Raw genomic sequence first — 69,480 nt, 5'->3', positions numbered from 1 at the left:
GTGTTTTTGCTCCAACCCCCGTTGTAACAAACCTGATTCAACACGTCACTCAAACCAATCCCAAGAATCCACTGGGCTAGATTAGGGGTTTGAGAGCAAACCTACAGGAAGATATCTCTCAGGGCCCAGGGTTGGAGAGCCCTACGCTAGATGATCTACTCCCTGGAGGGTTTGGGTCACACACAAGCACTGCTCACTGAGTCCTACACGGCTCTGGGAACCAGAATAGCCGGAGGGGAAGGAGCCCCCCTGGGGGTCTGCTGCCAGAGATGTGATGTCGACTGAGGGATGACTCACCTTGTGGTGGGCCCAGGCCCCCTCCGACAGGATAAATAAAACTGCAGAAGAGAAGGAGAAAGGAGAAAGTCACCACCAGACAACTAATGAGACACCGTCAGCTCAAAGCCATTCAACAGGCAGGCTCCCAGCCACAGTGAGCCTGTTGGTATGAATCAAGTTATTCATTAGGAAATCATTCACAGGTTGATAATACCAGCTCAGGGGAACAGCATGCCATTGTGAGATATTCAACAATACAACAGCATTGATTTTCACTGTAGTCACTAGTCTGTAATTTCACACCCAGAGCTAATTAGCATTCAAGACAAACGATTGCAATAATATGAATGGTAATACACCTAATAATACTGCATTTTTACGGTATCCTGGCACCCTAACCTGGTACCTAGCACCTCCCCTGGAACCTACCTAGCCTAGTAGCACCTCATGTGGTTCCCTTACAATACGGGGTACCTATCCCAGTACCTACCGTAGTACAAATCCTGCCACCTAGCCTAGAACAATAGCCTGGAACACTAGCCTAGAACACTAGCCTAGAACACTAGCCTAGAACACTAGCCTGGAACACTAGCCTGGAACACTAGCCTGGAACACTAGCCTAGAACACTAGCCTGGAACACTAGCCTAGAACACTAGCCTAGAACACTAGCCTGGTAGTTGGGACTTTTCTTCCCTGACACTTCTGTGTTGTTCCAGCATCACACTGCAGTGAGCCCCTTATTGTTCTAGCTCACTGCTTTCCAGGGAACACATGAATAAATATTGCATTGACCACCAGCACTAAATCTGACAGGCAGGAAGAAGAATTGATTCAATAACACTTTGCTGTTGCTCAGAGCAACATTTATCGATCTGCCAATGAGCTTCTTTGACAGCAGCCTTAATGGAACGCTACCACTGTGTTTTCCTATAAATAATATTATCGAGACACTGCGATTTTAAGGGGCATGGCACCTCACTGGGTCTTTCATATGGGATTTCAAAAGATTTTTCTCCCCCTGTTAAAAATGGAAACAGACGAGGAATCCACGTCACCAACCGACAAAGCGTATCCATGGGAGACGGGGCCACGTCAGTGATGGCGGTAACAGACCGCCGTGACTGCGGTCACAAAGCAGCTGGTGACGCAGACGGCTCCTTTCTCTCCCCACGTCTGTGGCCGCTCCTCCTGTGGCTCCCCGGTCACACGGAGCAGCAACAGGAGACGGCAGAGGCGAGGCATCTTTCGCGCCGCGTCAGCCCCTCGGCTAAGGCTTCAACACAGGCACATCAGTGCAAGGCCATCAGCGTGCAGCTTTTTTTAATCCTCCTATACATGCAGCTTGCTACCTCTCCAATCTGCAGTCTCTTCGGGGCTCCGTAGTTTCAAGCAAATCCAACACTAATCCTACCAAATGGTACTGGTACACTCAAAGCCATCTAAAGCAATCCTTTCCCTAATGGCTGAATAACACAACTTAAAATAAAATACGACTTTTGCGCCCCTGTCATTGCGTACCATGGATATTAGACGATTAGACTACGCAGATGAAGATGCAGATGCCTTTTGATTGGATTCCAGCTACGCCCTATAAGGCCGGTGGGACTTGGAAAGATTGGGTCTCGCTCCTGTTCAGCCCCAGAGTAGCAGCTGGACAGCTAGCTCTCACAGGAGCACCAGAGCAGCCATGCAGGCCAATGCTGAGCCCAGGATTAGCAGTGCAGATTAAACCAGGCTAGGATCAGCAGTGTTAGCAGCTGGGAGCTACAGGCTCAGCGCACTGTTTCTGCTCTGATAAAACCACAATTGTTAAGCTAATTTGACAGCCATGCAGTTTATTAACATTATGCAACCATATAACAGGGGTCCTCACCAGAAACAAACCACCACCACATTTTTCTTCCTCCAGATCTATCAAAATTACTAGATTGTACAAATGAAATTCTACATTCTGTGTAGCTGAGTTTCATGTTTGGATCTTTCTCTCCCACAGACTCAGTAAACAGACACACTGCTCACTCAACACTGATGGACCTCTCCAACAACTCCTTGATGCTTCATCTTAACTTATTGAGTTAAGGTGGGCTATATTCAATGGTGAGTTTGGTAACTTAAAAGATATGACCTCAAGTAAACCATGCTTCACACATCTTCACACATTTCATACTGTCATGCAAGTGTTGACAAAATGAATAATGGCCATGTTTAAATCCAAATATGGCAGGACCGGTTGGCACATTAGAGTCCCCAACCATTCATCTAAGTCATGGAGACTGATTACCCTAAGCAGCTTGGCTTTGAAACATTAATACACTCCTTAACTATGAAACTATTAAATAACAATTTGCCCGGGCTGGATTGATAGTCACACAGACCACATCTCCAAACCTGTCCAGGCACTTTTAATCAAGAGTAATGCCACATTCAAGGCTCCATTAAATAGTAAAAGCAGTAGAAAACATTGCAACACCTGTTGCTATTGCCCTCCTGTCTTTGCCCCTGTGTCCAGGCCCTGGTGGGTCAGACAAATGCAGGGGGGCCAGAGGAGGGATGACCTACTGGCTGATATGCTGACATGGGTTTCAGTGAGCCTATATCCATGTTGTCTGTCTGTTATTTTTCCAGGAAGGTTGTGTCAGAGCCAGTCATCAGAGGCATGTCCAGCACACACACACACACACACACACGTGTGCACAAACACACTGATTAATATGCTGTGTGATCTAATAAGTCTCAAGGTTCTGCCGTAGAATGATCTGTTAAAAAAATACCCATGTCAGACTTTGAACAAAGGAGGTATTGCGCAGCCATACGACTAACTCAATTATCTCAGAACAAGGAGGAATATGTATGTTCACCAGAAAACCACAGTTTCTGAGACAGTAGCAACACTGGCTACAGTGTTACTGTGGCTTGAGCAAAGCCCTTTCCAAAATACTGGGGTATTTGGTTTCACTGGCAGTATCAGTATCACCTGGTAAGCTTGTCCAGGGGAGCAGATCCGTCACACATTCATTATTTAGACCTCTCAGCTCAGGCTGAGGAATTGCTTATGAAAAAGTCATAAGCCTGCTCTTTTCATCTTCACAGTAAGCCTGGCTGCGTTGCCAACAGGCTAAAGTGGAACTCAAGTATCCTCCAAGATAAAGAAAAATTGACATATTAAAACAAACTCCTACACTGGTTCTCAGGAAAAGGGGATACAAATAAAGAACATCATCCATATGTGCAATCCACTGACTACAAGAAGGAAGGGTAAAATTAACTAAACATAACAGTTTGACTGGAGAACAGCACCCCCCCCCTCCTAAAAAAAAATGTCACCAGGAGTTTGACATCAACTGGATCTCCGATAAATAAAAAAAAAACTAAAGAAAAAACTAAAGAAAGGAGTGTTCAGAGAGCATCAGTGTAATTCAAGCCTGCTTTAACAAATGAAGGCATCCATGCTGGCTTGCCAAGTAGCCACGATTACTTGACGTGCCCTCTCTTAATTATTTATTTTAAAGCGTGCACCTATTCTAATATGTGATTAAGGCGTAGTTTGACGTAGTTTAAAGCGCCTTGTCCATTGGCAGTGTCGGTTGAATAGCTGGCTAAATATTCACCCTGCTAAATACTTTTTTAACTATTACCGTTGACTAGTTAATGATATTACGTACGTTATATAATAGTATGATATCAATCCTTTAAATCTCATTTCTTTGTGCCATTTAGCTACCTTCCTATTAGCTAAATCTGGACCATTGTAACGTCAGATCTAATGCCATGCTACCTTGCTAGAGCTAGCTCCTTCATTACAAGCTCAAATAATACCATCACACGTTAGGACCATGTAAAAATTACAAAGAATATAGAAATATAATTGCTAGCCAATGTCATCATGGCTGCCTGATTGTCAGTACCTATTTTAATCCATCTTTGGGGCTGTTTAACATAGAGTTAAATGTCCGGCTAAACTAGTTAATTCTATCTAGCCAACTGTAACCAATAGCATGCTCTTCAGTCGCGTGAAGACAAATCTCACACACTGGATCAAGTAAAACTGCCTGGTACAGTATACACATTTACTTGACACAACAAAAGCCAGCTGTTGTGTTGGATAGCTAGCTGGTCAAGGATAAGCCAGCTAGCTATAGTATATAGCTAGCTAGCTAGCTACCCATCTCGTCACCACCCTCTTAGCCATACTGACTTATTTTCCTTGCTATGCCAGATTTAACTCGTATCAATGTTAACAGCAGTCATCACTGAGAGTATAGTGTATACTTAATCATGTAAATGATTTAATAATGTTTGGTTAAAATTGTTAAAATACCTGCCACCTCCCCCAGATCCTGGCCGAAGAGCCATCTCGACAGCTAGCAGTTCAGTGACAGAAAGATGTCGTCGGTAATGACGATGTGTTCAGAATCTTCCGGATCCCTCCATTTATCATCCACAAGATGGCGCTGTTGTGCTTTGCGAAATAAAGCACAAACTATCCTTAATGCTAAGCTATTTGGGTTTCTTTTTTGGGAGCATCAGTTATCCGTCACATTGTAATATAAGTCTAATGTTGCGTCAAATGCAGAATAATAAACCAAACAATATGGCTTTAGTTTCCAAATACAGGCTACTGTTATAACTCTCACAGTTGTGTTTTCTTCCGGGTGTGTTGTAAAAGTACAAATGTTTAATCTTTGTAGTACACGTCAGTTATCTTGTTAATGACGACTATAAGTAATTGTTGCTTCAGTACATGATTAATAGTTTTACACAGCCAGTAGTCTTACTTTGCCCTCACGCTTAGGCCTACAATATACTGACTACTTTATTAATCTGGATTACAATTAATTTTACATTTGTCTCAAATACATGAATAATGCCAATGCTTTTGGAAGCAATTATCAAATTATATATATAATCAATGCCTAAAATTATTTAGGCTTCACTGTCCATTATACTGTGTACCCATTAATTAAACAATAACAAAATCAATGTTTTGTAATTGTTTGTTTTATTATTTTGTTTATTATTTTATTTTCTCTGTAGATCTGTCATTTGTACAGGCCAACAGAAGTACTGAGGCCTTTGTGTGGCACCCCACATATACTGATTCAGCATGGCGGCTTCATTGTTGTGCCAGTGACAAGGTGGAGTTACAAAGATGAGTCCTTCTCCTATTGTTCAGTGGGTGGTGTTGTGAAGGATTTACAGCTTAATGAGGGTAGTGTATGACAGGCTCTCTACTATCCATCACCTGGACTGTCCTGCACCCCATCACAATCCCAAATCTGATCAAGTGAGACATTCAGCACTCATTACCATTAGAGTCTTGACCACCAACCAGGAATCACAGCATTCATACATTTCATTTTCAATGTGAACGATTCGTCCAGTAGGCTACATGGACAGGGATGACAAAATTAGAAGAGTAAAAATGTGTCTTCAGTGTGGAACGTTATAATGAGTATTATTTAAATGAATACATTTTACTGCAATAGCAGTACACTGAAGCAATTGTTCTGTAACTCTTCAAATTCAGCGGTTCTATCTATTAGTGAGATTAAAAGTTATGTAGTTTTGCAGCTCCTAAATGGCCAGAAGCCCTCATCAGTCTCCCAGTCCCTCCTCCAGATCCCTTTGAATCCATTCAGGGGTCTTGAAGAGCGTGGGTCTCCCACCCTGCTGAGGGAGATGAGTTTGGCTGGGGGCCCGCTGAGTGGGCCAGGTCCCTGATGCTGGGCCAGGTCCCCCGCTGAGTGGGCCAGGTCCCCCGCTGAGTGGGCCAGGTCCCCCGATGGTGGGCCTGGCCTGGTGGTGGGTAGACTCCAGAGGTGGCCCAGGCACAGAGGTGAACATTAACCCAAGTCGACACTCTGGGCATCCCACCACCTTCCATAAATCATTAACCCCTTCAGCACCAGGTCAGTGACAGCGTCAGCATGGCAACAGCAACCTGTCAAGATTCCTCTGTACTGGGTATGATCAGTCTCCTATGTTAAAGGACAAGAAGACCCACATCTCATTTACTCCCATTTAGGAACAATGGCCAAATAGCTTCTTTCTCATTCTGCCTTATTCCTCCGATGGTCTGCTAGTAAGATTGATTCCCCTGGGCAGTGAAAGGAGACTCCGTTTGACTACTCATTTAGGATTTACAAAAGTCATCTATCACCTCGGATAATTTATGACCCATTGAATAATACGAATTAATACTCTTGTATTAGTATGTATTTTCTGTGTGTTTTTAGTTTCTGACTTTTGTGTCACCCATGTTTCCATTACAAACATCTGTCAATGTCTGTGTTGAATTATGATTTGTTCTGGACTATTCGTATTGGTTGGATGTGATAATTGAGCCCATTGTGTTGAACTCTCAAATTGCTTTTTCATTTAGTATGGTATACTGGTAAATAAACTTGTACACTGAAGCCATTAAAGTGACACAATTAGTAAACCATCTCTTCTTTTGACGTTAATCTTTGGCTATCCCTTTAGTCAGTCAAATAACTCAATGTGGATTAAAAGTGTGAAAATCTCAGATTAAAGGGAGGTCAAAAACCGCTATGATAGCTGCCTTTTCAAATCAAAGCCCACCTATCTGGTCTTTACCACAAGAAACACTGTTGGTGGTAATGAAGCCAACGTACAGTGAAGGGAGGCGATTGTTAAACCCAGGCACAACAGAAGACCTCTCTGAGATCAAGGGCTTTGATGGAGGAGTCCTCTATCAAAGCAACTCCATACATGTGTATGTGTTTCTCCGTAGAAGGTTGGCCCAAACTCTTTTTGCAGTAACCAATTAGTCCTGGCAGAGTGGCCTCCTGACCTCTGACCCCTGCTGGGCAGCCTTACCCATTAACCCCTTGGGCCCCAGCTGGAGTTGATGTAGTACCCATTCTCCTCGGACTGCTAAACACACGGCCACATTCACCCTGCAGCTTCCACTTTCTGTCCCTTTGTCAGTCCCCTCTGTTGCCCGCGTGTCCCGTTCGGTCCTCTTACTGACCTCTGGAAGTCCCTCTGGAACTGGAGATTGACACTGCTGTCCATCTATCACAGTGGATTAACGCGGAACATTCCCTCACACCAAATCCTGACCCCCATCTCAATCCCTAATGTTTTACAACTACCGATACCCATATTGTCATTAAAATGTCGTCCATGTCATGCCAGTGGAAGTGCTAGATATCCATAAATCATACTTGATAAGTGGCTCTTTTCTCTGTTTTCCTTTTTGTTGCCAAACAATCGGATGAATAGTACAAATCTGTGAGGGTCATAAACTTGTAATGGCTTGGCCGCAACAGACAGGGACACAAAAGGGACAAAGTCAGTGCTATAAAAGGATTTAATATTACTCCATTTGTCAAGTGGATGAATGAAAATCAAATAGACATAAAACATTGGCACATAACGACAACATGAATAAAAATCCCAGTAACATATAATTTATATCTAAAATTAAGGTATCATTCAGACATGATGGTTGAGGAATGTGGAGGATTATCCAACCAGTCCAATTTTTCAAATTAGACTTTTCTTTACCCAGTCAAAATGCAAACACTGTTGTTGATTTAATAATTCAAAGATCCACACCAACAATTGTGTAGTTTGAGGGTTGAAATGTCAATCGATTTCAACCCAGTAAACATGTTAGAGGAATAAACTACTATGTGTCACTGTGAAATGGCTTCCAAACAGATGCAAATGAGCTAAGCAGTATTTCTTTCACAACTCCAGATTCTTTCAGAGAACAGTAGTAAAAAAGTAGAGGTAAGATCTTTAGAGGCTCCCTGGGCCCAATATCAAAGGCCTCATTGATAAGCAAACAGAGCAACATCATTGGATTACAAGGGTACCCTCAGCAGGGTCTCCCTTCAATTGCTATCGGGGGCAGTCTTCCAGGTCCTGCAGGGCCAGCCTGGAGAGCCTGGGCCAAAGTGTTACCAGGTCATTTACCAGTTACATCGCAATGACTGTTGTTATAATCATAGATTCATGCATCTTCATGATATAACCTCACTTCTGCATTATTCTGACGAAGCACCAAAACTCACACAACCTCCCTTTTACATTGTGAACATATTTGACCAGGATTATTTACATTTACATTTAGTCATTTAGCAGACGCTCTTATCCAGAGCGACTTACAGTAAGTACAGGGACGTTCCCCCCGAGGCAAGTAGGGTGAAGTGCCTTGCCCAAGGACACAACGTCATTTGGCACGGCTGGGAATCGATCCAGCAACCTTCTGATTACTAGCCCGACTCCCTTCACGGCTCAGCCATCTGACTCCCTGTGTTATGATTATGTGTTGTCATACACAATGTTCTTTCTAGGACACATGTTGAGCTATTCTTGCGTGAACCTAAGAGATAATGAGCAGTGACTTCACCTGCCAACTGTGCCGAACAACCTACAACACAACACAACTTGGGGTCAGATGGCTGAGCGGTTAGGGAGTCTGGCTATTAATCAGAAGGTTAATGGTTAGATTCCCGGCCGTGCCAAATGACGTTGTGTCCTTGGGCAAGGCATTTCACCCTATTTGCCTCGGGAAGAATATCCCTGTACTTACTGTAAGTCGCTCTGGATAAGAGCGTCTGCTAAATGCAAATGTAACTTTGACCCATCTGGTAGTTCTTTAATCAAAGTTAGACTAGATGACTCCAATCTTAATTTCCTCGCCTTCTACATCTTTTGTGACACCATGTTGATTTGTTCAGCTGTACTGGTGTCTGACATGTCTCACTGAGGGTTCAATAAACCTTTATTTTAAACACACTGTGTTGCAACAACTGTTGCCTGCTCAGCCCAGGTGACTTATGACAGAAACAGACCTTTAAATCCATAAACTTCAAAGGAAATATTCTCTTATCACACAGCAACACCACAAATCTTTGTAGAGGGCCATAAACACTTTCACTATACTTTCAGGGTTATGTGCATCGTGTTGTACATGGTTCCATCTGACAAGTAAACACACACAAACACGCATTCATACACACACACACACACACACACACACTTATTCTGTCTCTCTCCCTATCCTTTCGTCCCATTTCATACACACACACACTTATTCTGTCTCTCTCCCTATCCTTTCGTCCCATTTCATACACACACACACTTATTCTGTCTCTCTCCCTATCCTTTCGTCCCATTTCATACACACACACACTTATTCTGTCTCTCTCCCTATCCTTTCGTCCCATTTCATACACACACACACAATGCTTTGTTCCCCTGGGTATGCGGTGTGTCCATCAGATAGGCTAAATAAACATCCATGGAAAGGCATGGAGGGGTGTGTGGTCATCTGGTCAATAGAAGTACATTCCTGTCACACTCGTCATAAGGAACTAGTCAGGTCTGAAGGTTACATTATGGACTTCCTGTATCACATTAGAAGGTTTGTTTTGAGTTAGGAGGAATTCACCTTCAGGGACCACAAGGATAATTTAGAGGTGTTTGAATTGTTAGGAGGCTGATATTGCAAAGGTTAAACACTGCATTCACAAAGAATATTTAAAATGTTGTATGCTAGCACTAACAACACAAAGGTTTTGACCACACTTCATTGTTTTGGAAAAAAGCTTTACTTGAAATATCAACATTTTCTCAGAAAGTATAAATAATGATTTAAAAGATTGATTTCCATTTTATACAAAAATAATACACAAAGAGAAAATCACATCCACTGCCATCTGGTCCTCTAGAAGTATGAATTCTGGAAAGTTCTGCCTGTTCTCCATTCAGTCAGCAGTGGGTATATTTATAACAGACTGACAAAAATAATAACAAAACAACAATAATATAATGACCTATTGGAAAGGAGTCTGAAATAAGCCTGAACTGTGATAAGAACACAAGCAAGATGGTACAGCTTAAGTTGGAATGTTTGACAATCAAGCTAAATCAATCCGTCTTCAAGACAAATACATTTACTGACAATGCAGTTACAAAGTGTCTTATGTGAAATGTCTAGTACCCATAGCACCACACCCTGATCCCACAACCAAGCAAACCCAGGCTGCGTAATGAGTCTCTGAGACTGTTTGCTCGGGTGTCCAACCCTGGTTGTGGGATTCTCTCCCAAACCTTTCCCAACCTCCATGGAATCCAGCCTGATTAGAGCAACCGCTGTCACAACATGGTCCTCCTCCTTCTCTAAACCCTTAACAAGATTCCAGACTAATATCAATGTTTTTCTTACAAATACTTGTAAATATTTTCACTATGACAGGTGGGGGGTCCTTCAATCATTTATGATGAGAGTATTAAGAAATCAAATTATTTCACAATTTCATCTTTTATATTTACTCTGACATGTTGGACTTCTGAGGATATTGAGAATGTGGGATGTGAGGAATTCATCTTAACTGAGCAGGGCTTGCTGGGACGGTAGTCCGGACCTGCAAAATGGGATTAGGACTGGGTTTCAAGGCACACAAGGACGAAGTGACAGTTATTTTACAAGGTGAAGGTAGTTTGTGAAACGGGGCAGACTTTGAATTATATACCTTGAAAAAGCGTAAAACAGGTGTGAGATGTGGGTGTACTCGAGCTTGTGTGCATGCTGTGGTGTAATCGCACTTCACCCTGATGTGGTAGGCTGCTCTGACAACAGTCGGTCATTTCTGGAGATATTTACAGGGTTTGGTCTGAAATAGCGGAAGTCTAGTCACATTTCATAATCCTTCAATGTATTCCAAAGATTGTCAAATGTCTCAATCACAGTTTACATAAGAAATTACAAACATTTTGTGACAAATCCTTCATACTGTAAAACAGCACGATATGCTGTACAGAAAAGAAATATATATATATATATAAAAAACAACAAATGGAAGACTTGAAACAGAACAGGTATATGACATATCTATCTACAAAATCAATACAATTGTTTTCGAACAAGGTAAATATGATTGTCAAACAGTTCCGCTAGTGTGCTCGGCTATTGATAAGACAGTTAAAAATGTGAATCATAATTTCAGTGGTTGCTGGAGACAAGAAACATCTAGCCATGAGTCCGGGCACTTGGCAAAGAGGCGATCCCACTGTCTGTATCAGAGTCCTGCCATACACAGACAGACAGTAGGAGATCAGCTCAGCTTCTGTGCAACTTTGTCTCTCAATCACATAGTATCGCTGTCTACCAGGGCCTCTACTCCCGTCCTCGGATGATGAACCCCGCAGTACACAGGGCAGAGGCACAGCTTCATTTGGTTTGTTCTGTGGTGATGGTCACAAATGATTGGCCGCGGCAAAAAAAAAACGAGGAATGTCATTTATGTACAATTTTCAATGAAAGGTAGAGCAATGAATACTGTTTTCAAAGATTGTGTTTAAAAAATCAATCATATCCTTGTTGATCATCTGTGTTTATGAGAGGAACTCCTGCTGTATGTCCTTCCCACTTATTGCAGACCTGCAGGGTTCATTTCTCTGTCTCTTTGCCGGCACTTTCCGCCCCTCCACCACCACGCTTGATTTATTGACTCATCGTCCAGTGCGTGTGCTGCTAGTTATTAGGAGTTGTCACGGTTACCACAGAGAGAAGGTGGAAAACGGAGCTCCTGTTGCTAGGCACCAAGGAAGTCAGGTGTGCAACCTCACCAGGCTTGAAGAGGACACTGCAGAAGGAGAGAGAGAACACCATGTCAGAGAAGCAACTTCACTCAAACAAACAAACCAAACAAAACAGGAAACGGGAAACATTGTAACTGCTGGTTGTGAAGATGCATTGTTGTGTGACACTGAGAAGCGTTTCCTCGTGTGAAATTGTCTAAAATCACCAACTCTAAACGGGTCCTCCCTGCACCTTTGTGTGCCACACCTGACCAAATACATTCCTTATCCTCATTCCGCTCTCTCAGGAGGGCCGTGTTGCCATAGAAACAGCCTTTTTCGAAATGTTTGCCGAATTTATTTTTCCCTTTCTCAGAAGGGGTGGAGGCCACTGACCTTGGAACGACCCCGCGGACAGCAAACAGCCTCACCTGATAAAGGTGGAGCTGCCAAGACCCCAGTCATTAGACACGGGGCTCTAAATGGAGGTGGGTTTTAAACGGGGGCGGGTGTGGTTGGGGCTGGGGGGGGGTGCTTGTGAGGGCAGGGGCGGTGGTGGTTGTGTGTGTGTTTGTGTGGGGGGGGGGGGGGGGTCTTCGGTAAACAAGACTGTTATAAAGCTTGGCCATGTTGGTTGTGTCATGAGAAGACCCCCCTGCCCTCTGTCTACACTACCTAGGCCAAACAGAGGCCTGATAAGATAGAGACTAGGAGAGCCTGCTGGCTAATTGCTCTCTAAACGCTGGCATTTCACAACATGCCTATTCTATAAAGCCCCAGCCATAACCTGAGAAAATGGACTCAAACTAGAATAGCAAGGAGAGGCTTGTGTTTACGATACCACAACAAAAAAGTAAGCAGCAATCCACCTATATCTATTTACACAATCTATAGTCAATCCTGAACTGAGAGGTAACAAAAGCAATAAAACTGGGCCAGCTATTCCGAGGACGTTTTTTTTAAAGCACGTCAGCCGGTCAGCCGTTCAGCGGCAATGACATGGCGTGAGAGCCCTGTCTCTCAGCGTGGGAAGTTGAGCGTGTGAAAGCAGCGAGCAGGACAGCATTTCAGGCTAGAGCGATCATCGGGAGCAGGGAGAAGTAGGATAGGGGAAGAGCTGTAATTACTGTAAACTCCATCCCCACCCCCATCCTCATCGGAATCATGGAAGCAGGCCTGAGTAGCAGGACACGAGCTTCCACAACTTTGATTAACCGTGGGGTTCATTTCCTGATCTGCCAAACCAGGGAGAGCCACTCTCTCACCAGGGAGAGAAAAGCGAAAGGAGGCATCGTTAATCAAGTACCGTTCTGGCTGAGGGCACAGGTGATTGATTGGTCGGGTCTTTCAAAGGAAATAGGAATTCAGAGGAGTATCCATACACCCGCTTGGTCCACTGATTGAGATTTGCGGTCCACATGTTCTGACAAAAGCATTTGGGATGTGTAGGGTCAAACTGAGCACCATGAGTAAACTGAAAAAGCCAGCTGTTAAAACCTACAATCACTATAAAAATCTATGAAATCTTCTGTTGCCAAGTATGTTTATGATGTCACACACTGCTGCATGAGACCATGATATTAACTGAATGATTTTGATGTTTATGGAAAACACATAGGCACGCATGTACATGGAAGGACTATATTTGACCATTTGTGGTGCATGTGAAGGTCACTCACAATGCCAAACTAAGTGAGTGTAATTAACTGAATAAACTAAATTACATAAACTGTTACTAATAAAGTCGTATTTACCCAGGAGAGTCCCCCAAGTTGCACCATCTTGTTTACTGGAGAATCCTAATGCGACAGGGATTAAACAGGTCAACACACAGTCAGAACACACACCCACACAGGCACACATACACACACCTGTCTATCTGTCTTTTCTGTCCTGATCTTATCACAAAGTTCACAAAGTATCACAAAGAGTGTGCTCAGATTGTATTGTTTCTGTGAATAGGATGATTGAGTTGTGAAAGATGCAGTGTGTTAGTAGATTAAGTACAAATGGATTCATCTCAATATATTAATTCTCTCATGGGAGATCTTCTCAAAAAACAATGCAGTGTAAAGTGCAAACTACAAAATATAGGGTCAGCTAAAATCTGTCTAACAATGATATCACATCTGCAACAATTAATATTGCTTGGTTGATCGCAATGCCTCATCTGGTGTTTGTTAAACGGTAGCTGATCGATGCTGTTCAAAATCAACCAGTTAAGATTGTGGATGCCATCTATTACCTAGACAACACGTCACCTGCTAACTACAGCTACCACAGCAGTGCAGACGGCCGGGAAGACAGAGAAAAAATCACCAGAGATGCAGGGGGGTTGCAGGCCTGAGTTAGGAGGGCATGCGGGGGGTTTGACTCACCTGTTTGCTGGAGGACATGGAGCTGAGGGTGCTGAGGCTGTTGGCGTCCGTGACCACCATGGCCGAGGAGAAGCGAGACGGGTGGGAGTACTGTGGAGGCTCCTGCTTGTGAGGGTACACTGCAGACACACACACACACAGTCAGTGGATGCTTTCTTAATGATTCATGGTGTCAAATTTACAGAAAAAATACAGTATCCCATCAACGCATATATGAATATGGCTTCCAAAGCGTTAACCATTCACATGTAATGATATGACAGCCCTTATAACTCCTCTGACTCCCCATTCCTACTCAGACTACAGTAGCTCGAGGGGAACAGCTTTTGGGGAGAGAGGCAGAGCAGACAGGACAGTGGTACGGTTGCACGAAGAGAGACAGTGATGGTACTAACTGTGTGAGTGTGTGACGGTGGCCATGAAGGGCTGCTGACTCATGTGGCTTGGAGACTGCTGCATGAGGCCCTGCTGGTGCGGGCTGTACTGGATGGGCTGCAGCGTCGCCAGGCTTCCCGCCACGCTGTTGATCACCGGCACCGACTGGGACTGCGACGTGTTCATACCTGGGGCACAGATGGACCTCTGTTAATTCAAGTCCCATCGCTAACATGAAAATCATATGGAGACAGGATGATAGCTGACAATGAGAGCATGACAAAACACAAAACAATGCCCTGGTATTGGCATTTTTTATGTATATGTACACATATTCGGGTGTAAAGTGAACAACACTTGAATGGTGCTCTCCCACTGAGCATGGGAAAGAAAATGGCTGGGTTTCCCAGATTCGTTAAGAAGCTCTTAACGCTAAAAGCTTCTTAGGAGCATTCTAAGAGCGTTCTAGAGCGTTCTTAGAAAACGCTCTTAAAAAGCTCTTAGCGTTAAGAGCTTCTTAACGAATCTGGGAAACCCGGCCAATGGCTGTTCGGACATCAAATCAGGGCCCCCTGAAACAGGAAGTAAAATGGCCAACTCACTTTGTGCTATGGCCATGAGGGGCATGATGAGGTTCTGTGTCTGCTGGTGGGAGTGGTGAGAACTGTGGATGTTAGTCAGCGTGCTCACTGGTGGCAAACCTCCACCAGACACTGAGATCTGGAGAGAAAGAAAGAGTGAAACACCAATATATTTAGTGGTAAAACTTAGATATTGAGCTGGTTTGTAGAAATAGCAGTGGGCTTATATAATATCAATATTAACTTTGGGCTATCAATATTAACTCTTAAGTCTGGGCATTGAGTCACAGGTAGATGCCAAATTGTATTTTGGAAGTGAAACTACATGTTCTCAGCAAAGCAGGTCACAACGTGAATGTTGACTCAGCAATGGGGCTTTTGTGTGATATTGCGCTTGTGTTACTACAGTCATCTACACTAGCAAATACTGATACGGAAGAAAAAATCGGAAAGCGATAAAACATACATTGAGTACCGCTTTGTGTGCCAGTGTGCGTTTTCATGCCCGTGCAAGTGCACAAGCTGAACCCCACACACACACACACACTCACACAGTACAGTATGCACAGTGCCTGCAGGTGCACACATCACACCTGCATGTTCCCTCAGCAGACCTCTAAATGTTTCTACAGTTCAACGGGTGCGGTCTGATCTAATGGGTATCTCGATGGGAATCCTCCCCCCACAGTGGGGCTGGGGGGCTATTTGACTACAGCCTGGTCAGAGAAGAGGGACTGGGTAGGACCGAGAGATAAAACCCTTCCAGTCGGGCCTGCTCCACCCCACAGGCTACCTCCCCCTCAACCACCAGAATACTCACGACTACTATACTAGACCAGGCAAAGACTAATTCTGAATTCGATGAATACATCTGAATAGTTTTTGAAACAGTTTGATGTCCCTGCACGCAAGTTTCGCTTTCACTGATCAAATATTGAATCAGGGCAGAGGGGAGAAAGTTGTTCCCTTTGCTGAAGGCAGACAAACCCCCTGTAGCATTAGCGGCGGTTGTTGTCATATCCCTGACAGAGCAGCTTGCACTATCCGTTCCACCCTCCGTCCCTTGTTACAGGGCATTTAATCGATAAGAGTAGAATGTTTCTTTGTCAGGTTTATTGGCTAAACTGTTGACGAGCCGGGCCCAATGCTGTCGAAGGCTGAACTTCGGGCCCAGCTGTGTGCTCAGCCAAGGCCTCCGCACCACCTTCCTCCACCGTCCACACAGCGAAGCACAATGCTCTAATTGTTGGACCTTGCTGGCAGGACCATGGGAGCATGGCTCAGGAACCTGCTTTGTATGTCTAGGCTAAACGCAGGCCCTGGGCCTTATCTAATCTGAGGCCAGGCAGGGCCCAGGTGTGCTCACTCACCATCTTGGCGTCAGGTGACAGCAGACTATGGCTGGGGTCCAAGCCAGCCGGAGACACCTGCTGTAACACGGATTGACTGGTTGCCATGGAGTTGCTGCCGTGGTGACTGATGGTCGTCGAGGAACTGACCTCACCAGGTCCCTGGCTGTAACGCACTGGAAGGGCAAGAAGTAGGAAGTGGAGGGAAAAAGAGAGAGAAAGATTAGATTCTGGGATGTTTTTCGTGGCTAACAACAACTGTCACGGAGGTATAGTTGATAGGGCAGGAAGATGGGCGGGCCTTTCTGGGAAAGACCGTGGTTGCGTCGTTCTAAGCCGTCAGATTCACCTGCTCTTTGACTGGAAACCAGAGTAAACAAACACACTGACCCCTCCACCACTGCTATCGTTACAGCTCAGCCAAGGCCACCCGGTGTGTACACACACACACACACACACACACACACACACACAACACAACGCCACCACCCCCCCCTGTCCAGACTGAGCTCACGGGGATCGTGTTGATGGTCCACCACCAGCACCTAGGAAGTGAAACTTCACCAGTGACACAGAACTGAAATGTCATCCTTACGGAATGCCGTTACATCCAGCGCCTGGACTCTCCTGACAATGCATTCTGTGACATCACTAAAGAGCCCACACCCTGTGGGTCTAGACCCCTCTGCTGTCTCTCCTCTCTCACTGCTGAGGCTCAGGAATGCCTGTCTACCACCTATCAAATGCATGTTTGCCAATCCTAGACCCCTTCTGATACCAACAGTGCAAACATTACACAATTACAAACAATGTCAAACACATTCTTATCCTGTCGCCTCAGCCCTTCACAGAGGGGTCTGTAGAGGGTCCCTGGCTCCCTGGCTTGTCCTGGCCGTAGGGAGACAGGCACTGTTTGCTCTCAGATCTGAGATCGTCCCAGAGCTCTCTGTCCCTGACCCACACATGTCACACTGAGGGCTCTGCAACGGTCACAGGGAACACTGACACAGCACTCGGTTTGTGATTAAAGAAACAACAGGGGGAGCCGGTACTGGGTTCACTCTGAACAACAATTAAAATTATAATTGAATTAAAATACAGTATTGTGAGCAGGATTTCAGTTGACCCTGAGCAAATACACGTTCAGTTTGAAAACGACTAGTACATGGCTTGTTGCAGATCTAAAGCCGAGAAAGACAGAGATCCGTATTTCATCCACTGACCGCATATCATCCATCCTGCCAAGACCACAAGAGGACTACAGACCTCAAATTGTTTTCAGCAACATACTAGCAACCCCATAGCACTCCCACCGCGCCTTGTAAACACCGGTACAAAACAATAAAACACTCCACCCAGACCTATGACCCCTACTGCCAAACAATGGCTGAGAACTCATAAACAGGCAGTAATCCCTGAGCTGGGCCACCTCTAAAAGTGTCAAGGGGAGAGGGATGCTATTTAGGACAGTCTCCCAGTGGCCAGCAGTAACTCTGGCTGCAGGGAACCCCACTGTCAGCCAGGAAGCCCTCTGCCGTCTTGTCTGAGGCTGGGACGGGGAGGGGGCCATATCTAGCCCAGCTGTAGTGAGGAAAAAGGGTTCGTATAACAACCCGAGTATCCCCACGACGTAAGTGAGGGTTGGAGCAGCGACGCCCGCAAATCACAGCTAATCATCAAATATACTGACTTATTATTAGGGGGATTATCCTAAAATGTAAATCCATTAAGTTGTTTTACAGAACAAATCTGGCACCCAGGCTTCCGATGTCGTGTGACAGCGAGTTCATTTGAACTCTTAACAGGAGCAGGGTTCTTTAAAGAAGAAAGGGGGAGGGCGAGAACTTTGGAAGGGGAGTGGTAGCTGTTGAGTGCAGCAGGGTTTGTAAAGGCCCTCAGCTCTCTGTGAGAGCCATGTTAAATCAAAGCTCCTCTCCCCTTCCCCAGGCGGTGCTCATTGTGACCATGGTGCATATGTAAGACCTCCAGGGTCTCTACAGGACGTATCAGGCCCTTTGTGCCCTGTCAGGGCCTTGCAGAGAGCAGTACACAGGGCTGACACAGGGAAACAGCACCCTGCTTACACACTCACTAAATCAGCACATTTGTATCTGGAAAACCACCAATCAGAAGTGTGCTTTATCAGGCATTGAATTGAATTTGTTGGTACTTTTGGTAAAATAAAAGATGTTACTCTGTCTGGATTATCTTTGCTGATTGGCGTAGGTATCAAGGTTGCTTTTCAGCTTTGATGCAGGAAGCCGTAAATAAAATTGTGCTTGCAATGCAAAGAAAGTCAACATACATTTTCAATCCATTGATTAAAGGCAACAATAAAAGATACTATCCCTTATGTTCAGTGTAAGATCAAGGAACCAGTTTTGCCATGCTGTGTTTTGAGATTAACCAACACAACACACTCTGGCACTGCCCTCATTTCTCCAATTATATATTTTTTTCTGTCTGCGAACCTGCTCATAAACACACACATACGTCACATTGGCTGCTTGTTTGCTGAATTCAAGTGCCCTCCTCTTATCTTTACCATTAAAACACTTGGCTCGGCACATTAATTTACTCACAAATAGAAGCAATCCCTCAGCCACTGAAAAATTACAAAACGATTTACTTTTTAGCTTTTCATTTTGGTTTGCCTCCTATCTGACTTAAAGGCATCCATCAAGTTACCCTATTCCAAAACAAGCGCTGTCTGTCTATACAGTGTTGACAAACCAACCAAACCTCGATTGCTAAAAATGTATGGAACAAGAGAGACCCTGACCCAGCACTGACCTCGCCACATACCCAGGCCGGTGAGGCTGTGAAGGGGGTTCCCCTGTTCTCTATACACCGGCAGCACAGAGGGCCTCATCAGTCCTGTCTGGCCAGAAAAGAACCAATACCACAGGACAGCTCCTGCTGGTGGGGTCTGCGCCCAGCCTCCGCCACAATACTGATGGCCATAAAGGTGAGGGGGAGGGGGAAGAGGGGGAGGGAGGCTTTAAAAAACTGTCCCTCCCCAAGCCCCAGCGGAGATAAATGAACCTAGGCTACAGTCACTGCAGTCTTCTAATACACCACAGACAATAAGGCCCCCCCTCCAGGCAGGGCTATAGAGAGGAGAAGTCAGAGGAGCTCCTTATCAAAGACTGTGGAGATGTAGCAGCCAGGGATTTTAATTGTCCATTAACCATGCATAATACAGGCCATGCCCTGGCAACGCGATGGAGGGCCCGCTGAGAGGTTATTGTCAGGCCAGAGGCCGACACTGAAAAACAGCTGATGTTGCCAGCAGGACACCTTGTAAGCAGGGAAACCCGGTTCCAGGGAGAGCAGAGTATCTTCTGTCTGACCCTATAGCCTCACAATTAACTTCCCTCCCTCTCCGCCGTAACAAGCCAATCGGCGACCTTCCTGGCTCTCCAACCTGAGGTCATTGCCTGGTCAGGTGTGTTGGGGGGGGGGGGGAAAACACAAGAAAACAGACCATCCACTAATAGGACCACTATTTCCAACAGTAACTAGTAGAGTCGCGACAAATGGTTGGTTGTCTCTGCAAGGTCGACCTCGTCCTCTGACATGAAAGGACAACAATTGACTTTGATTTAGTCTCCCAAATCATTAATTTTATGGTGGTGGGTGGATATTGCTATGTCCAAGTACCTGCTTGGTTTTATGTAGAATGCTCAAGATAGTTTGCTCAAACACAACAGTTTCAGTAAACAACAATTTGAGGTCAAAAGATCAGAACACTTGGATGCTGCATTTCCTTGTTCTGGGTTCAGTAACTTTGAGATTGTGAAGAAAGTCAACAGTGGCCTACCTGAACTGAGTGAGCCCATAGTGGAGCTAAACAAGATCGGTGGGGCCACAGGCCCAGACCTCTCTGACCTCATGCTGACCCTAGCCTGTCACAAGACTACTGCGCTTTGTGCCACGTTCCTGCCTGCTGACTTTGGAGTGGAGATTGCAGGTACAATGTGGATTGTTCTCAGTGTGTCTTCAAAGATCAGAATAACAATGGCATTTGCTCAGCTCTCTCACAACACTCACTCTCATGATAATCCGGCCACACGCTCGTTTCTCTCATCTCATCAACTGTGCTGCTCAATTCTCTCTTAACTGACACATTAGGAGAAAATTGTTATTCTGACAATGTTCTGCTAGGACCATGTCAGATTGAATCCCAGCACCATAAAATTATTAAAAAAACTAAATGATCTGCTTGATCCTCATTTCTGCACAGGAAGCATGCAAAAAGCACATGTGAATAGGGAAATGGCATGTGACTGGGGCGGGTTCCAGTGTGTGGTGACGCTGCCTAGCATCTTACTGGGTGGAGAAGCGCTATTCTGCGGGTGATGTGGAGAGCTGTGGGCCATGAGGGGGTTGAGGCCGTGGGTCGGACCGCTGTAAGCATCCATCGCAAGCTTCTGCCGGAAAGCCTCCTCTTTCCGCCGGTTGGCGAACCAGTTGTAAACACGCACCTCTGTGACCAGGTTTGAGCCCAGGCCGTGGGCCTTAGAGGGAGACACGCCTCTCTGAAGGCACTCAGCCCTGGAAGAACACATGGAAATATTGTTAGTTCTATTCAAACTCAAATTAATAATAGAGTCATCGAAAAACACTAAGAGAGACAACTGTGCTGAGTGTAGTCAGGGTGACGTAATAATTGTGAATTGTTCGTATTCAATTCTGAGTGGATTAATGGGCGACATTTACATTGAATCATTTAGCAGACGCTCTTATCCAGAGCGACTTACAGTAAGTACAGGGACATTCCCACGAGGCAAGTAGGGTAAAGTGCCTTGCTCAAGGACACAACGTCATTTTCACGGCCGGGAATTGAACCGGCAACCTTCTGATTAATAGTTCGATTCCCTAAGCGCTCAGCCATCTGACCGTTAAGGTGTTCCCTCATACCTGTTGCATTCTTCCACCAGGGCTTCCCTCTCCTCTTTGCTGGGGTTCTTCTGGCGTTCGTAAGCCTGGTACAGGATCTGCTGGGATGCAGGCCCCCATTTGAAACGGTTGCGTCTCATTTTCTTGCAGGATGGTTCAGAGCCCACTTCGTCACTGGACTGCCCCATATTCTGACCAGGTGGGTTAAACTCTGGGAAGAAAAACATCACCTGATCCTGATTGCCTTTGTCTGTCATATTGCTGCCAGAACCTTGCACTGCCTGGTTGAATTCTGAAAAATAAGACAGGGCACATTTGATGGTATAGAATACATAGAAAAAGGTAGACAGGGTTCTCATAATTTACACTGTGGAGACATGGGTGTACTCGGACCATGTACCAAGACAATATATGTTAATTATCCAAATATGCATCATTAACTTGACTTGTGCCCATAAAATATATAAGGATCTTATATGCAACAGGCGTTACCAAAATATTAGGTTATGGTTTATAAGCCTTTGCTGTGCATATGTATAAGTATATCCAAATAATTATATTTTGATCTTGAAAGGGTATTGATTAATTGTAATTAATTAATTGTTAAAAACCTCGGCCTTAAACCATATCGAAAGTTGTGTGAAAAACATATTTACTTACGTCTGAGAATTTCCCGCTGTTTCCTGACGTACCAGGTGTAGAGTGCCATTCTTTTCTGAGTTTTCATCGGTGTGCCTTTGTTGAGGTGCTGCGAGAGGTGAGACTGGTTCAGTCCCGTTACATCCACTACCTCGCGCTGAGGGATGTTATGCTGCTGCATGTAGCCTTTGATCGTTCGGGCTGCACGCCATGGGTCCTCACTGGGTGTAACATAAAGGAAATACGTTTCATATCTGATTTAACATAGCATACCAACCTAGCATTACGGTTACTATGCCTATTCCTGCTAATGGGAGTCAAAATATTAAACTGCAACCCGATGCACGTAGCCTAATGCACTATTTTCAAAATGGAAAACTGCTCCATGTTTTCCTCTGTGATTTCGGAGTGAAGTTTTTTTCTGTTTCGTAAGGCCCCAAGTTTAAAGACTTGTAGGAGCAACTGTTAAGCACCCTAATAAACGACCGTTAATCATTGTATTCAATGGGCTGTAAATACTTTCAAAGGTTAGACCAACTGATTGAGCTGGTGCAATCCAACTAGGAAATTTCCGAACAAAGTTCTGAAACTCGAAAATACTGCATAAATACTGATTGCCTGTCCGGCCTACCTATTATTCAATTTCAAACACAATTTGCCTAGGCTATAATCTATGTTAGGATTGTACTGGTCTAAGCATTAACAATCTCTAGAAATGTAATTTAACAAGTAGGCCACATATGTTAATCATAATATAAAATTGGCTGATGGTTCGGACACGGTCAAAGGAAAACGTTTGATGAGTTGTTGCCATTTAGCGTAACCTATACCCTTTCTCCGCTTATTCATTTCCAATTTATCATTTATTCCATTTAACAAATTTACATTAGATTACGTAAATATAGGCGAACCAATATTGTCGGATTTAATTTCAGGAGGCCTAATCGTAGGTAGAACGGCAATCAATCAGAAGTTTCATTTTTAATAGAAATAACCTAAAAAGAAGTATAGACTTATGATTAGCAAATTCAAGTTTAAGACAAAAGATTGGCCAAAATAAAAGGACATGACAGTATAAATGTTGAGCCACTCAGTCAAAAAACCAAACAAGCCTTGAACAAGCCTTCGGCCTGATTTGTATTCTTGTTCTAAAATATTACAGTATAATTCACACTTACCATCATATAGCCTACTAAACTGAGATTAAAACGACTATTGACTTCACAAATCTACTGTTGTTTGTTTTGGAGAATGCCTTTTAAATCTGTGGGTTAAGAGATGTTGGTTTATAACTTTCGACAATGAATAACCAGATCTCCATTCAATCAGTCTAATCATACGCCACTGTGTATCTTTCAGTTGATGATTTATAGAATAAAATTAATAATAACTTAACTACACGTGGGTTAGTTTTGATTTTCTTCCGGTTTTGGAATTATGAATGAACTTTTGAAAAATTGTTTGTACATGGGAAGGCTATGGGTAAGAACATTTGAAACTTGTAGGCCATGTTTCTTTTCGATAGGCCTAGCGCAGCCTAAAAGCGTTGGCTATTTGGTCTAGGCTATATCAGACTACGTGGCATTTTATAATTTTGCCATATTTATATCAACGTATTGATATTATTTATGTAGCCTTGACTATATTGGGAGGCCATATATTTACTATCACAAATGTACATGATATGCTGTATTATTATGAGGATGACATTTAGGCTACTAACCAATATGTTGACAACAGACAAAACAAGGTCTGCCTTTTAACAAGTAATTAACTTTCTCTTCTTGTAGGTTATTACAGTGTTTATCTTTGCGAGAGGTGGAGTGAGTTAATAATAAATAGAGCGTGTTACGCAAAATTTTGCAAAGCTAAAGAAATAATAACCCGTGTTGATAATTAGTAACCAGAAAATTAGCCTACTGGCGCGACGTTTCAAATGTGTAAACACAAGCATGGCTTTTCTCTTTTTTCGTTTATTAGTTTATCCTAATTTAGAATTCATAAATATTTACACAGTAGGCCTATAGTTATATTTTGTGAACAATTGATTATCATACGCAAATTATGCCATAAAAGACTGGCTATTTATTTAGGCCTATTCTATTTGAAATGGGCTACAACCAAGTCTGATTTAATAAGATGCAATTCTACAGCTATAAACTCAGTCCAGATAAACTAATAGCCTAACCCGAAAACAGTTAAACCTGGATGAAGTCTATTGGATTTAATTATCTTACAATATTCGACAGAGCGCTTCACATTTAAAGACATTTTCGTCACTTACGCTAACATGCGGTCAATTTCTGCTCGCTGTTCCACAGCTTCCTCCGTGTTCATCGACTGTAATTCTTTCAATATAGGCGGAGTGTCGAACTCATCCCCGTCCTCGGATCCCTCGTCTCCAGACAGTTTACCCGTTCCGTGACCATTTGTCAGTTGATGAAATATCGGCTTTGAATCCGAATCGTTTCCGTTCATTTTTGAGCTTGGGGGAGACATCTGTAGGTTCTCCAATTTAACTCCAAAGCTGTTCGGGCTAGGGTCCATGTCGTCCAGGGCTTGGATTAGGACATCTTTGGAAACTCCGGAATCTAACAAGGCGCTCAGGAGCTCCTGCTGAAGAGAGGTCAATTTTGAAACCATTTTCGAGAACATCAAAAAAACAAAAAAAAGAACTAATAATCTAACTAAAGGGAAGGGAAGTTGGTGGAGAAGAAAGAGAGGAGAAACAAATCTCTCTTCCTCTCCTGTCCAGTGTTGATGTGAATTATCCACTGCTGACACCTGCTCGGAGAGGCTGGTTCACTTCCCTGTAGAGGAGAGTGATATCATTTGCCATGATGCTTTTGGAGGGCAGGGAATATAAAACATGGTAATTAGTGGGCTGGCTGATGGGGCCTTTATGCAAATTCTTAGAAGAAGGCCGCTCTGACAGCGAGGCAGGTAGACATGTGTTTACACTGCAGCGCAGTTGCTTTTATTGGGTTCTGTTATCAGCAAAACTTTTATGAACTTTGGACCCTGTCGTAGACTATATGCTAAAGAGTTTGGTGAAAGGGGAGAGACTGTTCTGTTACAGATTGATAATTAGGCTATTATTAGTGGGCATCTACTGTTAAGTTTTGTTTCATTGGGTTGTCGTTGTTCTTTTATCCTAAGATTTTCACAACAATAATTGTAATTCACATTTATCGTAGAGGCATATATGCTCAATGTATATCAAATATATAAGGCCTTGTTGATTGACAACCTCTTCATTAATTTTCCGTTTTGAATTGGGGTTTACTTGCCAATCTTATAGACTACAACAGAGAAAAAATAGAATAAAAAATTAAATTCATGTTTTAATTTTTTTAATTTTTTCAACACAGTAAAATTTAAAACAAATACTTAATACATAGCCTACCGTCCAAACCTGAATTTTCTTTGACTGTGGTATAGTTGCGCCTTAACGCACGAAAACTTGCTGCAAGCAGCAGGTGCCGTCGCTGCTGCATTTCTGAACCAATATTATGGGGCAGGTTCGATGACCTCCTGGAGAGCAAAAACAAAGTGAGTAAACATAAAAGTATTGCACGTAGCTCCTTATCATAAGGAACTAGCCTACTTATATTTCCCATGGAAATTGGGGTTAAATAAATGTTGCATGCATGTTTAATTAGTATTTACTGAGGCATAACGTTGTGCCTGCCAATATTTATTGAGTAGGCTACTTTAAGTCTAACTTTCAGTGTAGTATCAATGTAGTTGATCATTAGGCCTATGGACGCCGCGGGATAGTTAGCGAATACGCATCTGTGAATGGCCTATGGTCGTTCATGGCTTCAGGTCTACCATACTCACCAGCAGGACCGTAATCATAATATATTGGGGGGGGGAAACGTCACAATATTTTTACATCACAATATTCATATCTGGTCAAAATGTCCCCCCAATATATTGATATAAAAATATACATAACATATAAATGTGCTACGCTACGACAGGCAACCACGCACGCTGTCCGAAATTATCATAATAAATGTAATCATATTTATAACTAAACGTAAAACGTTGTCAGGGGGGGACCCCCACTCCCCAGCATATTTTTTCCCCCTCAATATTGACTCCATGGCTACGGCAGTATCTTATATTTGAACTTTATAAGACGTCGTTGATGAGACACTTATGTCGTCGTGGTTTTACTTGAGGAGTTGGCTTTCGTGATCTTACAAGAATTACTAATGTAGCCTAATGCAATAGATTATCTCTACCATTGTTCTCAGTGCCGCGGTCTTGTACAGCTTGTCTAAGATGCACACCTTTTTACCTGCACTTCGAACTGGTGTAAAATGACATCGATCTTGTACTGGGCGTGTGGAGTTGATAACCCAACGCTGAGCTAAGAAATTGGGTCACAGCTAAATCACACACTGTCCACAGACTGTCCCTTCAAATGACAAGTTCGGCTGATAGCAATGATAGTTTGTCGGGCCAAATGTATAGACCAACGCCTAAGGAAACTGGATTTTGTATTTTATCTCACATGAGATAAATTAAATATAATTTAAAATCAAGTTAATACAGAGTTAGGTATTAAAGTAATAGCCTGTATAATTAGACAACGTGGGTTGGGTAAAGCCTATGAAAACATAAATTAGACTTTGTGTATGGCCTATCATTTCAAAAGTTTAGTGGTGGCAGACTAGAGAATAGCAGGTCAGTTTGCACCATTTTGTGAATTTTGTTATTATTAAACCTGAGGCCACCATCCAGGACACTTGTCAATCAAAAAATCCCTGTAAATCAAACAACATGTGCATGTCTTTTTCCTATTTGAGAAATGAATGAATCAAGGTTTTATATTTTAAATAACATTGATGTGACAATGGGGCATAAGAAAATCAACCCCAAAAACATTGTAGCCTAGAAATGTATGTTTAGAAGATGGCCCATTCTTAATCCTTCCATTTTCACAAGCCCTCATCTAGACATCTGTCAACCATTAACAAAATATAATAACAAACCACCAAAAACTGTTTATCCAGAACACAGGCCACAAGGCCTGTTGTGAAAGCAGCACTGAGCAATGGAGCGTAGCAAGGAACACGGAACAACCACTGTATTCTCACATGAGTTAGTGACACAGGGAGAGTTGAGCAACAGGGACAGTAGTGAGCATCCTGACAGGGACAGTTAGAGGCCCAAGTGCCTGCAGTCCCGTGGCCCCCTCAGCTCAAACGCCACAGCAGCACCTAGAGTTTGACATGAGGCGCCAAGGGACCCCATTCAGAGTGTCTCCTGTTACACGTCCACAGTTCTGTCCACCGTCGTCAGGCTTCTGATTATGACAGAGACACTCTCTATGACAGCTGGACTGCGGGCCAGGAGGAGAATGTAGGAATGGAGCTTCACATTCTAGAACTATTTTCTGATTAGACAGTTGCTTATCTGTTGGATGTTCAGTAGAATATTAAAATGTACTCAAGGCAAAACAAGAAGACCACCAAAGTTTATGCAAATCTCTTGCTCATGCCCGTGTCCAGGTGTCCAGCCTTGTTTGCCTAGACAACACTGTTGTCTTTCACTTGGTCAAAGTCAACCACGCTTCCTTACCTAAGCCACAGACAATATGAGTGTCTCTTTATATTTCAGTTATATTTCTCATTTCTTATTATTATTTCCCCAGTGGTGAAATGAAAAAGAATGACTGGGGAGGGGAAAACGCAGCAACGTAATCACTTAAAGTGTGGTAATGTGTGATTACAATGTGTGGCTTATATGAGAGAGACATGCCGTAGTCTAAGGGGGCTGAGATGCAGTGTCCATCCAGTCCAGGCCTAACTGTGGCTACTTTTCATGGCATGTAATCATTCCAAGGGTTATGGAAGATATAATGAGCATAGGTGATGAACCAACCTGTTTCTGACTGCCACTCAGGTCATCAGTGACCTCTCTCCCCTTACCACCCCCCCCCCCCCCCCCCCCCCCCTCCTCCAGACACACACACTCCAGTTCAGGGCAGAGAGCGGAACGTTTGGAAACTGACTGACTGAAAAGGGCAAGAGCTACATGGCATGTGCGTGAGAGTGGGGAACCAGAGACCATGTCCTGTTCCGAAGAGTAACCTGGACCTTACCCTTACTCTGCCCTCCCTGACCACCGTCAGAGGCTCCTTGTGACACACGGGACAAGGTTCCTTCCTGTCCTTCTTTTAAAGCAACACCATTTCGACATTATTCCACATTTGGAAAAGGGCATTTACTTTTGTCGTACATACGCCACCAAAGTTATATTTCTAACTTTGGAAAGGATGTTGACAAAGGTTTTCTCAGTCCTAATCATTTCAACAATGGCATTGTTTAAATCTATATTGTTTTATATGTGTTTGCTATCTACTGTGGCTCAGGGAAAATGAAAGGGAGCAACTATTCACACCTACACAAACAAAGGGAAAGGAGTGGAGGATCGGTTTACATGCTTTTAGTACAGTTTGATTACAGCTGTACGCTACAAAAAAATCTGCCAAGTGAACATGCTGATAGGACATTTTTATTAATCCAGGATGTAGTTTGATTACCGCTGTACGCTACAAAAAAATCTGCCAAGTGAACATGCTGATGGGACCTTTTTATTAATCCAGGATGTGCCACTGTGATCAAGACTCACTTCTACATTGATTATCTGGGAGGAAAACAAGGCTGTTGTCATGCTTAAGATCGTCTTTTCTGGCTGTATTACTTTTGCCTGGATGACCCCCTCTGCCCAGATCAACCTTCCTGTAATCAATTGGCTTTGGAGGATTTCATGATTACGGAAAGCTAAGGCTATCTGTCATAAATCCATCAGTGGTTTGATTGATTGACTGATTGATTGAAGTACTGTGATTGCTTCACAGTGGTTTCTATGTAGATTGGTTTCTATGTAGGATGTGGAAGCTGCTGTCCTGTAATGGGATGTTATTACCAGGATCACAGGGATGACCCCCCCCCCCCCCCACACACACACACACACACACACACAAGACATACACACACAAACCCACAGATACACAGTTCATCGACCCGCAAATTCAGGGATTCAGGAAGACACTGAAGATGACAAATCTTGTTATCTGCTCCTCCTTCTTCTTAAACATGACCTGTGTCTGATCCTAGCCAGGGAGAGAGAGGCTCAGGCAGCAAGGCTGTGGCCCACAGTGCTGGTCTGACAGCGATCGTGTTGGCTCTGTCAACACACCCTCGAGGGCATGCGTTTCTGTGGGTTTTTCTTGAACCTAATCCAAGACTTGAAAGTCTTTTCACTGTGTTTGCTCTCATGAGTGCAAGAGGTGTGTGTGGTCAGGGATTTAAGTTTTTCCCTTCTTTTCCTTTTGTTCAATCCTGTCAGATCATAGAAGCTTTGAGGTTACACGGCCATTCATCAGCTAAGCTGCAGAGTACACTGTTCCCGCTCTCTCAGTTCCTTTTGCTCTCACTTCCTGGTCTCCATTTCTCCCTGAACGTCATCTGTTTCCCAGACCATCTCCTCTCTCTTTCCCTCTCTCACTCTCTCTGTCTTTTCCTCCTCCCTCAGTCTGACTGAAATGTGAGGCGTGTAGGAGGTAGACATCTCCCCTGCATCTGATCTACTGGACATAAAGGATTTAGCCCCCGAGGTAGCGTGAGGTAGCTTGCTTGTCGGGGCAGTGCGACCCCTGGCATCCCACGCCCACCTCACAGCTGCAGGCGCAGTCTGCTCCCGGCACCAGCCGAGACAGGCTGCTCACCACAGCACTGATTCATTCTGTCAGCCTTAAGCCTCCAGCCTTCACAAGCCTGGCTCTCGCAGAGGCATTCACTGGAGTTTCAGGGAACAGAAGCAGACTAGACACGGAGTCTCCCAACATCATCAAACTTTTGTTCAAAACAACTGTTTGCGTGGACTGTGCCTGTATAGATTTCCACCCTGTCGTTTTAATAACATCCAATCCAACATCATTGGAACAGCTGATATTTGCCCCAAAAAGTTTGTCTTCTCTGGTGGGGTTGGGATTGTCAGGAACCTTTCTGTGTGTGGCAGGGTAAACCAGAGAGAGACCAGAGGGTTTCCAGCCTCCTTTCCCTTTCCCTCTCCATCCACCCCAGCCTCCCTCCCTCTCCACCCACCCCAGCCTCCCTCCCTCTCCACCCACCCCAGTCTCCCTCCCTCTCCATCCACCCAGTCTCCCTTCCTTCCTACCTTCCTTCCTTCCTCCCTCTCCATCCACCCCACCCCAGCCTCCCTCCCTCTCCACCCACCCCAGCCTCCCTCCCTCTCCATCCACCCCAGCCTCCCTCCCTCTCCATCCACCCCAGCCTCCCTCTCCATCCACCCCAGTCTCCCTCCCTCTCCATTCACCCAGTCTCCCTTCCTTCCTACCTTCCTTCCTTCCTCGCTCTCCATCCACCCCACCCCAGCCTCCCTCCCTCTCCACCCACCCCAGCCTCCCTCCCTCTCCATCCACCCCAGCCTCCCTCCCTCTCCATCCACCCCAGCCTCCCTCCCTCTCCATCCACCCCAGTCTCCCTCCCTCTCCATTCACCCAGTCTCCCTTCCTTCCTACCTTCCTTCCTTCCTCGCTCTCCATCCACCCCACCCCAGCCTCCCTCCCTCTCCACCCACCCCAGCCTCCCTCCCTCTCCATCCACCCCAGCCTCCCTCCCTCTCCACCCACCCCAGCCTCCCTCCCTCTCCATCCACCCCAGCTTCCCTCCCTCTCCATCCACCCAGTCTCCCTTCCTTCCTTCCTCCCTCTCCACCCACCCCAGCCTCCCTTCCCTCTCCATCGTCCCCAGCTGCAAACTGCTGCTGTTTCTCTGGCTGGCCGGCCTGCTGGCTGTCAATATTGACTCAGGGATTGAAGCAACAACCACTTTGTCAGAGTATAGGGGCCCGGAGACAGTATCTCTATGACTCCAGGTGAAAACACAACATGGCTGGCCATCTTGAGCAGGTTTCCTCACACACAGTCTCTATCCTGATGGAGTTACTTTGGCTAATAAGCTCAGTCAGGTCATGTTTTGCTTAAAATATATGTTATTTTGTCAGTGTAACACTTTTGTCAAACCTCTACCTTTGCCCCGTACCTTTGCCTCTGGCTTTGCCTCGTACCATCTTATGCTGGCCAACAAAACCGGGTCTCTGACACAACAGTGCCAGCATCAAACGGAGTGACTCAGGTAGAATAAATGAGGCTAAAAAACACACATGCACACTGACGCATGACAAAGAAAACTTCAAGGTGAGTGTTTGGCCCACCACCGGGGCAACCAAACCTCTTTTTTTTTTTTCTCAGGTGAAACTAGAGGAGTCCCAGAGCTGAGTGAAAGGTCAAATTAGATAAATGTGTCAGCTTGGCTCTTGTGCTCTGTTTGCTATGGATGACTAAAACAGACATGGAGACAATTCACTAAGTAGATCTCACACCTTCGCTGGAGTCTAGTGCCAACCACCCCCCCCCCCCCCCCCACACACACACACACACACACCCCCACACTGCATCTATCCCTGCACAGTTGAATCCAAACTGCAAACTCTGTCTCCTTTTTCCTTAGTTTGAAGGCCACAAAGTCTAAACACAAACTAGCCTCTTGATATATTCCAAAAGCAGGCTAGGACATCAGATACATTTAAATAATTATTTAATAATGTATTTTTCAACTGTGTTCTGAAAAGGAAACTATGCAGGTCACACATACTGGAAAGCATTAAGATAGACAATTTCCCCATCCCCATGATAGAATGGCAACCTTTATTCCCTAGTTATACATTACTGATGTTGAACTGGTACCGGCCAGAATTGTTTTTACATGTTTGTCGCTGGCTCAAGCCCTCCACGGTGTCATGATGGTATCTGTGGGTTTCAAACCAATGATCCATGACACATGTGGCTCTGAAACCCCTTTCAAAATAACTCAAAGCTTCCTTTGTTCATGCACTGTAACTGCATGTGTAGGTATACTGTAGGGTCTTGTGCCTCGATCCAATTGTTGACCTCATTGCTGCCATCTAGTGGAAAGTAAGTGCATAGTACACCCAGTCAGTAACACACAGATACACACACATTTACATTTAGTCATTTAGCAGACGCTCTTATCCAAAGCGACTTACAGTAAGTACAGGGACATGCCCCCGAGGCAAGTAGGGTGAAGTGCCTTGCCCAAGGACACAACATCATTTGGCATGATTCCCTACCCGCTCAGCCACCTGACTCCCACACACACACACACACACACACACACACACCCATACTTAGGCAAAGAACCCCACAGACCCCAAACACACACACCAATAAAGAGCCAAACACACTCAGAATAAAATATACACAAACACACTAACCCCAAATTGATTAGACAGCCCATGTTTGACATTTCCAAGCTTAGGTGTGTTCATTTGTAATGCATTGTCTAAGTAAAACCTGTACACACACTAGAGAGATTCTGGACGACGGACAACCCATTTGCACCCACTCAGTGGTTAGAAATACCAAAGTTCAACATTGCACTTTGTCACAAGCATGTGACGAAACGAAAAGTGAAAAGCCCTCTTTCTTAAAAAATATATTTGTAGTTGAGTCTGATGTTTGACACATGCCCACAGCAAACAGCCAACAGCCTTGGAAATGTTCCCAGACAGCATTACGTTTACTAGTGACTGAGATTGACTATGATGGAGGGCTAAAGAGAACTTATATTACTCTCAACCCAATCAACACGTGGAATCCAATTTCCTGTCTTCGTGGGATTTGCATGAAGCCATTAAGAAGGCAGGGGGGCCTATTGGGGTGCGGTGGGGTGGGGGGGGGGTGCAGGGGTGTGTGGGGGGGGGTTACTCTCCCAGAACTGATTCAAACACAAGTGGATTTCCTGAGTTTGAATCCCCCACTGCTCCGCATGAGCGCTGAACAGCCCTCCCCTCACTGCTGTCCCCATCCTGGGACGGTGTGGAGCGTGTCGGGCTCTTCTCCGTGACTTCCCGTGACCCTCAGCTGTCCTGGCCAGAGCTGGTACCAGCATCGGCCTGATGTTAGGCCGGGCGTCAGGAGATCATGCGACTTTAATCCCTCCCCAGTCCTCCACCTCTTCTGCTCCACCCCCACCCCCCCACCACCCTGTTTCCCTTTCTCCTCCTATACACAACTAAAGATTCAGAGGTAATTACCTGCTTGGCTTCCTCTGCGATTAAAGCCGGTTCACAGCACCCTCATTAATGCAGAGGCACGTACACCTGCCGTTAGCCGCCACAAGAAGTGGAATGTTCTGACTAAGACCCTGCAGAACAAACATTGGCAGGCAGGCAGGCAGGCAGGCAAGCACACACACACACACAGACTGAGAACACCTAGCAAAAAAGGCACAGGCAATCAAGAATCTTTTTTTTAAAGGCCCCACACACCGATATATTAGTATATATACTGTCGCTTAGGAGTTTTTGCTTGTTCCATCATCAGAATCTTACAACCTGTGAAGGATGCCAATAAACAGGGCAATAACCCTGAATATGTGACAGTAGCAAAAATGACCTTTAGTGTCAAGAATCTTTTTCAGTCAGCAATTTATTTCCTTGCTCTGACAGCCACAGTAGCAGGTTATCTCTTCCAGTCTATGAACTCTTTTTATTTCTCTTTTTTGTTAAGTGTTAATGTATAACTGAATGTGTGAGGAATCAGCACATTTCCCTTTTCCTCAGACACCAATCGATGTCCGTGTGGCCTCATAGAGCCAAGGCTAAATGGGATCTTTGTTGGGTATGTTTACTGTACCTCATCCATCCTGTCACAGAAAATAAACACCCTGCCCAAGATTTGAGGCAGTATTCGATTGTAAGCCCTATAATTCAATGAGAAGAATTGCGTAACTCACTTAACATCCTCTGTGCGGATGTTCCAACTTGTGTGACAGTGAAGCACAGAAATACAATTGAAAGGCATCTGTACGGTTACAAAATAATTACTTCATGTGGAGAGGAAAACAGAGATGATGAATGTGTCATTTTAGACAGCCGATAAACAGTGGGGTACATGGGCCAGGTAAACACAGTCAGTGTAGCTTTGTCATCCTAGAATGAAGTTATCGTGATCAAGACGTACACGGTCCACTTGATCACAAGATAAAGCAGGGTGGTAGCCACTTTGTTCTCTCTGAAGTGTATTACTATTTGTTTGCACAAAACACTGGTTATGATTCTAAGTTTTATGCAACTCAAGAGCTGCCTGGTTCTACCATGTTTGTTTAAGTTGGTTTCCAACTAATCTACTTCTCTGGCCCCATGCCACCTAATGTGAAACCAAAGTTATCTATTAGATCATGAGTAAAGAGAAAAACTTCACACTCAATCAACCGTGGCGTCTGTCTAGTCCCTCTCAAGCAGTACCGGGCCATAGCTTCCAGTGAGTTGCTGTCACCAGGCTGGACTCTCAGCCCAGCCAATCCACTACACCCATAGCTTCCAGTGAGTTGCTGTCACCAGGCTGGACTCTCAGCCCAGCCAATCCACTACACCCTGCTCTGACACAACGACATATTTGTCATCTGATGCCTTCTTTGTCATTCAAGATGAAGATCTGTTTCCTGATATCAATGGATGACGAGGACGTGTGACAAAATGCTAAATAATGGAAAACGTGTCTTAATGGTTAAATATGAGTTTTACAGTTGTGTAATCTACATGTTGTGAGAACAGTTAAAGGCAGAATATCAGGAGACTCTGATGTGCAGGGGGAATAGCTGAGGCAGATTTGAGGCAGGTCAATAAGTACCCAAGTCTGTCACTTTTCTGATGGTTATTGGGTTTTCTTCTTGCATTTCTTTTTGTTATTTTTGGCACCAAAACTATCTGGTCAAGGGTTCATGGCAGTGACAATCAGTGAGGTTAGAGTGCAGGCAGGACAGAGAGACAGTGATCGAGTTGTGCGAAGGTGCCAATACCAGTGCCCAGATCCGTCCCTTCCTCAAACTCACCCACCTGGCTCATCCCTCCCCCCGTCCCCCCCGACTGGACTATGGCCCCCTGTCTCTTCACGCTCCTCTGCTCTTCCCTTAAATGAATTCATCCGCACATCTCTGTCTCTCCAACACCACATTAACCCTGGCCACGGGAGGCATCCTCCTGGAAAATATGTCCCTCAGTGCTACATCAGTTTGACCTCTCCGGCCCCCCCCCCCCCCCCCCCCCCCCTCCTCCTCCGACCCCTCACTTTAGGCTTGCTTCACCTGCATTTCAACATAGCTCTAAGGCCAGCTCATCGCTCACAGGGTCTCTGTGACTTCACTGAGACCCGTCGTATGAGGAACACTGGGTCTGGGGACGATGGGGGCCCTCCGAGTGGGAATATAATACATGGATATCTCCAAGATCTCTGGAGATATCCATGTATATCATGCATGGATATCATGCACCAATCATAGAATACTAGTCCATCTCCATTATTTCCATCCTGAGGGCCTAAGTCATTGCACTGGGTCACGCTACATTGGCTGCTATCTGGAGGACAGAGAAAATCTATTTGGGAGGTCATTAGCTCATGTCCTGGACTAGTCATGCAGGGCTGGGTTGTAGATTGAGACATGGTGGCTGCCCCGACCCACCAACTGTATGAGTACCCCCTACCTGTGGGACTTCCTCATCCCTCTGACTCCCCCGACCCCCTGCATGACCCTCCACCCCCCTCCCTTCCTCCCCTCCTTAATCCTTGGCTGGTCTGCATGCTCAAATAGACCTTGAAGAGAGTCAGGGCCAGGTAAAGCCCTATAACAGCTCAAATGAGATAAAAGATCCTGTTTATAACACCTTTAAAATTCTAAGAGAGCAATGAAGACCTCTTAAATTATATCTGGCAACACTTATATTGTCTTGAGACTAATTTCAATCCACTTTTGGGAGTGCTTTATGCGTCTATTGGGAGAACAGGCTTCCAAAATATAGTAGCCCTATATTCTTATGTTTCAGTTCATTTTCGACACATGTAATACATACTAGATATTTGTAAACTTCAGGGTGGATGAATCTGTGAGTGTGGGCCTGTGGCAGTGAGCAACACTGGATCCAACTTTGTCTGAGTGGCAGATGAAGTGGTGAAGGTAGAGAAATAAAACAAAGCAGAGGATGAGGATGATGAGAAGAATGTGAAGGAGAACAAGGAGAAGGAAGTGGAAAGGGAAGAGAAGGAGAAGAAGGAAGAGAAGGCAGAGAAGGAAGAGGAGGAGGAGATAGAAGAGGAGGAGAAGGAAGAAAAGGAGGAGTGGAGTTTCACTGGGACTCATAAAGCATTGCATCGCTTTATGACTCCGTTGCACAACATCACATGCCTCTTCTGGCTGGATACGACCTGAGATAAGACCAGAGTCAAATGCCAAGCTCTCTGTCTACGCTTTCCACCTACTCCCTCTGCCGTTTTCACACACCCTCTACCGTCTGACACTCCATAGACCCCTACAGACCACCGCAGATCATTACTGACCACAACAGATAACCTCAGATGGCTACAGACTAGACAAGGCCCCCACAGACCACAACAGAACACCATACCACTACAGACGACCAGTACAAATCCCTGTGGAACTCTGTACTGTTGACCACCAAAGACCAGTATATTCTCTTAAAGCTGAGAAGGTCTGTGAAGCTCTCAGATGCCCTTGTTGCTGAGTTTCTATAAATCATGTCTTTATGACAAGCTGATTGCCTTATCCTTGACAGCCGCAAAAGGCAATAAAGTGGCAGGGTTACAAGCTGGAGGACCATAAACAGATGTGGTTGAGACTGGAGGTGGGTACGTAGTAGTGACAGGGAGAGCCGGTGATCGAATTTTGGTCAATAGCAACCATGTTTTCTTATTGACAAACGAGAAAAGGATCACTTTTTTACACATCCTGTTTAAATAACCCATAGGATTATAGTATCCAACCTGGTTTGTTTTTTGTATGTGTGTGTGCGTACGTGTGTGTGTGTGTGTGAGGGTGTGTGTGTGTGTGAGGGTGTGTGTGTGTGTGTGTGAGGGCGTGTGTGTGAGGGTGTGTGTGTGTGTGCGTGTGTGAGGGTGTGTGTGTGTGTGTGTGTGAGGGTGTGAGTGTGTGTGTGTGAGGGTGTGTGTGTGTGTGTGTGTGTGTGTGTGTGAGGGCGTGTGTGTGTGTGTGTCTGGGGTTACAAAACTTGCGGCCAATGAAAGACCGGAATTTCAACCTTTAACCTTCTTTCCACCTTTTTATACCGTATGTCAGATTACAACAGTGGTTTCTCTTACTGAATGTTTCAAAGTTCTTTCTTTTCTCCTTTGTAGATTTGTGTCATGACCCTTATGCAGCGTTACTCATATATATAATACTATGTGTTGTAAAACAGGATCAACCAATGGAAACGGACATGACATGAGCTACACTTAAAAAGCAATCAGATGATTCACAAACAGAAGATTACTCCGTACAGATCCCTCGATGATGCACAGCGTGTCTGTTTCTCTAGATATCCTCTTGCTCGTCCATATCACCGCCGTGAGAAACGCGGCCCCCCTCTGAGGTCTAATGTTTGCTTTTTCATTATTCTAAATGGGTATATTAATGAGACAGTGGCACATGAGCGAGACTGGGCCACGGTGAACCCGCACAGCGTGACTGCCCCAGAGACTTCCTGCATTGTGTTGCTCAGCTTCATAGCCTCCCAGTCCATTTGGAGGAAGCCATTAGAACAAACTGCTCTCGGGGGCAATACAGCAGACCGGTCATGACTTTTAGAAACATAATCACCCCTTAGTCCCCTGTGTGCAAGGACAAACCAAGTACACACACCTTCAGAAATAGTCCAGGACAGGTGAGGGACACTAGGCCCCTTCCATCGACATAATGGCGCATCAGTCTAGGAGGAAAAAATCGATGTGTTTTGAAACATCATACATGCTGTACACCAAAGGTCCCCTTTCTAACCACTGCTCTCATTCTGTTCTCCCCTTCTGTCTATTCCTCTCACTCCCTCCAGAAGAGGCATCAGCCAGTATTAATAGGTGCAATGGGATAATCGTTAACTCCGTCACTGTACAGTCTAGGGAAATCCCTGCATTGCTGAGAACCACAATATTTCTTCGTTTACGTTACTTCCTGGTAACCATAGGGCCCTGGTGTCTCCATTCTTCCATGACATTTTGGGAAATGTGGACATTTTGGGGAGCTAATTTATTTGAAACTTGACTTGAAAGTTTTCCTAATAGTATTTGTTACACGGAGACTGGTATGAATGGCCAGTAATTCTGAGAAGCACAACATTGGATTATAGTGGGAAAATCTACTTAACCAAACAAACTAGAAGACTGTCTGAACTAACACCAGTCTTTGGCCTTAGTTTGAGGGTAAGAGACTTCTTGAGCTTTTTACCCTGCAAAGAGAATGAACATGCATATCTACAAAAGCTGTAAAAGGAGGAGAATCGGATCACAGCACATCTTATCACGCTCTGTGAGCTGTAAAAGGAATCCAAAGACAGACATGTTCTATAGACATGATCAGTATCACAATTGAGATGATTATATTCTGGGGTTAAGTGGTGCCTTGAAAAGAGGGCAGACACATAAATTAAAAAGTTTGCTCATCAGATTAACTGTTTAGAAGTAGTAACTTTTCAGTATAGAGTGAGCATTAGTATTCGGACAGAAGAATATTCTTCTTATTAACATGACTGAGTCATGCTTAGTACTTGGTAACTTCTTGTAGGGAATTTGTGTGAATGTGTGTATGTGTATGTATGACATTCTTCACAAAAACACAAAATGGCACATATTTATTTTAATTGTAATATTGAATCTTAGTAGGCCTGTCTCCAGTCTGAGGTTCAAATTTCAATTACATTTAATTCAATGTATCCGATCTTAATACTAATTGTTGTTGTCCTTCAGACAGTTTTTTAAAACTATTCAGATTTACTGGAAGTAAGTGCAACATAATTAGGATCCAAAAGCCTAGTGTTCCCCTTGCATGGTATTACAACTGTAAGAAAAGGTGCCCCTCTTGTGGACAACTATACAAATAGCATGGGAATCATCCCACACCTTCCACATGATCCAGAATGAATTCTTACTGTATACAGTATCTACCTGCTCATCCTAGTCATGAAAATAGTCACCCATGCATAACCATGTGGTGTTTAAACTAGATCCACAAGCAAAAACCACTAAGTCAAAGCCTAAAAGCCTGAGGAGCCAGTGCATGTTTTCAGAAAGACAAGAGTGAGACACAGATAGACAGAGAGAGTGAGAGAGATGGATTACATAACCCTGTGGTGCAAGGATGTGCATGTGAGAAGGCAAACAGGACCACAGAGGATGATGCGGAGTGTGTCTGACAGAACCCAGTGGCAGGGACACTGAGATGGTAGTGAACAAGGTCATTTTATTTTTTTCTTGTTTATTTGATCAAGAGGGACAGTGTACATTCATAAACATTAAAATGTAAATGCACCCAATTATAGCCAAAAGGCTCATTTCCATTGGCAGTCCCTCTGCCAGAGGGATAAAGGCTTCACACCCTAGTTATGGAGTGAGGCCGCCCTCGGTCATGAAAAAAGAAGCAGAGATCACTGGCCTTACGGGATGCATCATAGAGCAGCCATTCCCAACCTTTTCCACTTTGCGGCCCACTTGCATAGCTCAAAAATGTGTGCTTACATACATATACATACAGTAGAACACAACTTTGTAATTGAGTAGGCTCAATTATAATGTAGCTACAAATTGTTAGCTAGCCTAGCTAACATTGCTTCTCAAATCCGTTGAAAATGGCTAGTGTCAGCTAGCTACTTTTACACAACTTTGTAATTGAGTAGGCTCAATTATAATGTAGCTACAAATTGTTAGCTAGCTTAGCTAACATGCTTCTCAAATCCGTTGAAAATGGCTTGTGTCAGCTAGCTACTTTTACTGTGTGAGTTAGACTTACCTTAAAAAATTGTCGATGTAGCTTGAAACGTACAATTTGAAGCCCCTTTCTCTCTTGCTTGAAGGGCAGCAACATGGAATCCCATGTACATCGTTAATTGTCCTTTTGGGAAGATAACCCGAACTCCTCCTAAAAACCGGCATTTTGTGTGCGAAAACTATCATAACTGCTAGCTACTGGAAGTGGTTGACCTGACTCACGCAATAAGCGGAAATGATGCCGAGTAGTAGGCTAATTGGTTGACTGGACCCCATAAAGGAGGGTAAATGGATTAGATTGTTTTTTGTTTTCTGTTTCGTATAATTCGATGAATTTTATGTGTCATTATGTTTGTTGTGTTCTACTGTATGTATATGTATGTAAGCACTTTTTACTGTATTAGCTCAAGAGAAATTGTGTATATGTGATGGAATTATAAGGCATTTGTAAGATTTTGTGTTTTGCAACAACAAATATCTAAAAAAGACTAAAACATCGAAGTGGGCGTATGCCAGCTGGGTATATAACCGATAACGTTCCAAGCATAAAATTGGCGTTTCGGTCATGATGAATTATTTAAAAAATATATGTTATGTATTTTTCATATTTTAGTTTTCATTGGTTTGGGGGGCCTTCTGCATTACCCTAATGTACCACTAGCGGGCCGCCCGCGGCACATAGCTTGGGAATCGCTGTCCTAGATGAAAACTCAAAAATCCGTAACAAACAATATATTTTTTTATGATAAAGCAATTGAAAAGCACCGAACAATCCAAGATATTACAGCCCTGGGTTATCCAGGAGTTAAGTGCTACCCTCTGAAATGTACTAAATATCATGTGGCTCTTTAGTTATTCAATCCTCGGGGCCTCTACACAATAAGGTATCCGTACTGAATGTTTCTATCAACTGGCTGTTAGCTAACCACACACTCTGAACCCAGAGGAAACACCTATTTGCTTCTGGAGATTTATAAACAGTCTCTGTAGACCTGTAATTCACTTACACAGTGCTAAGGGAACAAAGACAGCATAAGTATAACCTTGCTAAGAGTTCTCTGTTACCCAAGTACAGGGGAAAGTCTAGTGCAGATATTATAAGATCCTCTATTGTAGAGAAGCTTCTTCTGCTCTCACTAATAATTAATTAGCCACTTTCCTTTAATCCACAACCTATTTGCAGAAAGGTTTCTTACTCCCTGGTTTATAGACTTATGTTCCTGCCTGAAACTTCACCCAGTTGGCATTTATTCGCAACTTTAAAGAAAGTAGTATTCCCAAATGCAGAAAACAGAAGTAAATCAGTGAAGCTAAATTCAACAGCTGGAAAGTCATACTATCGAGCACATTGACTCTCAAAATGTAATGCTATAGCTTTCATGGCTTCCAGCTAAAGGGTGTTACTTAACTGAATAATAGGTTATGGAACCACTCACAACGGGAAATGAAGTACAAGACACAAGTATTTTATATTTTATATTGATTGAGCAAATTGAACAGTTTTGTACAATGCCACAATAGTCTTAAGTAAACTGCACCCAAGCCCCCAAAACTTAACAGCTAGAAGTGTGTACCAAGTAACCTACAGTTCCAAACAAAATAAAATTTACAAGGCTGAAAAATACCCAAACATTTTAACTAAATCAGTGTTTGGGTGACCTCGCTTGCTCTGGTGCCTCATGTGGTGCTCAATTAAAAGTCCTCTACAGTAACTCTAGTTCTGCCTAACAAAGCATAGTTATGCTTTACTAAATGTAACTGTAGGCATCAGAGTTTGGGTCGAAACAGTTTCAAACTAGGTAATTCAGAAGTGCTCATATTTTCATAGTACCGATGAAAATATGATCCAACCCAAAACCCTTGTCCTTCAAAAAGAGACGTTTCAATTTCTGTCACCGTCATCAAGATCAATAGACAACTAAATGATAAAAAAACAAACTGAAGAAGTTCTGCCATGAGTAGCAGCACAAGTCACTAAAGACAACACACTTCTCAAGCAGATGCACAGCTACTCCTTCTAGCTTGCCTTTATTACACAATCAAGGGCCATCGTTAAAGCATTTACAACTTAATACGAAGTATAACAAAATATGAAGGGCCTGTTTAACAAAACTCTTTACGTTGCATTTTTCCTGGCAACTATTGTAAAGTAATTTGACTGTAACATACACATTTATAAGGTACATAGTCCATGCAGTTGCGCACAGCCATTTTGCATCTCTATGGTATGTTTATGTTATTTGAAGTGTTTGTGTGTGTGTGTGTGTGTGTGTGTGTGGAGGCATCATCTGCATCCAGTGCATTGCAGTTCATAATCAGAGGCTTTCAAAACCTCACTGAGGGAACTCAGCCAGACTTGAAGAGAAGGATGGCCACTTGACCCAGGTAGAAGTAAATGAAGTGCTTGGTCTCATGGGTCACGTAGCTGCCGAAGTTCCTCCCAACTATGCAATGCCATGTGGGATTATACTTCTTGTCAAACTCCTAAAAAGGGGTTGAAAGAAGGGTCAGTTTGCTGTATGTGCATTCTGCATACAAGCACAGCGTTCCAATATTCAAATGTATTACTCATTGACATAACTTTAGGGTATGCAGGTCTACAGCAGTTATTTTGCACCTACTTTCTTGACGTAGGCTGCAATGTCTTTCTCTATGTTGTATTTCTCCATGGCCTGGGTTGCACAGTCCACAGCATCTTGCTGCATATCCTCAGACATGTCAGCATTCTTGATAACAGCCTTTCTGTCAGTCATGATGCCTGCTAAACAAATTGATTTATTCCACCACTTTGGTCTCGACATCGTACAAAAACAATCTTAAACTAAACATTTGAACGTTACCTTGTCCTGTTTACAACTGAGAGTTTAGGCCTTCTAGCCTGCTTAAATGTAGGCCTTGAACTACTTGTGAGACTATTGCCACTCAGGCGATAAGACATCAAATTGCCAATTGATTAAACTATGCGCCAACAGTTGAGAACTTAAACAGGTCATCGCTGATACCCCAAACTACAACCCTTTCTCGGTCATTCTTTATTGTGACCGGTTTGCCTTCAGTGACAAACCCAGGCCAAGTGTTCTAGGCATACGTTTGAAAGAAACTTGATGAAAGGTCTGATAATACGGATACTAGTCGTTACACTTTGGCAAACACAGCACAGTGACATCTCAAACTTGACATGGTTAAAAAATGACACTACTCTGAGCTAGGGTAGATTTAATATTGCATTGCAGAATGTGATTGATCCGAAATCACAACATGGGCAGGCCCAATAACTGATTCACTAATATATTTGCCGAAATCGAATGAAGTGAATTGTTTGCACACGAATCGAAACTCATTTGCCAATAACTTCAACCATGACACATGCATGTGGGAGTAGATAACGTATTGTCGCTCACCTTTTTGTGGGAGACAGTGAACGCTTTAAGCCTTCGCAAAATGCGTATTTCACCTCGCTGGATGTCTTCCGTTTTGCTTTCTAGCGGACACTGGTAATTTGATCAGATTTACTCACTGCAAAAAATGTGGGTATCTGCCCCGCTGAAATAGCCTGCCTCCCCCGCCCTTGACTGCTGCACGCCACATACAATTTCATTGGCTAGTGCTCATAGTTCTTGCAGGCATTTTCTAGCAGCCACTCTGTACCAGCATCTTATTTCGTCCCACAATGCATCGTTGTCAATACGGTAGAGGTAGACTGGTTGTCCTGGCAGCAGAAACTGACGGCGATGAGCAAATTATAAAACACTTAATGTAGCCTATTATGGTGTCTACGGATATATCAAATGATTTACTGTGAATTACATAAATAAATCGTGTTTCTTCTTTAACCTTGCCATTCTTTGACCAAGACGCACCTTGGTCTTAACGATTCTTCACGCTTTCCGATAATATCTGTGTTGGCCAATGTCTATATAATTTGTCGATTAGGATACAAGCTAAACTAATATCTTATAGCCTGTGAAGGGAAGCAGTGGTCAACATGTTTGTGTTTCCCAGTGTACCATATCCCTTTAAATAACATGTAACCCTTTTAAGTGAATAACTAAGAAAACAGGTAAATATTTTCAGGATTTTATTGAAAATGCTGGAGAAACCTAAAGCAAAGAATACAAACTACCCAATGTAATCAACAACCACCCCAATTTAATTCCCTTATTTACCAGACTGCTACGATTCCATCCTTTGATCCAACTTCCTGGTCCTGTTTTCCTTTTCCAAAAAAGTAAATCAAGCCATATCCTTTGACTGCGCACGTTATCACTTAAAAATTGATATATAAATGGGCTAGTTGCTCTGGGACTCCAATTAGTTCCGAATCAATTCATTTGACTCCTGGAAAATGGATCCCGTTCCAAGCATCCATCCATTCCTTGCCTATCCCTTCCCTACACGATCCACTCATCCGGCTCCAAGGATTGGGATCCACTGAGCCCCTCCTCCAATCAAAACCTTGAAATACCAGAAAAAAAATCAGAGGCAAACCATTAGAATTGTTATATTTGGGCCAAACCCAATTTTTCACTCAGTGCACTCATCACAGGTGGCTAGATATCAAAATGCCATTGAGGACCAAAAGCCAGCAGTTTGATTACAGAAAAGTAAAATAATCCTCTACTTTACAGATATTTTTTCTACCTTTGTACTAAATAAGCCCAGAGCCCCAGTCTAATATCAACCAGCTTCTATTTAGAAAAGAAAAAAAAAAAACACAAAAAAACACACAAAACAATACCAGTAATGTACACTTCAGAGGGACCGATTGTCCTGGCTGAGCCAAAGACATGCAATTCTTAGTTAATAAGTTGCAAAAAACAAAAGATGGAGCTGGAGCTGTAGGAAATGAACTGTGCTAAACCCAATACGATTTATCATGCATCCTGTTGCAACCACTAAAGTCCTCACATTACACATTGACAGAAATAGATACTGAAGCATACCATTGCCTCTTGACCTGACTCCTCCTCAATAAGATGTCCTATCCTGATCAAACAAATGAAATGTGCTCCACAATCGTTTATTCCAAATCATTCTTTAATCCTTATCTTCAGATGTCTAAAGGAAGACACAAGGGTAAAATACAGTTAAGCAATGTGATCCCCGCCCCTCCCAGCCATCCCATGAAAATATCTCAATTTTTCCAACACTTCCAAAAGTTTAACTAGTCGGTGCTCAACCTTTTGGAAGTTCAGCACAGTGCTATTCAAATGTTGCAAAAATTGAGGAGAAAACACAAAATCAATTAAAATGAGTTTACGGGGGTGGATAAAAACCAAATGGGATAGTGTGAGGAGGACAGGTGGGGGGGAAGACACCTACACAGATCATCCACGAGGACATCGGGAGATGAAATGCAAAAACAAAAAGCTCTAGTTGACGCTTGGATAGGGAGGGAGGGGGAAACTTATCGGGAGGGTAAAAACAAAAAAAGGTAAAAACAAAAAAAGGTGGTACACAAGGAATTCACCAACACGGCAACACATCGGTGACGGTTGAGAGTTTAGGAACGGGAACGAGAGCGGCTATGACGAGGAGAGTAGCGGGGAGACCCTCTGCCACGGGTGCGGGAGGTGCTGCGACTGCGGCTGGCGGCGCTGCGACTGCGGCTTCTGCTCCTGCTGCGGCTCCTGGATCGTGATCTTCCGTAGCTCGGGCTGCGGGGGCCGTCTACTTTCACACGAATGTACGCTGTCTCTCCCTGGTAGACACAAGAGAACTCAACTTTGAAAAAAAAGACATGTACACACACACACCTCCTTTCCATTGCAATAAAGCTGCACCTGTTGGAATCAAAGATGGATTATTAAGACAACCGCTAACATCACATTAAGTATCATGCTAGCCCTATACTCACCTTGGAAGGGAAGGGTGTGGGGGAGTGGTTTCTAAAACAATTATCCATGAAATGACTCCAAATGTTAGCATACCTCATGTGATCGGAATTTGGTGTTATCCAGCTTTCGCACAGCGTAGGTCATGTCTTCTTTACGCACAAACTCCACGACTCCGGTTCCATCCCGGAATACGTCCGCGTAACAAACGTCCCCAGCTTCGCGCATGTGGTCCTTCAGATCCTGCCAGCTGCCGCTTTGAGGAAGCCCTTCAAAAGAGAATCACAACAGATACATTGAAACAACAGGCACGTTTGCCCATAGGAGGAAACTTAATGGAAAAACTTCTAAGTGTAGCAAGCTACCCCCTTCCAAACGTAATGGGTTACATTGTACATTGCAATCTAGTACTGCTAAATGTAATTTTAAATGGCTACGGACAAAGGTAATCGGCAATAGTAATCGGCTCACCTGAAACAATGACCCTGTACTCAGAGCGTCTGGATGGGGGGCCGTATCTTCCTCTTGGGGCACCAATCCCTCCACCGAAGCCACCCCGTCCTGAACCCCTGCCGCTGCGTGGGAACTCAACACGCAGACGGTAGCCGTCGTAGTCGTAGCCATCCCGCCCATACACTGCATCGTCTGCATCCCTAATATACAATCAGGTTTAGATATTCCGGTTTTTCTTCTTATATAAATCATTAACGTGACAGGCAGTTTGTGAGGCATTATGCAAACATGCACAGTAGATTGCTCCCCGCTGTTAATCCACGTTGGGTAGCTAGTTGGCTAACGTTTGCTAACCAACCAGCGTGTCAGCTAACGACGGCTTGCAGGAAACAAAGACACTGCAATCTGAACTTGAAATGAACCATGCATTCAATTGATAGATCGTGTCAATGAAATTTTGCATTAAAGTAAACAAGGATAAAACGTAGAATATTTTGCATAGTTGCTAACATTTCAGGCTAGTGGATAGCCAGACAATCTCAATGATCAACGAGGTCGCGTGAATTGCTCACTGGCCAACAGCGTTGGAAGTAGGAGAAGCGCACGCGTTATCTAGCTAGCGCCATCGCGCTAGCTAATAGCATAATTAGCTGGCTAGGTAAGTGTTAGCATTTACCTTGGATCCTCAAATTCGATAAAAGCAAAAGGAGGTCCACCTCTTCGATTCTTCAAATCGATATCCCGAATCGCCCCGTATTTGTAGAACACGTCCTCTACATCTTTAGTGCGAATATCAGGGGGTAGATTTCCGACATAGATTCGGCAATCGTTATTTCCAGCAGGGCCTCGCACGACACCTCCCGACATAGTAGCTAGCAAGCCAACGTTTGTTTCTTATGGCTAAGGTTGAAACGCGACGTGGTAGTTCAACAGTTAACGCTAAAAACTACCCAATACCACAAAAAACAAACTTGGTTTAAAACAACAGCCAAACGACGTCCAAGCACACAAAAGTTGTCCTTCCCTCTCAAGCTAACAACCCCCGTGCTGTGTTCCGCTGGGTTTTCTTCAGGAACCGCGCTTCTTGGTTGGGGAGTCCCGGAAATGTGCGCATGTCTTGGTGATTGGATCTTTTCACTGAACCGATTGTTTTGAGTCAATTTTCCAAATGGAACACACTATTGAATGATACTTTCAGTGTAAAGTCTACAAATGAACAGCAAAGTGATCACTATAAAAAAACAATATAATACTATCTGACATTTTTGTATTTGGACTCGTTTTACACATCATTACACTCATGTTCAAAAAACAGGGCACATTTAAACATGACAAACCATTGATGTATTGAATCTGTATGATACACAATCGACACATTCTTGCACATTAGGAAAATCCACTGACGGTCGTTTTCCCTCCTAAACACCGTTTTCTTTGAAGCTGACAATGAAGTGAACGGCTCAGATTTGAATCTTCAGAATTAACTGAAAATGAATCATTCTCAGTTGTGATCCGAAAGGCTATTAACCCTTGGGAACTACAAAAGCCGCCACGTCCGCCAAACAAAGTAGTTCATACAAGAACAGGTGACAGGCACGACTTTATTTCGTATTAAGATGGCAAAATACTGTGTAATTAGTTATGCTGTTCAGTTTCTGTAAGCACAGCAATGCCACATAATTCCACACAGAAGATTAATAAATAAACTGTAAATCAGATCTATTGTTTAACATGTTAACTTTTGACCTTGTTTCAAATGATGATTTTTAAGTTCAAATCAAATTTAGCCAAGGTGCAAATACCAGAACACTATGACGTGGAAACATTTTTTTTGATCGACAATCTGATCTAACACATGCCAGTAGGTGGTGCCAGGACTATGGTGCAAACAATTAGTATTTAGAGCCTACAGTCTGGCCTTTATCTTTTTCTTCACCTTTTTGTCAGTACAATGGTAATTTAACTAATATAAATGTCATGTTCCCACAACTATAAAAGAAATGCCTTTACACAAAAAGTTTTGCAAAACCAAAAACAATGTCTTCACAGACATACTGGGTGGATTCGCACAAAAACACATTTTTTTGCTAACATTTTTATTTTTCAGAACATGAGAATTAAAAACGTTCTAGAATACACATTTTCAGCTTGTATAATGGGCTCAACTGTTGAGCTCTCCTGCAGTGACCTAGGTGTGATCATAGATATATCTAAGGGTGTGATGACAGAGCACAGAAGCTCATAAGAATCAATAACCTCAAATGGCACACACTAAGCATCATCACAGGAGAGAAAAATGGCAGTAGTACAATCGAATCACTGCCATAAAAAGTTAAGTAAGCATACCACTTGCATCACCTTTGTTAAATGTTTTCACAAAGTAAAGAAAAAAAACAAAAAGGTGAAATATGACCACAAGGAACTCATTGTATAACTGCCATTACAAGTGCAACCATATCACGTCTTGTACATAACACTTGAATACCCAAAGGCTATCTGTTGATTGTTCTACAGTCAAGGCCAGAAAAACTACTCATACACATTCCCAGTGGCTAATTCTATCCCATAATAGTCAACAGTGTTAACTACAGTACACTACATTGTTATGATCTATATACCATGCTGTGACTCAGAATAAAACTGTGTGTGAGAGCTCAGCCGTTACTGGAATCGGACCTTGCTATTGGTTGGCAAAAGCTGGAATGTGTAGGCATCACTGGCTGCTCAGTATGCATGACTGGGTCCATAGTCATGCAGGCCGTCCTCATCTCCACCACGGAGGTACCTTCCCGTAGCAGCCAGACCATTGACCTGAGGGCCCAGCAAAGGAGTGTGGTCAGAGGAAACATGCAAAAAAAACGGTTAGGCACCGAGAAATCCTGAGAAATCCAATTCATTTCAGGTTTAAAATAAAAAATATTAATTACTCATTCACCCATGTTTGAGTTGAAAATGTTCAGAAAGATTGTGTCAGGTGGCTGAGCGGTTAGGGAATCGGGCTAGTAATCAGAAGGGTGCCACATCGATTCCTGGCCGTGCCAAATGAAGTTGTGTCCTTGGGCAAGGCACTTCACCCTACTTGCCACAGGGGAATGTCCCTGTACTTACTGTAAGATGCTCTGGATAAGAGTGTCTGCTAAATGGCTAAATGTAATGTAAATGTGTCTAATAAAGTCAGGCTGATAATTCTACTAAGTAAACATGCCTCTGCTCTCTTGATGAACTGCTCGGTGGCAGCGTTCTCGTTTTCTCTATGTCCACGCCAGGTTTTGAGTGCAGAGGCTTGTAGGGCTCGGCCGTAGGAGAAGGTGAGGGCCCAGGGCTTCACCAGGGGGCAGTTGTTAATAGCATTTAGGTGGACAGAGGCCTCCTCCTCACTCTGGCCACCAGAAAGGAATGTCACCCCTGTAGACAAAGAAACCAAAGAATCGTTTATGTGTTTGTGGATCCTCAGTGCTGATGTCTCAGTTTCTTCACCGATGCTGTTCATTCATTCATTCACTCACACATTGGAGGGGTTGTAGCTCAGTGGTTAAACCGCTCAACTCCCACCCGTACTGTACATAGATAAAAGTTTCTGCATAACATTATCATTCATTCATTCATTCATTCAACACTAGGCAAGGTAGTAGCCAGTCAGTGAACGTAACCAGTCACAGCAGGAGGGACAGTGCGGCGCAGGGCAGTGACTGTGGCCATGGCAACCTCCTCCGGGCTGCATTTGGTGGTGCAGCCGTGGCCGGGGGTTACCATGTTGGGTTTAACCAGAGTGCCCTCCAGGTACACATGATGGTCCGACATGGCCTTGTACACCGCAGCAAGGACCTAGACGACAAAGCATGTTCAGCGAGGCACTCTGACAAGTTATTTCATCACACGCATGTAACCTGTTAAATAAGTCTCACCTTCTCTGTGACATACTGACAGCGTTTTAGATCATGATCTCCATCTGGTAAAATTTCTGGCTCGATGATTGGCACAATGCCATGCTGCATGGCAGATAAATGACATGATCGTACATTTCATCTGAACAGGATCTGCTAAATCACTTTAATGGTACAATACTTCCTCGTAGCTCCTAAGAGTCATTACCTGCTGACAAATACTTGAATAGCGTGCCAGGACATTGGCATTTTCTTCAATCGCCAGTTTAGAAGGATTTGTGTCACTGATCTTAAGGACACAACGCCACTTTGCAAAGTCTGCCCCGTCCTTTTTATACTGAGCACAGCGCTCAGACAGGCCATCGAGTCCTGCAGGAGAAGAAACAGTCATTGGTGCACACAGATATGTATCCATCCAATCTCTTATGAACTGTGTGTGATACCAACAGTGTATTCAGTGGAGGTGAATACAGGTACCGCGGTCTCACCCTGAGTTGTGGTTTCCCCATTCGTCCCTGGAAGGGGCACAACCCCCTTGTCAACCTGGAGGGGAAAAAGGTGTAAGCTGAGCGCAAAATGCCACCAATTCCAACACATTTTCATTCGTTTTTTTAAGGCTCTCTTTTGTGTGTCTGATTGTTTCTTTCTGACATTGAACCAGAAACATTTAGACAATTACTCCTGATGTCAGTCACCTTAATTCCGATCAAGATGCCCCTGTCCTTAATCATCTTGACGAAGGGGGTACCGTCATCAGAGTACTGATACAGCGTCTCGTGGAAGAAGATGACACCACCAATACAGCTGTTGATGCGGTCATCGGCGCTAAAGAGGATCTGGCGGTACCTGCGGCGGTTCTCCTCCGTGTTGTCAACGCCCACCTGGCTCAGGCGCTTTGCAATACTACCTGTTTCCGGCATTGTTCACAAACCATACATTCAGAGGATGTATGCAGTAAAACAGCTTGAACTAATGTGCATGAGAAAAGGAGAATGTTTCCTATGGTTGTAAATCATTACCTTGCGTGAAAAGGTTCTGACACAGTGCAGTTATTATTATTATTATAACTTTTTTCTGGACACACATAAAGTGGTCCACAGCACGATACAAAACATAGCAAAATACAGACAAATACAAGATAAAAAACATACGATAAGAAATTACTACAACAGTCAGAGTTCCACAACACACAAAAAGAATGTTCAGATATTAGCGTATAGACTAAAACGCCAATGTTTCACCAGTACACAATCAGTATTCACAACAGTATTATGCAAATGCAGACAGGTTCAGAAGGCCCATCCGACTGACCTACAGACTCATCTGCAGCCAGGATGCCCTTTCCTGGAGACACAATGCGCAGGGCTATCTCCTGCAGGTTCTTCTTCTGCCCAGCAGACAGGGAAGGGAACTGGTGAGTCATTCTGAGAGAACCACACACAAATCTGGACAAAAAGAAAATTGTCTGTGTTTATATGTTTGTACTTGGCTTGGCTCTATACTGTTCAGAATCTGAACAAGGTCAACTGTAGATTTTTTGTTTTTATATCCTGCATGTTCATATATTGATACTTCTGATGAAGTGGTGCTGCTGGTCCCATCCAGCAGTCTCCCGTGAATTACAGTGTCCATAGACCAGATTGTTATCCTGGGATTATAGTTGTTTGGAGATGTCTGCTGACACTGCTGCCATGCATTGTCATGCATGCACACTAGAACAGCCATACTCATGGCCACACTGAAATGCCAAAATAGTTCAAATGTTCTGGTGTCAAAAACAACCCTTGGGTGAGTATTACACCATCCAACATATAAGGAAACATATAAAGGAATGTTTGGTACTGTATGTCACTGGGTAGGACAATGACTTGCTTCTAACATTGTCATATGTGACTTTCATTCTTTCTAAACAAGAATCACTTTCACATACATAACACTTGTCTGACTCAAATTGCGCAGGTACTACAATTTCAAAAGTGCCTCTCTTAAACTTCTCATTCCTTGCTACTGTTAGTCGTAGCTGATATTCAGTGATCTAGTGAATTAGTATGCAAGGCTGGCCATGATGCACTGCCAGCAACAAGTGTGGATATATGTAGTCTACATAAACCAATATAAGGAAAAGTCTAAAGCAACCAAATACCATACTGTCATCTCAAGATGTTCATTCCCATCCATCACGGAATTCTTGTTGGAAAGGTAGATTTGAGCACCTTTCTTTATGTCAAATACACTTTTTTTGTGCAAATAAATAGCCAGCAAAGAGTAAATATGAGAATGAAAGTCTTACCAGACAGAAGCAGGTGAAGTTAGATCTGTTGTTTGTGAGGAGATGATCGATGTCTCCAACTCTCTGCCAGGCTCTGTTATCTCTCCCAACAGTGACACTTCAAACGGTAACACCTCGAGGGCGGAGCCTAATGACACAGGGGGTGTCATTGTCGACAATGCCATCAAATACGATGAGGTGCCATCTACTTCACATGAGCTGTGAATCTAGGGAATACGTTTTATTCCCTAGTTTTACTGAACTATTTGGATTTTGACCATAATCATGAAAACAGAAGTACCTACAGATGAAATAATAAATGTCATAAGTCCTCCTCTAAAACAACGTTTTGAAACAAACTGTGTGGTTATTTTGATCAAACAGTTACAATACAGATCTAATCAGAATGGTCTTGGTGCCAGGGTTGGCATCCCACTTGAGGGACTACAAGTGCACTAGATTTATTGTTGGCCCAAAAAAGTATATATGTGTTTTCTATAAAAAAAATGAACCCCACTCTTCTCCCGCAACCTAATTTAAGCCTCAAACCAATCACATTCAATACTATTTTAATTCTAATTAGTTGTAATGTGCCCAGGGCACTAACCATCTAAATCTCTTGGTAATTTGGACCATGCCCTGAAAACCCACAGGAGTATTTCAGTCTCAGAGCAATTGAAACAGTCCTATGGCCCTGCATGTGCTTTAACTATGGGATGGAGGACTTCTTTTTCAGGTTTCAGTAAATGTAAATGAACATAGAGATCTGACCCAGTTAAGACAAAATGGGGGCCAGTAAATTATGAATTCACATGGACCAGAAACATGAAAATGATCCCTGTATTTAATGTAAAGTTGACCTTTATGTCATCCACAGGCAATACAAGCAGTACTTTAGTACAGGTATTTTCAATTGCGGTAATGAGGTATCATACAATTATTATTTATATGAATATACATATGATTCCATTCATGCAAGAAAATACAATGGTAACTTCCTTACTTGAACATAGACAAATCTGTGTCATCTCTGTCAATGAGACGGATGGCTCAGTTTGTGGCAGCAGATATTGCACAGTATGGGGTCATAACTCTATTTTCGGCGGGACTGGAATCCTTTCTGTCACATTCTCTGTGATTACCGCTCAGTAGACATATTCTTCTGCTGTACAGGGGGACTCCATCATTGTGGGTCAGTGTGCCTTTTGTAGCTAGCGCCTCACCAGAAGAAGGATATGGGTCATTGGACTGGTACCGGCACTGCAGCAGCTTGAGTGGACCTGTCTAAGACAAGGGCCTGAAGGGGAATTCAATGTCAGCCAGCGGAGGGAGGAGTGTAGACACTCTCATTCAGGAGATACTGTCGTACACCGAGCGAGCCCAGCGAATATATTTAGCCGTCTCCGTTAGGGCAGTACATTTTTTTTTCTCCTCATTAAAAACATTTAATGATGGATGCTTTATCTGGTCTTCAATTTTCATTCCTATTAAGGTTGTTCCCCATGGGTTTGTCAGTATTCTCCCAAATAGGTCACATCAAGATTGAAAGATGGCTATCCTATATATGTATCCAGGTATAGAGTACAGACAGATTTTGTGTGAGCAAATAAGCCCCCCCAAAAATGGTTTTGACAAAAATGAGTTTGTGCAATGTTCTGCTTTGTAGTCAGACATCTGACATGAGTCTCCATACCTTAATTAGAACAAGTGCTCCCTTCAACAACAACAAAACGTGGAACTTACAGTATGAAGTAGCTCAGGTTAGAGACTCCACAGAAAACACAATGCTTAAAAATCCTTTACATTTTTTATACGGAAGATCCTTTATGGAGATACAGTAACTTTCCATTTCAAACTAATCTCTTTTTGCACATGGATAGATTAGAGGAGGAGCTCACCACAAAGGAACCCTACATACAGAAAACACTGACAGTAACAGTAACAACAAAACATATTTCGGGGAACAAAATGTAGTCAAATTTCCTAATAATGTATTTACACTCAGTTAGTGTTTCATTTCCAGGCACAGAAGCGAAATTATTTTATGTGTTACAAGCCTGTGCTGTGGTTTGAACCACATCAATGTTGACCAGGGTAGGGGACAACTCAGTGGGGGTGGTGGGCGAGTTGAGAATGTCACAGTCAAAGTTCTGGAGGTAGGCCACGGACAGGCCACGCATGGCCTTAGCTGGCCGGTCAGGGTGGTTTTTGAGTTCGAGGATGAGTTCAACAGGCCTCTTCTGAAGCGTCTGGGAGTCGAAGGAAGTGCCTCGGAAGAACGTCTGCCTCTTCAAACGTTCGAGGCTATGCAGGCGGCAGGCTGGGTTCTTGCACAGGAGCTACATTCACAAAGAGAGGCAGAGAGATGAACATTGACAGACACCAAATGAACAGACATTTGGGGCCAAAAATCCATTCTATATCTGTGAAAGCCATGAAGGAGCAAACACCTCAGTGAGCAGCAAGGCCAGTGAGGGGCTGAAGGTACTGGGCATGGAGTAGGGGAATCCTCTCACTTTCTTCAGCATTTTACAGTGGTCTGGTTCTGGCAGCACTGGGAACTGAAATAACAACATGAGATCAACCATGAGATGGGCATTGTTTCCCCATACATACATAATGACCTTAGGCTACAGATGTGAGTTTGTGACCTCACCTTTCCAGTAACCAATGAGAACAACATAATTCCAAGTGACCACCAATCGGCTGCATGGTTGTATGGACCTCCGCTCAGGACCTCAGGAGCTGGTCCAATCAGAATAGATGACCACAGTATTTACCACAATCCGCTCAATATGGTGTCTGGTGTATAATTCATTCATTCTACCAGTGTATAATTTCTGTCCTCCCTCTTCTCTCACTATCTTCCTCCTTCAAAATGTCTTACCCATGTACTGGATTGTTCCACAGATAGTGAACGCTCTTCCACCGCGCTGAAGACGACGCGAGAGTCCAAAATCAGCCAAACGAAGATGCCCTGCATCAGAAAAGAGTACAAGCTAGTGAGTGGCAAGGGTATGTACTGCAAAATATGTTATACCTGGCATCATTTTATTCTATATTATTTTATTTATCGTATTTTATTCTATATTATATCGTTTAGCTCTGCCAGAAGTTTATTTTATTTTGTTGTACATTTTCTTTTTGTTCATTATGTTTAAATGTTCACTGTATGCACCTGCCCACCAAAGTATATTCCTTGTTTTTGACCACTTACTTGGCGATTTAACACAATTCTGATTCTGATCTTTAAATGTTCTTTGTTTTGATTGAAAACAAATCTTTTTTTGTTCTATGGCCCTCTAGAGTTGTCTTCTTTTCTACTGCAGTGCAGAAAATGAAGCAAGCATTACCTTGGTCCGTCAGAAGGACATTCTCCATCTAAAAAAGAGAAAAATCTATGAAAATATATTTCCTGTCATGGTCACATCATATGCATGCATCACATGAAAAGCTTTTAAAAGAAATCTTTGGAGAACAGATGTTGAGTACCTTTACATCCCTATGGACGATCCCAAAGTCATATAGACAACCTACCAATGACACAGAATCATTTGTGGGTAAAGTCATGAAATTGGGTTATTCAAACCCCAGGACCTTTCAAACTCTTAACATGCCCCGTTATGCAATACACATGACCCTGGACTGTTAAGCGTGCTACATATCTATATCCATCTACATTCTGTGATCATTTCAGCAGCAGAATGTCTGTGATCATTTAGCAGAGGCTCTTATCCAGAGCAACTTACAGTAAGTACAGGGACATTCCCCCGAGGCAAGTAGGGTGAAGTGCCTTGCCCAAGGACACCACGTCATTTGGCACAGCCGGGAATCGAACCATTCTGACCTTCTGATTACTAGTCCGATTCCCTAACCACTCAGCCATCTGACTCCTGTTCTGTTCCACACTTTGGTGGGCCACTCACCTAAAGCACAGGCCAGCTCCGCAGCAAACACCCGGGCCTCGTCCTCACCGAACTGTCCCTTCAGCTGCCAGTAGGTGTACAGGTCTCCAGTGCTGCAGTAGTCACACACTGAGGGGAGAGACGGTGAACACTGTGGGTCTGACCCTGTTTAAACAGAGTTGCACACTGACCCCAGGCTGGGGGCTGAGACATCTCCTGTTAAAACAACAGTTCTTCCTGACAATAGAAGAACCTGGGTGAAAGTGAATAGTTGCCTGAAGTCACTTTGTTGACTTTGGGCCAGGGTGGGTGAGGGTTTAGAGAAGGTAGGGTGGAGATAATATTCAGGAGGGGAAAAGTTTCTTTAAAACTCAATCATGCATTGTATTCAATGAATAAGGACAGTTTGAAACAACTCCAGCTTAGATTATTCCCATTTCGATCCAGTCTAACAGAGACTGTTACAGATATATTGTTAAACTCTAGATAATCAAGTACCCAATGTCAAAACAAATTGAAATAAAACATTTAAATGAAATTGATAATTTCTTTCTAAAATGGATCAATCCACTTTACAATACACATAGATCGAGTAATAACCAAAGATCTTAACATTAAGTCCAGGTTGGAGTTGCTTTGGAGCGACAGGAACACTAGTGGGAAACGGGGGAAGCAGCCAAGCCACGATCATATCGGAGATGTGAGCAATACCCCCAAAACTCAGCAGATGACAGCATAACGCTTCCAAAATGTGAGTAGAGCCAGGCTGAGGAAAGTGAAACCAGAGAGGAAAAGCAAGACCACTTGCACTAGTCCAGCTAAGGTCGATATAAGCTCCATAGACAGGTGAGGAGGGGAGGAGAGGGTTAAAGCCAGGGGGGGGGGGGAGGGGATGGGGTCTAGCTATCACTCACTAATGAAGAGGTGGCGTTGGGTCTGCCAGCAGTCCTGCAGACTGTGGAGGAATGGGTGGCTGACCTGCCGCTGTAATGCAACAGTCAACACACATGGCAACAGTCAACACGCGGCAACAGTCAACACGCGGCAACAGTCAACACACATGGCAACAGTCAACATGCAGCAACAGTCAACACACATGGCAACAGTCAACATGCGGCAACAGTCAACACACATGGCAACAGTCAACACGCGGCAACAGTCAACACACATGGCACCAGTCAACATGCGGCAACAGTCAACACACATGGCAACAGTCAACACGCGGCAACAGTCAACACACAAGGCAACAATCAACACGCGGCAACAGTCAACACACATGGCAACAGTCAACACACATGGCAACAGTCAACACGTGGCAACAGTCAACACACATGGCAACAGTCAACCTACTCTGGACCACCACACACCTTAACAGACAACCCACACAGAAGCATCAACCCAAACAACAACAGTTGTGTTGTCAGTAAAATATGTAGCTGCCCCTTCAAACTATATTTCCATGGTGAAGTGATGTAAACAAACCCTGGTCTGACCTCAAACATGCTGGATTGCAGGTGCTGCAGAGAGGCATGTAGCCTCATTGGTGATTGGTCATGGTTTGCAAGTGGGCCAACTGGACAAAAACAACTGAGTCAGCTAAACTAAACCCTGCTCAGACAGGATATTACATGTCTGCCTCAGTATGGCAGTAGCCTGGTGACCTACACTGAATTGTATTTCAATGCACTGTTGTTCATGCCTTAATTCCTATTACATGCATATATACAGTAATAATAAATATTACTGTATATATTTGCTAGGAGTTTTTATATAAATGCATGAGATTTCTGGTAGGGGTAGGAGTTATTTAAGGGTGTGTTGGCCAGTTTGTGTGACAGTGTTCCCTACCTGGATTATGACCTCCTCTTTTGACTGTTCCAGTACCCCATGCCTCAAGATCTCAGACTTAGGCAGGACCTTTACAGACACACGATAGGAAAACAATGAAGAAGGATGTTGTATGTGTGTAGACGTGTCTGTTGAAATCCATCTAGAGGTGTTCACCTTGACGGCGTAGGTCTTCTCCTCAGCCTTGTCCTTCACCTTCAGGATAGGGCCAAAGGATCCTTTGGCTATGAACCCCAGGATCTGTGACATCGATGGGGAGAGACGTAACTTCAACTATGTCCATGCAACATCTCAACAGGTTGTTTGATTTAGCTTACAAATAAATAGGAGAAAGGTGTTCTCACAAAAGTGTTTCACGCAGTAGGCCATATTTAACAACAGGCTGGTTCCGACGAGAATGAAAGAATCACCTGAAAATGGTCTTGTCCAGGGAATTTACGATGTGGAAACTCAGGCAGGAAGATGGAAATGAAGCCAGGCAGAGGCCACTCTGAGCCAGGCTTCTCAAGGCAGTGCTCTGGGGGGAGTAGGTGGTCTGGTGGGCCGGTACCCAGCACCATACGTTGTGTCACCAGACCTGAAGGGCCGATGGAGACCCCCATGTTGGAGACGAGTCCATTCCAAGCTCTCCAGCGCCGCCTCTCCTGCTTGGGAACCTCTTTCTGTGTTGAAGTTATAAGATATGTTTTCATTATGGATCTAGTTCTATCTGTGTACCGTAACTATGTGAGGGTTACCATCTGATGCCACACTGATGAAACCAAAACACAGTATAGAGAAACTGTTTAGCTACTGACATCCAGAAGACACAATCTTACATTAAAATAATATTTTCTTGAGTATGACCCCAGTCTTGTCTCTTTGAATTATATTTAGTCATTTCCACCCGAGGCTCATAAGATGTCCAAACACGACAGCCTCTCTCCCATTCTTTAATGCTCCCAAAGGTTCCGAGGCGCCTTACGTCATGGATTGAAGACAATCCAGTGCTTTCATGGATTCTATGAGCCCCTACATCTTCCATAAGTGTGAGTAAACTGTTAAAATGTGCATGCTTACTCTGCTTGAATATATATTTAGACGAATCAATGACTGAGCACTTAGCTACGGGAGTCTACCCATGAATACACTGCAAAAATCGCGTGGAATAAAATGTCAACATGATAAATACTAACTATATTCAGTGCGTAAATGTAGCCATTTGGCGAACCTTTACTTTTAGCCTAATTGGACCCTAGCAGCTTATAATTTCCTTGTCTTGTAAATAGAAATGAGACTTTTAACATGAAGAAAAGTTGATGGCTATATCCAAAATGAAATAGGTCTCACCTTCTTGTTTTTTGTGGCGTCGTTTCCCATCAATTTTTGGGGATATATATCAACACTTCTCACTTGAAAGTCAACGATTTAGCGATGTCTGTTGGTGTAATCCCTTTTCACTAGGAAAATGAAATCTTGTCCGCGCCATAGCTGCCCCCTTCTAAAGTGCGTTGATCATTCAGGGCAACGAACACCAACATCGTACATCATTCGATGGGATTCCACAGAGCGTCAAATTCCGCTCCAGTTGAGACTGTCAGATTGATAATCCTTCAACCGCTCGCACTGGCTGACTTGCAGCCAAGTTGAAAACTAACGTCATGATGGAAACTACGACCGATTTAGGACAGTTTAACATAACATCAATACACTGTTGTCAAGTGACAGAATAACCCCTTTATTGACAATTAATTATGCAATTTTACATGCACAGTGAAAAATTCTTACAGAACAGTGGAACAGAAAATATATGAATTAATTACAATATCTATTTTCATATCGCAACATGAGAGAAACATATCAGAGAATAATTCCTTGAAATATATTTACTTTTAGGCAACCTTATTTGACATAACTAGCTCAGCAGTACTGTAGCAATTCAACAGAAAATAATCATCATGGTTACAAAAATATCAGAAAATACTTTGCTTAAAAAGTGCTTTAGTGTTAAAATTACAAAACATCAGTCAGCCACAAACTGCAACAGAAGTCTTTAGCTATGACTTTCAACAGCCCATTGGAACCAATGGAAGTGCCAATCCCCAGTATTCTTTATTTTGCTGCTTGCTTTTATTTTATATTGCACAGATATGTTTAGGAACAATACATGTTCAGCTCCCTTTTAGATGCTTTTTAAGTTGTAGGAAGTCTTATATAATAATGTATATAATAAAAAAAAAGATTTGCCAACTTTTACAGTGATAGCTTTCCCAGTCAGTGACAGTGTGATAAGGTTGTCGTGAGTAAGACGCTTTGTGAACCAATTACAAAAAAACACTAGACTAAGAAAACATCGTGCCCAGTGCAGTGCTCTAAGACCAGGGTGTTTCTTAGAACACACACTTGAATATTTTCAAGGTCTATTCAGTTGAGTTTTGATCTTCTGTAGAGACAGGATTATCCTGAACCGGCAGGGAAACTGCTCTTAGTCAACACCTGAAAATAACAATGCAATCTATCCCTAAACAGTGAACCCTACAACTACATACATCCCTGGTGTAATACCCTGAAAGAAACCAATAAAAAAAAACATATAGAGAACACAAAGTGTTATTGGTTGAGAAATTTCAGGACCTTTCCATGAAATTTCAGTACCTTTCAGAGAAATTTCAGGACCTTTCAGAGAAATTTCAGGACCTTTCAGAGAAATTTCAGGACCTTACCAGTAATTTGATGATGTGAAAGAACGAAACGTTATACATGGCACAAAAGCAAACTGAAGGAAAAACATAGACTATACTTGGTCTGTGACATCCTGAATTTCTCGTTATACATCCGTGAACATCAGCCCATTCCTTAAATGCCTACACAGCAGTTTTAAGGGAGACAGGGAACAGTTCCAGGCCAGTGAACAGGTCCAGGCCAGTGAACAGGTCCAGGCTGAGAACATCCTTTAGGTTCGGCAGGCGCAGGTAGTGTGTGAACAGGAAGGGGGAGCAGGCTGGATATAACTGGGCTCTCGCCCCCCCCCCCCCCCCCCCCCCCCCCCCCCCCCCCCCCCCCCCCCACCTCCCAGTAGGACGACGTCAAACCCCCAGTTCTCCACACAAATGACGGTCTGGTCTCTTCCTAATTCCCTAAACTAGGGAATGGGGTGGGTAGCTGCCACAGCATGGTATTGTCTCAGTGTGAGTGTGTAAGCACGCGTGTGTAAGCGTGTGTGCGAGCGTGCGTGTCACTTGCGGCGGCTGAAGATGCTCTTCTTGCTGGTGCTCTTGTCGGCGGTGCTGAGTCCGATGAGCAGGCGGGCCTTCTCGTCCTCTTCCTGCTGCTGCATGCTGTCAGACTTCCCCTCGGACGCCTTGCCGCGCGTGTCCGAGCCCGACGCCGGCTTCAGACGCAGCTTCTCCTTGATCATCTGCGCAATGAGAGGACGACACGAGAAAACGGTTTAGAAAACGAGTGTCACCTCAAAAATACACGCCTGTATAAATATGTTAAATTAGAAACAAAAAGTATAGGAGCCTTGACTAATAGATTAACACTTTAGAGGCTTTGAAATTCAGGCTTGTCGTCGTCATCTGCCCCTTATCCGGGGGTCGGGTCGCGGGGGAAGCAACCTAAGCAGGGAGGCCCAGACTTCCCTCTCCCCGGCCACTTCCACCAGCTCTTCCTGGGGGACCCCGAGGCGTTCTCAGGCCAGCCGAGAGACATAGTCCCTCCAGCGTGTCCTGAGTCTTCCCCGGGGCCTCTTCCCAGTGGAACGTGCCCAGAACACCTCACACTGAGAAATTCAGGCTTGAATATTGATATTGATCTTCCAGAACAGTCAGGTTCCTGCGGGTGTCAGTACCTGTGCCACCAGAGCTTTGCGACTGTCTCTCTTCACAGCCATGGCAAAGTCCAGCCAGGTCCAGGTGTTGTTGTGGTACTCCAGGCAGGGCAGGACCAGGTTCAGGTCCTTCCAGTCTACACTGCTCTTCTCTCCCTAGGGGCACGAACACACACACACACACACGTCGACAACAAGAAAATACGTCTTACTGAGCTGTAGTGCTGTGTTTAAAAGGACACAATATGGGATACCGTACAGGCAACTGTTTTCTTATTGAGAAATCCTAGTGGACGTTCGGTTTGATTAGGTCATATTGTAGAAGTATGACTCAGAATGACCAACAAGTGTGGGCTTGTTTCTGGGCTTTACATAAGATGTGAAGCATATTAACACAGTGGGGGACAGAAATAATTACTATGCAAACCCCTAAAGACCTGAAATTGAAAATCTGAGAGATTAAAATGGCAGTCCATGTGACTCCCTTTGAAATGATGACATAGTGTCTGTTCAATAGGATGTAAGAAACCACACATGGTAACACAGCAGATGCTGTGGGATTTTCCTGTCAGGCCTGGTAGACAGTACATGAACAACCTAGGTTTTCTGGTTCCCCACAGTGTGTGATAATCCTGCTGTTTCCCTGCGTGGATCAGTATAGGATATAGGAGGTCATAGGTCAACATGCAGTGAACCGTTAAGCACCCCCACCTTGTAGCTGACGCAGAGAGGGACCTGGGGGATCTTAATGTAGATGAAGGAGTTGTTCATGGCTGCCCTCTCCTTCATCTTATCTATGTCATCCACAGGATGCTGGAGGACAGAGGGGAGACATACATTAAAAAGACAAGATGTTTGGTATCACGCATGGAATTCATTATAATGGTCAAGACTTCATGGAATGAATGTGGGAATCCAACCATCTTTACTCCTCTCTCTCTGATGTTTGTTCATAGGATTGTCGTACCTCTGGGGTTTTGCGGAATGACCTCCTGACCCCTGCTGTGCGGTTTAACCCCTGGGTGACCCCTTTGCTGGGGCCCAGGGCCCCCATGGTGTCTTCTGAGAGCTGACGGGGTTTCACCACAGGAATACCTGGTGTTCACACAACAACGCCAGCACTGTCACCTCTGGGTGACTCTCCACATCACAAACCCTATACTCCCCCTGTGCCGCACTTGAGAACTGACACTGCCACACACACCCACATACATACACACACAGACACAGACCCACCCACACACACTCACACCTCTCAAGGTCGCACTGCACAGTCGACACAGGCTTTTTATAGCCTAGGGGATGGCATAACATGCAGCAACCAGCAATTCAATACCGCACCCAAAGGACAGGCAAAGACAATGGAAACTATCATTGATCTGTGAGCCGCGGGGTAAGGCTTTTAGGCTGGTGCACATATGTAGAGATGGACGGGACGGGACGGGACAGGGGGGGGGCAACCAATACTCACAGGCCAATAATTCATAAAGCTGTAGGTCAATAACCAGAAGTGGATAGACATACCTGTGGTGACCAATCGGAACTTGTCCTCTTCATCAGCAACTTCCTCCTCCTCCACATTCCTCCCCGGGAAGAAAAATCCCATCATCCTTTTGAAGAACTGGTACATGAGCTGGATGGTGAGAGGCACCACGTTGACCTGAAAAAACAGCAACACATTTACATTTAGTCATAGAGCAGACGCTCTTATCCAGAGCAACTCAAAGTCTGTACATGGACATTCCCCCGAGGCAAGCAGGGTGAAGTGCCTTGCCCAAGGACACAACGTGATTTTTCATGGCCGGGAATCGTACCGGCAACTTTCTGATTAACAGCCCGATTCCCTAACCGCTCAGCCATCTGAGCCATCAACACATAAATGTCCCGCTGAGCTGCCGTGGGCTCTGAGGCCACTGATGTTGAGGCAAACGTCTAAGATAGTCTGGGTCTCCTCACCTCAAAGTGCTCCTTGACTGAGATGCCCCCCACAGGGGGTCGGACTTTGCTGAAGATGCGGAGGGCGAACTGGCGCCCTGACTGGCAGGGGCTCTGAGGACGCAGCACCACCTGACAGACAGAGGGAGGGCATTTCAGTAGTCTCGAACGACAGCATATCAGGCCCACAATGCGCCTGGCAATACGGCGAAGATGGTGACAAACAGTTGGGCAAAATGGTAGGGTTCATTCGGACTGATGGAACCGTGTGCCATCGTGGTCAATGAGAAACACGTCGGTGCACAATGTAAGAGGACAAATCACTCCAGATTTCCGGCTCCACATACTCCATGTGCCATGAGAGGGGCTTGGGAACAAGCAACACACACACACACACCTCACACAACACACACCTCACACAACACACACCTCACACAATGTAAAACACAGCAAAGATAATGACGAGGAAGTTCAGACAGAAAAATATACGGTGGAGAACATGGATGAGGTGGGGTTAGGGTAGGGTGAAGGTGGGGGACGTCCGATGGCTGTCATGCGAGTTCCGTCACCGAGTGAAGAGATGAGAGGGTTTGAATACCCAAAGACGGTACCAGCACCATACATACCCTCACGTGCTGCACAGGAGGAAGCCAGCAGAGAAACGTAAACATAAACCGACACAACCTAGTGGCCTTGGTGTGAACAACACTTCAAGAAAGGGACTAGCATAGCTTCATCCTGTAGTTAGCTTTACATGCTGTGCCTGTCCAGACTGTAGCGCGGAGGTGAAAGGGTCAGAGGTTACCTTGTAGGCGGCATTGGGCAGGAGGTTGTTCATGGTGAACCATCCAAGCTCCAGGAGGTGCTCCGCCGTGTCGTCAGACTTGTTCAGCTGCAGGGAGACGGGTTCCACAGACGGGTCAGTATCTAAGGGGTTAGCCTAGCCCAAACCCTAACCCCAAACCTAACCCCTAACAGCAGTGGCGGCGAACCATGTGCCATCGAGGGCCAAGAGGGTGCAGGTTTACGCGTCAACCAAGCACTACACCAGCTGACTTCGCCAAGTGGAGCAACTCATTCGTGAAATTAGCTGGTGTAGTGCTTGGTTGACGCGAAAGCCTGCACCCTCTTGGCCCTCGATGGCACATCGTTCGCCATCACTGCCCTAAAAAGGCACACCTCCCTTCGCCCAGGTGCCCACCTTGCTGTACATGAACCTCTGCAGCTCCAGCTCAGCGATGCCCAGCTGGCCGTCCTCCTCGGTGAGGCACCAGCGGGCCTGGGCGAAGCAGATCTCAGTCCTCCTCACCACGCTGACGTCCTCGGGGGGCTTGCGGAGCTCCAGCTTGTTGGCCCGTTGCAGCTGAAAGTCCTTGAAACACCTGGAGAGAGCACAGAGACACAGGTCAGTTTCAGCCTGTTCGATATCTTTGTTTTTTTTCACCCTGTCCTCTGAGCGGGGTGGGTGGTGTGGGGGGGATGTGTGTCGCGCTGGGCTGAGAGGAACCTGATGAGGATGTTGAGCTCCTCGCTCTTCATCTGCATGTCCGTCTTCTCCTGGTTCAGCTGGTTCTGCAGCCTCACGATGATCTCGGACAGCTCGTCTCCTCTCAGGTCCTCTGTCTGGGCCTGTGGGTCAACATGTGGTGGGTCAGCAACGGGGACCCGGATTGACTCCCCCACCCGACAGAACCTCTAACATCTATGGCCCCTTCTCACTGTGCTGACACTGAAACGCTCATATCCATTCCAGTTTAACTGACTGTACTTTCTGTACAGCTGCCTCTGTTGTTCAATACTGTAGCAACTATTAGCACAACATGCCTGACCCTGCTGTTGAAGTTCAGAGACTTGACCTCTACGGTCTATGGCCCCTGTGATGGTACATTGCACACTAGGGTGGGTTGTGTGTGTCTGTATTTAGACTGACCCTGCTGTTGGAGTAGATCTGCTTCTCCAGGCGTCTGATCTGGGCCACGTGCTGTCGGACGGCCTCCTGCAGGTGCAGGATGCTGCTGCGCTGCTCCTCCGGGTTACTGGAGATCTCCAGCTGGAAGCGGACGCGCTGCTTCTTCTCACTGTGCTCCTGCGGACGACACAGGGCGCAGGGGTGAGGAGGGAGCGACACCCTACAAGCTCACGGTTAAGAGAGATGGACCGGGGCGGGATCTGAACCTTGCGTTTGGGCTCCACGTGGAGCAGCAGGTTGTTGACGATATCCAGGATCATGGCGTACTGCACAGGGTTGGTGGAGATCTCCAGGTCATGGTGAGTCAGGGTGAAGGTGTCTACCGCCCCTAGAATCAGAACAGGGCAGCAAAGACTAAGTCGTGAACAAAACTACATAGAAAGATTTGGCTCAATCCTCGAGAGAGATTTTGACAAAAAACAAATGCACCTCGTTTCAAGTAAAGGTCTGACTGTGTTTGGATCTTACCGGCCTGTTTCTTCAGCAGGTCCTCCTTCTCGTGGCTGCCCCTCAGGTCTGGGGGCTTGATCTGCGTGGCCAGCTCAGGGTCAATGTCGTGGCTGTAGCCCACGTAGTACATACGGCAGCTGCAGCGAGAGATGATCCGCTGCACCTGCTGGGTGTCGTTCACCTGGGCAGGCAGGTTCCAGTCTGGCGAACGGCAAACAGAGTCACAGTTCAGGGTCAGAGTTCTGGAGGTAGTGTGTATGTGTGTGTTTGAGTGCAGATGAGGGTGCCGATGTGTGTGCAGTGTGTGTGCCTGTGCAGAGCTGCGTGTAGCATGCATGCAGATGTGTGTGCAGTGTGTGTGCGTTTGCAGTGTGTGTGTGTATGTGTGTGAAGATATGTGTATGGTGTGTGTGTAGCAGGATCAGTACCTGTGGTGGTGCTGACCATGCCTCCCACGGCCTGGCCACTCTCCATCAGCTCCAGAACCGAGTCCAGATTCCTCTCTCTGTGCTCCTCGATGTTCTTCACCTGCAGCACCACACGCCCACACAAACCGTTAGCTCACTGGAAAATCCCTGAGATTTGAGTGTAATCCCGATTATGGTTACAGGCTTGGCCTTTCCATGAATTACTGCTAGTAGCATCAGGCGGGTTAGTGAAAAACAGTTCCGGTTATGACCAGGCTATAGGCCTCCTGTAGAGAGAGGGATTGTGATTCCAGATGAGGTTCGGTGATGTGTGGAGCTGAAGCAAGGCCTCACCTCCAGCCATAGCTGCCAGTCCTCCTGGTCTGACGGGTTGGGCTCCATGGTGGCAAAGTACTGCATGCCGTCCAGCAGGCAGGTCCAGGTGGTCTTCTGCTTGAGCGTGTCACTATACCAGGCAGGGTGGTGCTCACACTGTAGCAGCTGGGCCTTGGCGGCAGACACCAGCACGCATCCCGCCGTCTCCGTGCCCCGCAGCATCATCTAGACCAGGGGGGGGGGGGGGGTCACCATGACAACATACATCAGGTCAGTGACAGGGACACAGGGTTGAAAGTCTCTTTTGTGTGGTGAAATGATTACGCCGACCGCTGACTTTCCTTTTCCCGCTTAAAATCGATGACGGTTTGAGAATAAGAGAGAGGTTCGCTGCGGGAGCCCGGTTACCTGGCAGTTGACCAGCTCGATGAACCAGTTGCGGTTGTAGACGTCGTCCGTCTGGCAGGCGGCGATGCCGCACAGCAGGTCGCTCACGCCAGAATCCTCCTCCGAGAACACCACAAACTTGTCCGTCTCCTCGATCAGCTTCTGTAGCATGGACGTCCCTGCACGGACGGGCGGACGGACGGAAGGATGAAACGGGTTTACAGAACAGCGGAGAAACAAAGCCAACGTTCTGAAGAGGACTTCCTCCTCACCTTCGTTCTGGTTCTTCTCTGCCCGGCTGGTGCTGGGCACGGCCGGGGCGGAGGGGGCAGAGCTGGGAGAGTAGTTGGAGAGGGAGCGCTTGAGCTTCTTGGCCTGCAGCTGGGTGTCGATTCTCAGGCCCTTCAGGGCCTCGGTGGACAGGTTCCTCTTCAGCACGGCCGCCTTCTTGTAGCCGTCGTACAGGCCGAACGCTATGTTCCTGTTGGTGGTGGTCCAGGACGCTCGCAGGTCCACCAGGCACAGCTTGTGGGTATAGGACGCGTTGCTTTCGTCCTTGGGGTTTACTTCCTGTATAAAAAAATGAAATTAAAAAAAGATAAAGCTATTGAAACACCATTGATCCACAGGGAATCCAATAGGACAACACCAGACCATGGTGTCTGAAGCTAGCAGCCCTCGGAGGGCCTGTGTCCGGGGGGGTCTTACCTCCTCCATGCGGTTGCTCTGGCGCTGGTAGCTGAGGGAGGACAGGCTGAGCAGGTGGGTCTTCTTCACCTGGGCGTTGATCTGGTGGTCGGCCGTCTCGTCCCTGGTGGACGCCATGAGGTGGACTGTCATCTGGGAGAGCTCGCTCACCATCTGGGTCACGTTCCACTCCGAGATCAGCCTCCTCATCACCGTGCCAGCTGTGTGTGTGTGTGTGTGTGGTGGAGGGGGGGGGGAGCACACACACACACACATTCAGGCCGGGTCAGACAATGAAGCAAGGCTGTTTGGGTCATCAGTCTGGCGTCTGAACGAGGTTGTGGCGACGTGCGTAGGTGTATAAATAGCGCTTGGCATTAGAGTGTGGGAGCAGTGCCAAGGTCCTTACCCTGGGGGATGAGTCTCTGGGCTCCTCTGGTGAAGACATGTCCCTTACTGCACTCCACCTGGATCCCTCTCTGCTGGGCGAAGGACGCCCAGTAATGCACCTGCCAAAGACAAACAAGATTACTTAACATCCACAGTATTAGTATATACACAGTATTGTATACACAATATTATATTTATATGCTCTTAACTAATCTGCTGAAGTAGAGGTAAAAAAAACAAAAAAAACATGACATCGATATAATAATATTAAAGAATGAGACCGAAAAACTAGACTTGACATAAAGAGAGACACTTATCGATCACATATCCTCTGCTTTCGGTGTTGCTAGGTAGCCACGGCATGTCGAGAAGATGTTTTACAGTGGGAGTGCGTGTGTGTATGTGTGTGCGTGGACTCACTTGTAGCTGTGGGAAGGCCGCGGTGTAGGACATCTGTTTGTAGTGCTGGCCCAGCTTCTTGCGGAAAGGCCTGAGGCTTTGAAAGAGCTTGCCCCTACAGATGGGGCGTGACACCCCCGACCAGGTGGCCCAGAAGTTCTGCATCCATCGCAGCGTGCTGCTGTACAGCAGGATCCTGGGCTGACAGGGTTCTGACAGGGACAACACACACACACACACACTACTGATTCATTCACTGGAAAGGTAAACACAAATTTGAACTATGCCTCTTTACTCAACCTGTTGGGTAAACAAGTTTACGGCCCACAGTTTGGGAATTGCTGCAGTAGATGGTATCCAGGAGCTGTTTTATCAACAGTGTACCTCCTGACCCACCTGTTCAACAGTGCTGGTTAAGGTTGACATCTGACCCACGTGTTCCACAGTGCTGGTTAAGGTTGACATCTGACCCACCTGTTCCACAGTGCTGGTTGAGGTCCATGGTGATGGAGAGGTTCAGGTTCTCTGAGCGGAAGGCTCTGTAGGAGTCGTGGGCTTGA

At 44.8% G+C, this 69,480-nt stretch overlaps 7 protein-coding genes across 16 annotated transcripts in view; all 7 read right to left on the bottom strand.

Moving 5' to 3' along the window:
• Positions 1-4,678, bottom strand: part of synrg (synergin, gamma) — a 30,004-nt gene extending 25,326 nt beyond the window's left edge. For all 9 annotated transcript variants that reach the window (XM_047035306.1, XM_047035308.1, XM_047035309.1 and 6 more), the window contains exons 1-2: positions 4,599-4,678; positions 298-338 (exon numbers count right to left, since the gene is read on the bottom strand). In XM_047035306.1, the coding sequence (XP_046891262.1) occupies positions 298-338; positions 4,599-4,633 (76 nt within the window). In that variant the 5' untranslated portion in view covers positions 4,634-4,678. The remainder of the gene's footprint in view (positions 1-297; positions 339-4,598) is intronic.
• A 5,178-nt stretch (positions 4,679-9,856) lies between these two features.
• On the bottom strand, positions 9,857-40,122 carry hnf1ba (HNF1 homeobox Ba). Its single transcript, XM_047035914.1, has 12 exons — positions 39,979-40,122; positions 25,470-25,597; positions 24,348-24,873; positions 22,085-22,284; positions 21,446-21,716; positions 20,856-21,079; positions 16,544-16,698; positions 15,195-15,312; positions 14,613-14,780; positions 14,218-14,336; positions 13,594-13,638; positions 9,857-11,904 (listed from the first exon to the last, which is right to left on the bottom strand). Exons 3-12 carry the CDS (start codon positions 24,716-24,718, stop codon positions 11,884-11,886), a joined length of 1,692 nt encoding a protein of 563 aa, XP_046891870.1. The 5' UTR covers positions 24,719-24,873; positions 25,470-25,597; positions 39,979-40,122; the 3' UTR covers positions 9,857-11,883.
• Positions 40,123-41,948: 1,826 nt separating this feature from the next.
• Positions 41,949-42,709, bottom strand: dynll2a (dynein, light chain, LC8-type 2a). The gene is made up of 2 exons (XM_047035864.1): positions 42,578-42,709; positions 41,949-42,440 (listed from the first exon to the last, which is right to left on the bottom strand). The coding sequence occupies exons 1-2, from the start codon at positions 42,707-42,709 to the stop codon at positions 42,303-42,305; spliced, it is 270 nt and encodes an 89-aa protein (XP_046891820.1). The 3' UTR covers positions 41,949-42,302.
• A 2,266-nt stretch (positions 42,710-44,975) lies between these two features.
• srsf1a (serine and arginine rich splicing factor 1a) lies at positions 44,976-47,342 on the bottom strand. The gene is made up of 4 exons (XM_047035863.1): positions 46,920-47,342; positions 46,262-46,443; positions 45,887-46,059; positions 44,976-45,657 (listed from the first exon to the last, which is right to left on the bottom strand). The coding sequence occupies exons 1-4, from the start codon at positions 47,108-47,110 to the stop codon at positions 45,460-45,462; spliced, it is 744 nt and encodes a 247-aa protein (XP_046891819.1). The 5' UTR covers positions 47,111-47,342; the 3' UTR covers positions 44,976-45,459.
• Positions 47,343-48,672: 1,330 nt separating this feature from the next.
• aldoca (aldolase C, fructose-bisphosphate, a) lies at positions 48,673-52,474 on the bottom strand. The gene is made up of 9 exons (XM_047035876.1): positions 52,418-52,474; positions 51,439-51,572; positions 50,823-51,034; positions 50,616-50,670; positions 50,336-50,496; positions 50,149-50,232; positions 49,894-50,068; positions 49,449-49,648; positions 48,673-49,054 (listed from the first exon to the last, which is right to left on the bottom strand). The coding sequence occupies exons 2-9, from the start codon at positions 51,548-51,550 to the stop codon at positions 48,968-48,970; spliced, it is 1,086 nt and encodes a 361-aa protein (XP_046891832.1). The 5' UTR covers positions 51,551-51,572; positions 52,418-52,474; the 3' UTR covers positions 48,673-48,967.
• Positions 52,475-54,258: 1,784 nt separating this feature from the next.
• On the bottom strand, positions 54,259-58,751 carry rskra (ribosomal protein S6 kinase related a). The gene is made up of 11 exons (XM_047035997.1): positions 58,560-58,751; positions 58,306-58,389; positions 58,150-58,218; positions 57,216-57,285; positions 56,323-56,430; positions 55,889-55,929; positions 55,750-55,777; positions 55,284-55,373; positions 55,053-55,141; positions 54,847-54,957; positions 54,259-54,735 (listed from the first exon to the last, which is right to left on the bottom strand). The coding sequence occupies exons 1-11, from the start codon at positions 58,749-58,751 to the stop codon at positions 54,439-54,441; spliced, it is 1,179 nt and encodes a 392-aa protein (XP_046891953.1). The 3' UTR covers positions 54,259-54,438.
• A 1,094-nt stretch (positions 58,752-59,845) lies between these two features.
• Positions 59,846-69,480, bottom strand: part of LOC124477644 (protein KIAA0100-like) — an 18,085-nt gene continuing 8,450 nt past the window's right edge. For both annotated transcript variants that reach the window (XM_047035578.1, XM_047035579.1), the window contains exons 20-39: positions 69,395-69,480; positions 68,942-69,132; positions 68,541-68,640; positions 68,153-68,352; positions 67,717-68,014; positions 67,466-67,623; positions 67,076-67,282; positions 66,743-66,842; positions 66,333-66,515; positions 66,071-66,192; positions 65,826-65,981; positions 65,403-65,524; positions 65,097-65,277; positions 64,701-64,787; positions 63,917-64,027; positions 63,485-63,620; positions 62,928-63,055; positions 62,672-62,773; positions 61,982-62,116; positions 59,846-61,546 (exon numbers count right to left, since the gene is read on the bottom strand). The exon at positions 69,395-69,480 is cut by the window's right edge and continues 138 nt beyond it. In XM_047035578.1, coding sequence (XP_046891534.1) covers positions 61,364-61,546; positions 61,982-62,116; positions 62,672-62,773; positions 62,928-63,055; positions 63,485-63,620; positions 63,917-64,027; positions 64,701-64,787; positions 65,097-65,277; positions 65,403-65,524; positions 65,826-65,981; positions 66,071-66,192; positions 66,333-66,515; positions 66,743-66,842; positions 67,076-67,282; positions 67,466-67,623; positions 67,717-68,014; positions 68,153-68,352; positions 68,541-68,640; positions 68,942-69,132; positions 69,395-69,480 — 2,986 coding nt within the window. In that variant the 3' untranslated portion in view covers positions 59,846-61,363. The remainder of the gene's footprint in view (positions 61,547-61,981; positions 62,117-62,671; positions 62,774-62,927; positions 63,056-63,484; positions 63,621-63,916; positions 64,028-64,700; positions 64,788-65,096; positions 65,278-65,402; positions 65,525-65,825; positions 65,982-66,070; positions 66,193-66,332; positions 66,516-66,742; positions 66,843-67,075; positions 67,283-67,465; positions 67,624-67,716; positions 68,015-68,152; positions 68,353-68,540; positions 68,641-68,941; positions 69,133-69,394) is intronic.

Source organism: Hypomesus transpacificus, chromosome 15 (genome assembly GCF_021917145.1).
Source record: "Hypomesus transpacificus isolate Combined female chromosome 15, fHypTra1, whole genome shotgun sequence".
Classification (NCBI taxonomy): domain Eukaryota; kingdom Metazoa; phylum Chordata; class Actinopteri; order Osmeriformes; family Osmeridae; genus Hypomesus; species Hypomesus transpacificus.
The sequence above is the reverse complement of the archived record's forward strand: the minus strand, read 5'-3'. Positions and strand labels throughout refer to the sequence as shown.

Coding starts and splice junctions, on each gene's coding strand:
- srsf1a (XM_047035863.1), bottom strand. CDS start 47,110: ATGTCGGGAGGTGTCGTGCGAGGCCCTGCTGGAAATAACGATTGCCGA. Junction 46,444..46,919: donor ATCGAATTTGAGGATCCAAG/GTAAATGCTAAC, acceptor ATTGTATATTAG/GGATGCAGACGATGCAGTGT. Junction 46,060..46,261: donor GTACAGGGTCATTGTTTCAG/GTGAGCCGATTA, acceptor TCTCTTTTGAAG/GGCTTCCTCAAAGCGGCAGC.
- aldoca (XM_047035876.1), bottom strand. CDS start 51,550: ATGACTCACCAGTTCCCTTCCCTGTCTGCTGGGCAGAAGAAGAACCTG. Junction 50,069..50,148: donor GTCAGTATGTCACAGAGAAG/GTGAGACTTATT, acceptor TTTGTCGTCTAG/GTCCTTGCTGCGGTGTACAA. Junction 49,649..49,893: donor TGTCCCTCCTGCTGTGACTG/GTTACGTTCACT, acceptor CTTTGTCTACAG/GGGTGACATTCCTTTCTGGT.
- hnf1ba (XM_047035914.1), bottom strand. CDS start 24,718: ATGTTCTCGAAAATGGTTTCAAAATTGACCTCTCTTCAGCAGGAGCTC. Junction 21,717..22,084: donor ACAGCGGGAAATTCTCAGAC/GTAAGTAAATAT, acceptor CTTATTTTTCAG/AATTCAACCAGGCAGTGCAA. Junction 11,905..13,593: donor AACTTGGGGGACTCTCCTGG/GTAAATACGACT, acceptor CTCCTTCTGCAG/TGTCCTCTTCAAGCCTGGTG.
- rskra (XM_047035997.1), bottom strand. CDS start 58,751: ATGGGGGTCTCCATCGGCCCTTCAGGTCTGGTGACACAACGTATGGTG. Junction 57,286..58,149: donor AAGAGGAGGTCATAATCCAG/GTAGGGAACACT, acceptor GTTGCATTACAG/CGGCAGGTCAGCCACCCATT. Junction 55,142..55,283: donor TGGAACAATCCAGTACATGG/GTAAGACATTTT, acceptor TGATTGGACCAG/CTCCTGAGGTCCTGAGCGGA.
- dynll2a (XM_047035864.1), bottom strand. CDS start 42,709: ATGACTGACAGAAAGGCTGTTATCAAGAATGCTGACATGTCTGAGGAT. Junction 42,441..42,577: donor TTGCAGCCTACGTCAAGAAA/GTAGGTGCAAAA, acceptor ACCCCTTTTTAG/GAGTTTGACAAGAAGTATAA.